Below are 72,089 nucleotides of genomic sequence, written 5' to 3' on the forward strand. Positions count from 1 at the left end.
ATAAGCATAAGTTCAAGGTGAGGGGCAGGAGGTTTAGGGGGGGGATGTAAGGGAAAACATTTTTACCCAGAGGGTGGTGACGGTCTAGAATGTACTGCCTGAGAGGGTGGTGGAGGTGGGTTGCCTCACATCCTTTAAAAAGTACCAGGATGAGCACTTGGCACATCATAACATTCAAGGCTATGGGCCAAGTGCTGGTAAATGGGATTAGGTAGGATAGGTCAGGTGTTTCTCACGTGTCGGTGCAGACTTGATGGGCCGAAGGGCCTCTTCTGCACTGAGATTCTGTGAATATATTCTGACACCTCCAAAGATTTATGCATATGCACCCCTTGTCCCTCTGTTCATGCACACTTTAGAACTGTGTCTTTAAGTCCATATTGCCCTTTCCCTTCTGCCAAAATTAATCACATCACCTGCTATGGTGCCCTCCAACAATGCAGTGCTCCCTCAGTACTGACACTCTGACAGCGGGGCACTCCCTCAGCACTGACCCTCGACTATGCAGGGTCCCTGGGAAGGGATAATGAGAACAATGATTATGTAACCCTTGCCCCCAACCCCCCCACCCCCACCCAAGGGGAATTTGAACCCCCCCCCCCACCCCCAGAGTGCAGGTATCCTTCCAGATTTTCAGCTGAGAATTCTGAGCTGGAGCTTTGGTCTCCACTCACTGGGACTCTGAAGTGGGGAGAGGGGAGAGGGGGAGACGGGGGGGGAGGAAAGAGAGAAAAGTGGGCGGGTGGGGTAAGGTCAAACTCTGCACCTTCTGATCCAGAGTTGAGATTGTTGGCTTACATGACTAGATAAGTGCTTCAAGCATTTTCTGGTTTTATCTTGAACATTCACAAGATTTTGCTTTTTTGTTTCTAACCTAATGTTATGAACCAGTTTCACCCGAAGCCTGTTGATGAAGGCCTTTCTCATCCGAGGGGACAGCATGTCTCCCGATCATTAGTCCATAATCACTACTATTCCTGTAATTGTAGGAATGTGTATCCTTCACACAGGATTTGGCTGAAAATGTCTAGATTTAAACAAGTAAATCTATGTTTAGTAGAGTGTAGTTCATCTGAGACAGATGCATCGAGATGTAAAGAATAACTATCATACCACATACACGGGGTTATCGGAATACTGGGCCAGCTCCAGCAAGTTAAAACAAGGCCTTGGAACAACACAATCATTTCTTAAATAATTTTTTCATCTCTTTCCTTCCGAGCCTTAAGATATGTTACATCAAAGAACAGAAAAAAAACCCTGGACCTGCTGAGAACAGCAGAATTCTTAATAGTGCAGCTCAGGTTCTGGGTAAGATAAGACAGTTAGAAAATATTCCCTTTGGCTTTTTTGTTGCAATTATCTGTTGAGGGATGCGACAGCTCAGAAATTGAAAATTTACCATTTCAGATGGCCATTTTCAGCATCAAGCTGAAGAGATGCTGTAATTGTAGGAACCTTTGAAGAGATGCTGGTGGAGTGATAATGTCACGAGACCAGTAATCCAGAGGGCCAGGCTAATCCTTTGGGGACATGGTTCAAATCCCACCATGGCAGCTGGTGGAATTTGAATTCAGTTAATAAAAAATCTGGAATTGAAAGCTAGTTTCAGTAATTCAGTGAAAAAAAACCATCTGGTTCACTGCTGCCCTTTAGGGAAGGAAATCTGCCGTCCTTACCTGGTCTGGCCTACGTGTAACCCCAGACTCTTGGCAATGTGGTTGACTTTTAACGGACCTCTGAAATGGCCTAGCAAGCCAATCAGTTCAAGGGCAATTAGGGGTGGGCAACAAATGCTGGCCTTGCCCATGACGTCCACTTCCCATGAGAGAATTTAAAAAAAAAGGTGGGGTACATCTAGGTTGGGTGCAGAGTAAAGATCAATTTCCTCTACCGAAAGGAGGTCACTCCAATCTTGAAGAGTGCCTCCCACTATTTCTCTCAGCAGCGGTGGAGGGAAGGATGTTGGCGAGACCCTCATGGGGTTTTGAGCAACAACCGGAACAGGTACAAGAACACAAGTAATGGGAGCAGGAATAGACCACATGGCCCAGCTAGCCGGCTCCACCAATCAATACGATCATGGCTGATCTTGGGCTTCAACTCTAATTTTCCCCCCTCTGCTTCCCATATCCCTCAATTCTGAGAGACACCAAAAATCTGTCTTTCCCAGCCTTAACGAGTTCAACAATGGGGCATCCACAACTCTCAGGGGTAGAGAATGCAAAGATTCACCACCTTTGAAGTAATTTCTCCTCATTTCAGTCCTAAATGATTGGTCCCTTATCCCGAGACTGTGCCCCCGTGTTTTAGACTCCCGGCCAGTGAATGCACCGGCCTGAATCTTGCGCTCGTCGGGCGCACACCATCAGCAGACGCAAAATGCACTTCCAGCCATGATCAGCCTCCAAACGCAATTTCACTCTGGCTGGCCAATTAACACATCCAGCGTGAAACGTACACTGAGAAAGGCTCAGTGCTGCCAGGGGGCTCAGTGCTGCCAGGGGGCAGGCACAAAGAAAATGGAAGGTGCAGGTGGGCACTTCTAGTGAGCTCCTTGAAGGCAGACAGCTGCTGCAGACCTGTGCAAATTAAAATGAAGAAAAAAAGTGCAGCAAACTGTGTCTACGCAGCACATTCAAGCACATAGCTCGTCAATTGCAAGAGTATCAGGAGTTACTGACTGTGAAGATGGCTCTAGACATTGAGATGTCTATGCAGCAGAACTGAAAAAATCTCAGTCACCAGACATCTTTTTTTTAAAAATTATATTTCACCCCAGGCATTTCATCCCGCCCTAGATTGAGGTTGCAGCAAAAAAGTGAAGCCTGTCAGGCCAATTGGCCCATCCGCCAACTGTAAAAGTGGCCAGGCCACATAAAATCACTTTCAATTGACTCCTTAATGGAGTTAATTGCCCACTTAATTGTCAGTGGGTGCGCTTCAGACTGCTGTGCGCACCAGCTGAGCGAAATATTGCAGTAGTGCACGCTAATGTCGGGACATGCACCCGACGTCTTCACGTGTGATCTCATGCTCTGTTGGGTTGGGCACGCGCCTGCTCAAACATCACAAAATTCTGGCCAATCTCAGTGTATATCCCATCAGCACCCACCCAATCAAGCCCCTTCAGAGTTTTGTAGATTTCAATGAGATCGCCTCTCATTCTTCTAAACTCCAGAGCCAAAATTACTCATCATAGGACAACCCCCTCATTGCAGTCACTAATTTGGCGAACATTCGCTGCACCACCTCCAATGTGAGTATATCGTTTCTTAAATGTGGAGACCAAAACTGCACACTGTATTCCAGATGTGGTCTCACCAAAAGCCTGTATAATTGTAGCAAGACTTCTTTATCCTTGTGCTCCAAATCCCTTGCAATAATGGCCAACATGCCATTTGCCTTCTTAATTGCTTGTTGCACCCGCACGCTAACTTTCTGCATTCCTTGTACTAGCACACCCAAGTCTCTTTGGACATCAATACTTACAAATTTCATGCCTTTTAAAAATATTCTGCTTTTCTATTCTTATGACCGAAGTAGATAACTCTACAGTTCCCTACATTATACACCATCTTATTGCCCACTCACCTAATCTGTCTATATCTCTTTGCAGTCCCTCTATTAAAATGAATCCTCCCCACAGCTTACCTTCCCATCTAGCTTGGTATCATCAGCAAACTTTGATACAAACTTTTGTTACTCTGTCTCTTCATTGAAGTCACTAAAGATTGTAGATAACTGAGGCCCCACCACCGAGGCCCCAGTACCGATCCTTGCAGCACTCCGCTACTCATTGCCTGCCAACTTGAAAAATCCCTGCTTATGCCCACTCTCTGCTTTTCATCCATTAAGAAATCCCCCCATTAGTGCCAAAATATTACCCCCAACACCATAAGCCTTTAGCTTGCCTACTAACCTTATGTGGCACCTTATTGATTGCCTCTTGAAAATCCAGGTATTCTACATCTACAGTTCCCCTTTATCTACCCTGCTAATTATATCCTTAAAACTCTAATAAATTTGTAAAATAGGATTTCTCTTTTGGAAAAGCACGTTGATTTGCTCTATTTGTTCTAGGCTTTAAGAGCATTGTTAAGGCTTTGTTAACAATAAATTCCAGCACTATCACAACAACTGATGTTAGGCTAACTGGCCTGTAGTTCACTGTTTTCTCTCTCCCTCCTTTCTTAACAAAAAATGTAACATTCGCATCCACAAACATTCACTCCCTCAACCACCAACACAGTAGCAGCAGTGTACCATCTTATTTTTAATTCACTCATGGGATGTGGGCTTTGCTGGCTGGGCTAGCATTTATTACCCATCCCTAGTTGCCCTTGAGAAGGTGGTGGTGAGCTGCCTTCTTGAACCGCTGCAGTTCATGTGGTGTAGGTACACCCACAGTGCTGTTAGGGAGGGAGTTCCAGGATTTTGACCCAGCGACAGTGAGGGAACGGTGATATATTTCCAAGTCTGGATGGTGAGTGGCTAGGAGGGGAACTTCCAGGTGGTGGTGTTCCCATCTATCTGCTGCCCTTGTGCTTCTAGGTGGTAGTGGTCGTGGGTTTGGAAGGTGTTGCCTAAGGAGCCTTGGTGAATTCCTGCAGTGCATCTCGTAGATGGTGCACACTGCTGCCACTATGCGTCAGTGGTGGAGGGAGTGAATGTTTGCGGATGCGGTGCCAATCAAGCGGATTGCTTTGTCCTGGACGGTGTCCAGCTTCTTCAGTGTTGTAGACAACTGGGGAGTATTCCATCACATTCCTGACTTGTGCCTTGTGGACAGGCTTTGGGGAGTCAGGAGGCAAGTTACTCATCGCATGATTCCTAGCCTCTGACCTGCTCTTGTAGCCACAGTATTTATATGGCTAGTCCAGTTCAGTTTCTGGTCAATGGTAAACCCCAGGATGTTGATTGTGGGGGATTCAGTGATGGTAATGTCATTGAATATCAAGGGGCTATTGTTGGATTCTCTCTCGTTGGAAATGGTCATTGCCTGATGCTTGTGTGGCGCAAATGTTACTTGTCACTTGTCAGCCCAAGCCTGGATATTGTCCAGGTCTTGCTGCATTTGGATATGGACTGCTTCATTATCTGAGGAGTCATGAATGGTGCTGAACATTGTGCAATCATCAGTGAACATCCCCACTTCTGACCTTATGATGGAAGGAAGGTCATTGATGAAGCAACTGAAGATGTTTGTGCCTAGGTCGCTACTCTGAGGAACTCCTGCAGTGATGTCCTGGAGCTGAGATGATTGACCTCCAACAACCACAACTATCTTCCTTTGTGCTAGGTATGACTCCAACCAGTGGGGAGTTTTCCCCCCAATTCCCATTGACTCCAGTTTTGATAGGGCTCCTTGATGCCACACTCGGTCAAATGCCACCTTGATGTCAAGGGCAGTCACTATCACCTCACCTCGGGAGTTCAGCTCTTTTGTCCATGTTTGAACCAAGGCTGCAACAAGATCAGGAGCTGGGTGACCCTGACGGAACCCAAAGTGGGCATCAGTGAACTGGTTATTACTAAGCAAGTACCACTTGATAGCACTGTTGATGACCCCTTCCATTACTTTATTGATGATCGAGAGTAGACTGATGGGACAGTAATTGTCCAGGTTGGATTTGTCCTGCTTTTTGTGTACAGGACATACCTAGGCAATTTTCCACATAGCTGGGTAGATGCCAGTGTTGTAGCTGTACTGGAACAGCTTGGCTAGGGGCGTGGCAAATTCTGGAGCACAAGTCTTCAGTACTATTGCCAGGATATTGTCAGGACCCATATCCTTTGCGCTATCCAGTGCCTTCAGCCGTTTGTTGATATCACGTGGAATGAATCGAATTGGCTGAAGACTGACATCTGTGATGCTGGGGATCTCTGGAGGAGGCCAAGATGGATCATCCACTCGGCACTTCTAGCTGAAGTTTGTTGCGAATGCTTCAGCCTTATCTTTTGCACTGCTGTACTGGGCTCCTCCATCATTGAGGATGGGGATATTTGCGGAGCCATCTCCTCCAGTGAGTGGTCTAATTCTCCACTACCATTCACGACTGGATGTGGCAGGACTGCAGAGCTTAGATCGGATCTGTTGGTTGTAGGATCACTTAGCCCTATCTATCACTTGCTGCCTATGCTGTTTGGCATGCAAATAGTCTTGTGTTATAGCTTCACCAGGTTGACACCTCATTTTTAGCCATGCCTGGTGCTGCTCCTGGCATGCCCTCCTGCACTCTTCATTGAACCAGGGTTGATCTCCGGCTTGACGGTAATGGTAGGGTGGGGTAAATGCCAGGCCATGAGGTTACAGGTTGTGTTCAAGTACAATTCTGCTGCTGCTGATGGCCCGCATCGCCTCATGGATGCCCAGTCTTGAGTTGCTTGATCTGTTTGAAATTTATCCCATTTAGCATGGTGGTAGTGCCATACAACACGATGGAGGGTATCCTCAATGTGAAGACAGGACTTCGTCTCCACAATGGCTGTGCAGTGGTCACTCCTATCGATACTGTTATGGACAGATGCATCTGTGGCAGGCAGGTCGATGAGGATGAGGTCAAGTATGTTTTTCCCTCTTGTTGGTTCCTCACCACCTGCCGCAGACTCAGTCTAGCAGCTATGTCATTTAGGACTCGGCCAGCTCGATCAGTAGTGGTGCTACCGAGCCACTCTTGGTGATGGACATTGAAGTTCCCCCACCCAGAGTACATTCTGTGCCCTTGCCACCCTCAGTGCTTCCTCCAAGTGATGTTCAACATGGAGAAGCACTGATTCATCAGCTGGGGGAGGCTTGTACATGGTAATCAGCAGGAGGTTTCCTTGCCCATGTTTGACCTGACGCCACAAGACTTCATGGGGTCCGGAGTCGATGTTGAGGACTCCCAGGCCAATGCCCTCCTGATTGTATATGACTGTGCCACCACCTCTGCTGGGTCTGTCCTGCCGATGGGACAGGACATACCCTGGGATGGTGATGGTGGAGTCTGGGACATTATCTGTAAGGTATGATTCCGTGAGGATGACAATGTCAGGCTGTTGCTTGACTAGTCTGAGAGACAGCTCTCCCAATTTTGGCACTAGCCCCCGATGCTAGAAGGAGGACTTTGCAGGGTCGACAGGGCTGTGATTGCCATTGTCGTTTCTAGTGCCTAGGTCGATGCATCTACAAGATGCAATGCAGGAATTCACCAAGGCTCCTTTGATAGCACCTTCCAAACCTGCCTGGAAGGACAAGGGTAGCAGATACATGGGAACAAATTGCCTAGTAACTCTCCCCCTCCCTGATGCTCCATAATTGTCTCCAGCTCAGCAATTCTGATCCAAGGTTGCCTAAGCTGTAGACACTTCTGCAGATCTGGCTGTCGAGGATCACAGTGCATTCTATAGGTTCCCACATGCTGCAGTCACAACACACTACCAGGCCTGCCATTCCTGTCCAAACTTATTTAATCAGTCAACTAGTTAATAATTTACATAGACAAAGTAAGAGAAAGTTGCACTCACACAGCTTAGAGGAAAACTCACCAATTACTGAGGGCTGAGAAAAAAAGGAACATCTCTTCTCCCCTCTGTACCAAATTCCTAATTATACACTCTGTCTACATTTCATGCTGGTATCATGTCCTCCCCTTACTCTGTGCACTTTGAAAAACCCATCTGCTTATATAGAGCCTCTGATGAGTCACTCACTATTTTAGTTTCCTACTACAGTAATTAACACCTATTGAACCAACTACTTTTAGCTGATTGACAGATAACTGCCACTGCCAGTCAACTACCTGTTTAACAAGGCTATTTAACTCACTTTTTTAATTCATTTGCAGGATGTGGTCATTGCTGGCTGGGCTAGCAGTTATTGTCCATCCCTAATTGCCCTTGAGAAGGTGGTGATGAGCTGCCTTCTTGAACCACTGCAGTCCATGTAGCGTAGGTACACCCACAGTGCTGTTAGGAAGGGAGTTCCAGGATTTTGACCCTAAGACAGTAAAGGAACGGTGATATATTTCCAAGTCAGAATGGTGAGTGACCTGGTGGGGAACTTCCAGATGGTGGTGTTCCCATCTATCTGCTGCCCTGTCCTTCTAGGTGTCAGAGATCATGGGTTTAGAAGGTGCTCTCAAAGGAGAATTGGTGAATTGCTGCAATGCATTTTGTAGATAGTACACACTGCTGCTACTGTGCATCGGTGGTGGAGGGAGTGAATGTTTGTGGATGGGGTGCTAATTAAGTGGGCTACTTTGTCCTGGATGGTATTGAGCTTCTTGAGTGTTGTTGGAGCTGCACTCATCCAGCCAAGTGGAAAGTATTCCATCACACTCCTGTCTTATGCCTTGTAGATGGTGGACAGGTTTTGGGGAGTTAGGAGTTGAGTTACTCTCTGCAGAATTCCCAGTCTCTGACCTGCCCTTGTAGGCATGGTATTTATATGGCTAGTCCAGTTCAGTTTCTGGTCAATGGTAACCCCTAGGATGTTGACAGTGAGGGATTCAGAGATGGTAATGCCATTGAACGTCAAGGGGAGATGATTGCATTCTCTCTTAATGGAGATGGTCATTGCCTGGCCCTTGTGTGGTGCGAATGTTACTTGCCACAATCCAAGCTCGAATGGTATCCAGGTCTTGCTTATATGGGTACAGACTACTTCATTTTGCAAGCTGCTTGCATTTTGAAAATTCTATGTCAGAACCTGACTCTTAATCTAAATTGAAACTTGAGAAAAAACTTACCAGAACTTATCACCTGAACCAAATTGCTAACTACACACTCGGTCGACATCTCACTCTGGCATAGTTTTCTCTCCGTGCGCCCACTTACTCCATCTAAATGGTGCCCTGATGTCACCCAAAGGATGGCAGCTCCAACATATCAAAACTCCCTTACCACTGCACTCTAAATACCATCGGATCCACTGTTCCTAATAGTGCACGGTTGTCAGTCCATGGGTTATTGTCCTGGTGGTTGAGGAAGTGCCTCTCCTCTACTCAGGACTTTCCCCATGACAGTACCAAGATTGCAGTCAAAGGTCTTGCAAACTACAGGTGCAAATCTTCACCTATCATTGGTGTGTCAAAGTGTCTAGCCTTGCACTGTTTATACTAGTCTTCCTAATTGATTTTTTTAAGTGCACTTTATTGGCACAGATTCTGTTGGCAAAGCTCCCACTCTGAACTGTGCTAGTTTTTCATTTTTGCTTCTGATGTTTTGTAAAGATTGGTCACCTTCCAAATATCTTGCAAATGGTTCTGGCCATGGTGCTATTAACATCTTCAAAGCTCACTGTTCCGGTGAGTGTGATATAGTGAATCTCAAGTTATCATCTTGATCAAACGGTAATTTAATGGAGATCGGCTGCGGACATCTAATTATCAGTGCCAGAGGAATCTTGGGGAGAAGAGGAACAAAAGTCTATGTGATACCAGTCTGATTTTCCCCTTGTTGGGTGGGCCAGGGAGTGGCTGTGCAACGGTACGCTGCCCACGATCGGGCCCCGACTGTGGTTTCACACTGGCTGGCTGATCAACATCCAGCCAGCGTGAATCACGCACTGAAACGCTCAGCGCTGTCTGGAGGGGGGGGCGGGGTGGGTGGGGAGCCAGTAAGGCCAGCGTGGGAGTCAGCGCATGCGCGTGGGTGCACTCACAGCAAGCTCTCTGAAGGCACAGAGCTGACTCAGGGAGCTGAAGATTTTTCACATTAAAAAGAAAGTTTTTTTAAAAAATGAAAACATGTCCCCTCACGTGACTCCGTCACAAGAGCAAGGACATGTTAAAAATGAGTTCTAAACATTTTTATTTTATTTTTAATTAACATCGGAAACCTCATCCCGCCCGTGGATGAGGTTTCCTCTAAAATCCAAAGGCCACTTGGCCTATTTGCCTGCCCGCCAACCGTAAGGCTGCTCAGTCAGGGGAAAATTCACTTTAATTAATTGATTAATTAAATTCACACGAAAGAGCGCTTCAACCTCTGTGCCTCAGGGAGATTGAAACGCTTTTGAAATTATTAAATGAATGGATTAAAAATTTAACTAAACGTGTCCCCTCATGTGACTGTGTCACATGAGATGGGATATGCTTTTGTATTTCAAAAAATTTTTTCATTTAGTTAATAAAAGCTTTAGGAAACCACATCCCACTCGTGGATGAGGTTCCCTAAAAAACGTAAAGGCCACTTGGCCTTTTCACCTGTCTACCAACCTTAAGGTTGGGCGGGCAGCGTTAACAATTACATTGATTATTTTGTTAATGGCCTTAATCAGCCTATCAGCTATTGGCGGGCGCGCAGCTGACTCTGGCGCGCGCCCACTGGGCAAAACATCGCGAGACAGCGCGATGACGTTGGGACGTGTGTCGGGCCCACTGCCACACGCCAACTGAAAAATTCAGGCCATGATCACAGAATGGTTACAGCACAGAAGGAGGTCCATAGACCTCTCCAATCTTTGGGAGAAAACAGCTTGAAGGGTCAAAGGACTTTATTCGTTCTATGCATTCATCTTCCGTCAGCAAAGCGATTCGATTTTGTGCAAATCAATGACAAAATGGCTGCCCAGGGCCACCATCTTGTGTCTCAGGCTGGTATTACATGAACTTTGTTCCTCTTCTCCCAAAGGCACTGACTCTTACTGCCATATATAAGTTCCATGGGCACTAGGTTCCCTCCAGTAACTGAATCAAGCACCATTCTTCATGTGTCTACAGGTCATTTGTTTGGGGGAAATGTTCTTATCCTCATCAACACAGGAATCACTAGATATAAATCAAGACTAGGGTTGCCAACTGAGGTGGAATATATTCCTGGAGGTTTCATACCTCCTCCCTCCAACCACTCCCCCTGTCAAAGAGACTTTTCTCCCCAACTCCAATATCTTAATAACTAATAAATGACGATCCTCAAGGAGAACGAGTGAAACATTTTAATGCCCCCATGGTTTTTCTCCTGGATCGCTCGCAGCAGTGTCCAGTAAATTATGATCTTTAATTCCTCAGTTCAGTCATTGAGGGAATGAAGACTGATTTTTATTCCCTGACTAGTCTATGGGTGATGAGGTCAATTAGCATACCAATCAGCACAGACCCTGATTGACCTTGGGATATTCGGGCCCGTGCCACATCAGGCAGTGATTTTTGAGTTAACTCTTGGGGTTACTTCAGAGGTTTACAGCCGCAGTCTCATCACACTGGTTTCCCAATCACAAATAAGACAGCGTGGGGAAGGTGCCAAGTTACATGCAGGCATTTCTACACAGCAGAGAGAAATAGTCAGAACATCGCTCACTCGCGCATAACCTGCCCTTCAGGGGAAGCCACTCATGAAGATTGTCCAGTGATCCTTTTTTGCACAGGTGCATTGTGAGAAGTATGAGGGGGAAGAAGTGTTTGAGGGGATGAAGTATGTGAGTAATTAAGATATAAATTATCCTAAACTAATAGTGTTACTTTGGTAAAGGCAGCCTCAAGGTAAAGATGACAAAACCTGGGAGGCCCTGGTTACATTAATCATTTATTGAGGGAGTAAGATCAGTAACTGCATATACATTCCACATGGAGCTACAGAATGATTCCTATTAAACTCATTGTACTGTGGTATATGACTGATGTTGCCAGAGGGGATTTTATGAGCTATTAATCATTCCTTCTTATTACCAGGGCAGCAAATACCTCGAGGCTGGGACTTAATCTCTCCTCATTAAGGTAGGGGACACAAATGGAGCCTGTTTACATGGTAACTCAAAGCTATTTTGCTCAACTATAAACTGTATCATATTTTCAAAAATAAAATCTATAATGTTAATGACCCACAAGTCAGAACACTGGGATTATGAAGTGAAACTCCTGTCCTTATAAAACAGAATATCCGTTAACTTACTGTGTGCAACATAGCAACAGGTTCACCAGCGATATTGTAGAAATGACATGCAATTCAGGGCATTTCATTGGTGGGGAGCGTGAAATTGCATGGACAGGATTCCATCCGGGTTCCCACCCACCCTGCCTGGTAGCGATTTTATGGTGGGGCGGGCAGGGCCTCACACGGGAAGCCTGCCCTTGGGCAGGATATTGCGCTCGTCGGGCAGGTCTGTGCCTGACCTGAACGAACGTAAAATGACGCACGATGATGTCGGGCGAGCATCCCGAAATCATCACGCACTCACGCGATATTTTGGTTGGCGGGCGCGCACTAGAGTCAGCAGCACGCCCGGCAACAATTAAACGGCTTGTTAAGGCCCTTAATTAAGTAATTGATTCAAATTTTTTGCTGCCCATCCAACCGTTTGGTTGGCGGGCGGGCGAAAAGACCAAGTGGCCTTTGCATTTTTGGTCAAAACCTCATCCACGGGCGGGATGGGGTTTCAACCAGTGATTTTAAAAAAAAACCTTTTAACACTCATATTTAATACATCCCTGCTCATGTGACAGACTCATTATTTTTCATTGTTTTCATTATTTTTAATACCTTTTTTTTAATTTTAAAAACCTTCAGCTCCCTCAGGCAGCTCTGTGCCTACTTCTGCGTTCGCACTCCTCCCGCCTCCACCCCAGCGGCGCTGAGCGCTGCGGCGCGCGTTTCACGCTGGCTGGCCGTTAATTGGCCAGCCACCATGAAATTGCAGTCGGAACCCAATCGCGGGCCGCACTCGGCCTCCAGGGGCCTGCTCGCTGAGCCTGACTGACCACCGGAAAATCCTGGCCCTTGGCTCAGTTAAGGCCCTTAAATGGCCACTCAAGGGCCTTTGGCCGCCCAGCCTCAATTTGCAGGCTGGTGGGCGGATGACAGCTCAGGTTGGGGGGGACACGTGAAAATGAAGTAAGTTTGATCTCAGGCAGGAAAGCCGGGGTGGGGGCGCTGGTGGCACCTCCATCAGAAGACCCTTTCTGACTGGGGGCGCCCTCCCCTTAAGGTCTGGTGACCTCCGGACCTCCCACCCCCTCCCCCACCTCCCGAGACCCAATCACCCACCTCGTGACCCCCCAGGCCTGCCCTACACCTCCCCCCTGCCTCACTGGGACCCCTGTCACATACCTGTCCCTCCGGTTCCTGGGACTTAGCGCCAGGCAGCTCCCTGCAATGCCTCTTCCGGCCACTGCGGCGCCGTGCCTGGCGGGAGTGGAGTACTGCCGGCCAATCTGATTGGCCAGCAGCTCTCCAAGGTGGGTCTTCCTCCGAGTGAGGGGTGACAAACCCGCCTTATGCCGCTCTGAAGAAGAGTCATACGGACTCGAAGCGTTAACTCTGTCTTTCTCTCCACAGATGCTGTCAGACCTGCTGAGTTTTTCTGGCACTTTTTTTTGTTTTTGTTTCAGATTTCCAGCATCCGCAGCATTTTGCCTTATGCCAATCAATGCTCCTTACAGCGTAACATGGCATCGGGGCTGTGGGAGCCGGTGGGGATTTGTTCCCCCCCCCGACTCTTCGGATGGGAGCCCCCGCCATCCTGAAAGTTGAGCCCCATGTCTCATTGTTCCTGACTCCACCACCAGGGGAAGCAGTTTGTTTCTACCTTATCAAATTCTTTTGATGTTTCAAACATTTTGATCAAATCACCCCGCAATTTTCTGCACTCAAGGGAATACAAACCTATTCTCACAATCGCCAATGTTTGCTTCTAGCTGTGGGATAGAGTAATTCACTCAAACGGCCATTGTTTATGTCTGTACTTTGAATGTATTGGCTAGCTTTTTTACCAAGGGAGCATCACGGCCAGTCTTGTCCTAACCCTTGCAATCCCATGGCACTATTTGAAGTGGAGCAGGGAGTTTATCCAAAGCAAAAACAGAAACAGAAATACCTGGAAAAACTCAGCAGGTCTGGCAGCATCGGCGGAGAAGAGTACAGTTGACGTTTCGAGTCCTCATGACCCTTCAACAGAACATTGGATTTCCAGCATCCGCAGTTTTTTTTGTTTTTATCTGTGTTTAATTGACTGCCACTTCTCTTCAAGAAATGCCTACCTTGAAGAAGTTTTGTTCTACTCTCCGTCAGGATTTTCGAATCTCTCTTTTGCCTTGTTCACCTTCATTGCTTTCCATTTCTCTTTTACTGTACTCTTCTCCGCCGATGCTGTTTTTCCAGGTATTTCTGTTTCTGTTTTTGTTTTGGATTTCCAGCATCCGCAGTTTTTTTGTTTTTATCAGGGAGTTTATCCAGTTTGCTGGTTAACATTTCTTTCTCAAACATCACTATCAAAAGCAAATCAACTGGTCATTAACTTCCTGTTGGTGGGATCCTGCTGTTTTTGTTAACATAACTGTCATCTCAGATCAAAGCAATTCACTGCATTTGAATCACCTTTGAGATATTTCTGGGCTCCTCCCATCTGGTTGATTAAACGTGTGATGAGAGTTCTGCCTGACAGATGGGCCTGCCTTCATCCCTGGCCAGTTTCTTCAATCAAAGTGCAATTATTGTCCCAGTGGTAATATGTACACAGTCAGTGTGTAGCACCCAGGATGCACATCAACTGATAGTTACACTGAACAGGCAGCTGAATCCAAACTTAATTTCTGCTCTGCGACAGAGATTAAATCAGAGAGCTTTTAAGTAGTTCTATGAATTAGTCTTGATGGGGCATGGCAATGCAGCATGGGGCGGTTCCTGTGCCCAACCTCATTGGAGTAGCATCATAAGTACTGAAGGGGAATGGCTCATCATACTACAGGCTGTCAGCCAGTGTGAGGTGGATGGCTAGAGGGCCAATTTTATCTCTTAATCCGCTTTTTAAGTTTTTGATTCCCATGGGCACCAGGCCCAGAACCTCAGTCAAATGTCAATTCTTCATGTGAGAGCATCTGCAGGCTTTTTGATGGCATCACACATCACCCCCGACCCTCACCACATATAAACACACACACAGACACACATGTACACACACATGCAGACACACACACAGACACAGAGAGACAGACAGACACAGCAACACACAGACACACACACAGGTACAGTGACACACACACACACATAGACACACACACACACTTTGCAACTACTGTCCATGAGTGGATAAATGTAGTCTACAAGAATGGGTGACACAGCAGCTTGTGAAGTTTAGGGTTCATTCACCATAAGACGGGCTTCACAGCTCTCTCACATTTGTTTTCTTGGTGAGACATGACACCCTCCTCACTGATTAAATAAAGCTCATATTCGACAAATTGTTTACTGTGGTAAAAAGATCAAAGGAGGGTATGGATGATTTTCTGTGGTCACTGTGAAAGCTAACCTTTCAACAAATGGGGAAACGTTTCATCTATTCCTTACTTTGGTGAAACCATAAATGTGTTCAAAACTATTTTTCAAAATTTAAACAGCATTGGTTTAAATTACCTGCTATACAGCAACCACACAATGACACAAATTTAAAAAATAACTAAGTTAGGAAAAAGAAGGGCTGACCTAGGGGAAGCATTTTAACTAAAACATAATAGAGTGATATTAATTGTCAAGAAAGGACATTGAATTGGGCAGTATATACAGAGGACAAAACCAATTATACGCATTTTTGGAGAGCGAGAGACATACTAGGAATGTCAGTAGGTCGGATTGATCTAAGAAGGAAAGAAGGGCTTATTGGACTTAAAGGCATCTTCGTAGGGCTACAAATTGTCACGTTCTTGCAAAAGAATGATCAGGATGCAGGTGCTATCCTTGCTGGGGTACAGTCTCAGGGGCATTGTATTCCTTTCAGTAACACACCCAAGTGGCCATTCCTCTTGTGGGACTCTGGACAGTGAATATCAGATGGCTATTTATTCATGCAGAAGACCATAGTATGTCTGACACTATTAATGGATGTAGGCTTCTGGCCTGTGATGCAGCACGCGCAGGACTTTAGCCAGGAGACCATGGGGAGGTGGAGGAAAAACCTGACGACCACCCTGCACTAGACTTGGTAACTATGATTGACAGGAGCCCAACCTCATCTTCACCAGGTGGTGTAGTTCACCGCATTGGAACAAAAGGGCAGAACAATTTCTTACATCGTAAAAACTGCTTCTTTGGCACTAATTGAATCAGACAAATTAATCCTTAGAACGGATGTTAGTGACTTCTGAGTTTGCAAGGGGATGAGGTAATCTAACAGTGGGAAAAAAAATTGGCTTTCTTTTCTTGTGCTCTTATTTCCCAGTTTTTACTGGTGTAAAAACTGGGAAATAAGAGCACAAGAAAAGAAAGCCAATTTTTTGTTATTACCAGTTATTACTGCTTATTCGTTCTGGGATTTTAACAGCATTGTGCAATATTATTAATTTGACAGGAAAATATCCCATTGTTTATTTATAACACTGTGCAGACAATAACATTGATTTCAGTGACTGCCTGTCCTCATTAACATGTTCTGCACATTGTACCAATTGGACACAGTGACAGTAAATTCATATTTGGGGGAAAGATTCAGAAGACTTTCTCTGGCCTGGGGGCATTATATTATGCAATATAATTATTTCATACAAGGGGTGTAATTGGATTCTATTTATCAGTAATCTCGCAAGGTAAAAAGATCAAATGACTCCTGAGCAACAAAGTAGGATGATTGAACAACATAGGTCTTCACTGTCATTTAGAAGCATTTGAGACCTCTGGTGTCTCTGTGCACTACAACTTTTAAGAGGCCAGAGGGAAAATGTTGGGGCTAGGTTAGCTCAGTTGTCTAGATGGCTAGAGTGTAGTGCAGAATTACACCAATGGCATATGACAAGTGGAGTGCCACAGGGATTACTGCTGGGACCTCAACTATTTACAATTTATATCAATGGCTTGGATTAAGGGACCAAATCTATGGTTGCTAAATTTGCTGATGACACAAAAATGGGTAGGAAAGTAAGTGTGAAGAGGATATAAGGAGGTCTGCAAAGAGATCAAGATAGGTTAAGTGAGCAGGCAAACATTTGGTAGATGGAATATAATGTGAGGAAATGTGAACTTGTCTATTTTGGTGAGAAGAATAGAAAAGCAACATAATGATAAAAACAAAAAACTACTGCGGATGCTGGAAATCCAAAACAAAAACAGAATTACCTGGAAAAACTCAGCAGGTCTGGCAACATCGGCGGAGAAGAAGAGTTGACGTTTCGAGTCCTCATGACCCTTCAGCAGAACTGAGTATAGTTAGGAGAGGGGTGAAATATAAGCTGGTTTAAGGTGGCAACATAATGTATTGTTTAAATGGAGCAAGATTGCAGGGCTCTGAGGTACAGAAGGATCTTGGTGCCCTGGTACCTGAATTGCGAAAAGTTAGTATATAGGTACAGCAAGGGATTAGGAAGGCAAATGGAATGTTGTTTGTTGCAAGGGGAATGGAATATAAATGTAGGGATGTTTTGCTACAGTTGTACAGGGCATTGGTGAGGCTGCATTTGGAGTACTGTGTACAATTCTGGTCTCCTATTTAGGGATAAAAATGCATTAGAAGCAGTTCAGAGAAGGTTCACTCAACTGATACCTGGAATGTGGGGTGTGGGGGTTATATTATGAGGAAAGGTTGGACAAGCTGGGCCTTTATCCATTGGAGTTTAGAAGAATGAGAGGTGATCTTGTTGAAACATATAAGATCCTGTGGGGACTTGACATGGTGGATCCTAAAAGGATGTTTCCTCTTTTGGGGAAAACTAGAACTAGGGGACACAGTTTAAAAATAAGGGGTCTCCCATTTCTGATGGAGAAAAGAAGAATTTTTTTCTCTCAGAGGGTTGTGAGTCTTTGGGACTCTTTTCCTCAGGAAACAGTGGAGGCAGGGTCATTGAATGTTTTTAAGGCAGAGGTAGATAAATTCTTGACTAACGAGAGAGTTTGTTACAGATAGGAGAGGGTTTAATTTAAACAGTGCTGATTTCTCCTCTCACCACCTGTCCGTAAACAGAAAGGTGTTTTTGATTTTTCGGTTTCCTTCTTTACAAATGATGGCATATTTCTCAACCCCTCCATTTTTGTGTGATCCAAAGTCTATTAATAACCTCACAGCAAAGTTGAGATAGGGTAAACTCATCGAGAGTTAGTTTATTTGCACACACTCAAATGCAAGATCAGGGTTGCCATGTAGCCTCCTCATCATTCATACAATAAAAGACGGGATAGAGAAAGGAAGATTTACAGGGCAAAGACCATAGAGTAAAGAATTTTTGTTTCATGTGAGTCCAGAGTCCAGAATCAAAGTCCAATAATATATTCCTTCACAGAGGTCAGCAGGTTGAAAACTGATGTTGGATAATTCACTTTTCCAGTACAAATGGCTTCCACGATGAGATAGGCATGCAGAGATAAATTAGTCTTGTAGGCGATGGTATAGAAGTTCAGAAGTTCCAGTAGAAACAGTGTAGATCAGACCAGGCATTTAAACATGGACATAACTCTTTTTCTGTGCTGCTGCTTGATAGATGAAAGATGGCAGACTGATTTGCAGAACAGAAAGACAGTATAAATGGTTCTTCCAGTTAGGGGGGGAGGGGGTCATGTCACATGACTCTCACTTTGGCTTTGACAAAGGATATATGTTCCTTTGTCTGTGTTCCTGAGGTTATTAATGTTCCAACCATTAAGAATTTGTAAGGAGGTTGCAGGGTTCTTTGTCCAAGCAGACAAGTAGACTCTGGTGTCCAGGCCTGGCTTATAAAATGTAGATGGCCTTTGTATAATTCCATTTGAATTTGGTCTCTGTACCCCGCAGGGTCATTCGCGTCACTTCAGAGATAATGAGGTATCAGCTTCTCTGATACCGCCAGAAAGTTGCTTTTGTTTGAAAGCCACAGCCAGACATGGCTTCAGTCTTTTTAAAGCCTTTGTCCAGTTTTTTTTTATTTAGAGGTTAGCCATGAGGATATCTGTAAATTTTATAAAAAATATAGAGTATGAGGTCTTAGCCCTGTTACAGAATTAAAGGTCATCAATGGAAGGTGGAATGTGTAGTTGATGCACAATCAGAGCAGCCATGATCTTATTGAATGGCTGAGCAGCCTCGAGGGGCCAAATGGCCTATTTCTGCTCCTACTTCGTATGTTTGTATGTTCACACATGTGTATCTGAATGGGTCACAATTGTATCTATGTTTTCTTGATCAGCAAATCTAAAGACTGTGCTGATTGCTGCTTCTCGTGACAATATATTTTCAATATCAACAATGCAACCCAATTTTATCACAATATTTCAATACCTCAAAAAACTTATAAAAGCATCAAGATAGAGTGGGATAATAGGTAAGTAGACAAATAGGCCAAGATTGAAGTCAATGGAAAAGACTCTTGAGAATCATGTGCAATGTAAAACAGGTCTGATTCACTATGAACTCATTACGTACTCCTGGCAACTTCACCCCACAAAGTCTGTTCACAGTGAACTTCCATTAGTGACGTAATAAACAGAGCTCCAGCCATGATTTTGTTTGCAAGATAGTTGTAGATGACAAAGACCATCTGGCCCAGCTCATCTCATCCATCCAGAATGGCCTGAAAAGTCCCTCCCCTCACAACATCCAATTGGCTCTAAAATGATTCCAGAGATTTCACTTCTCATTTTTCGGCCAGATTTTTAACCAAGAGCACTCTCGTGACAGCTGCTACAAGCAGGAACTGCTGCTGCTGACCTTCGGGCAGCTTTGTGATTTTCTGGTGGGCTTTTCAAACAAAAAAATCAAACCACAAAGTTGCCCAAAGGTCAGAAGCAGCAGCGCAGCAACTGTCAGTAACACTGACCTGAAAGACCAGCTTTTTGAACAAAATCGGAGCTCTCAGACTGACAGTCCTGACTTCGTTTTAAAGCCGCTCTTTCAGGTCCTGAAGCTGTGACTGCTGAAGTCTGGACAGCAATGAGAACTCCATTTACAACACCAAGCCAGCACCCCCCACCTCCGCCTCCACCCCACCCCCCCCACCCCCACGTGCTCCGGTGTTTTGCAAGGGGGCCCATGAATTTTCAGCGGCTTGTTCAATAGATCAATGCACCACCCATTTTAGCATTGAATCATATAGAACAGGATACAGGATAGCCCAAAGTTAGATCCCCCTCGGAGTATTGTTTTTATTAATTCACAGGATGTGGGCTGGGCCAGCATTTATTGTCCATCCCTAGTTGCCCTTGAGAAAGTGGTGGTGAACTGCCTTCTTGACCAACGTTAAAGGTACTGCATAAATGTCTGTCACAATTTCAAGTTATAAAAGGCTAAAACATGATTAGCTGTCAGGAGGGGTTTTGTTTTCCAGAGAATAATGGATCGCAGAAACGGACTGCCAGCTTGTACAATGAACACCAATTCACTGATTTCCTTGAACTGTGTTCCTGGTTGGGATGAAGATTACCACATATAAGAAGTTGGTACTTTTTAAAATTCTTTCACAGGACATGGGCATCACTGACTAGACTAGCATTTATTGTCCATCCATAATTGTCCTTGAGAAGGTGGTGGTGAGCCGCCTTCTTGAACTGTTGCAGTCCATGTAGTGTAGGTATGCCCACAGTGCTGTTAGAGAGGGAGTTCCAGGATTTTGACCCAGGCACAGTGAAGGAACAGTGATATATTTCCAAGTCAGGATGGTGAGTGGTTTGGTGGGGAACTTCCAGGTGGTGGTGCTCCCATGTGTCTGCTGCCCTTGTCCTTCTAGGAGATAGATCTCATAAGTTTGGAAAGTGCTGTCGAAGTAGTCTTGGTGAGTTGCTGCAGTGCATCTTGTAGATGGTACACACTGCTGCCACTGTGCAATGGTGGCGGAGGGAGTGGATGTTGAAGATGGCAGATGGGGTGCTAATCAAGCAGTTTGCTTTGTCCTGGATTCTGTCAAGCTTGTTGACTGTTGTTGAAGCAGTATTCATCCAGGCAATTGGAGGGTATTCCATCAAACTCCTGGTTCATGGTTTGTAGATGGCGGAGTGTTTGGGGAGTCTGGCGATGAGTTACTCGCCATAGGATTCCTAGCTTCTGACCTACCCTTGTAGCCATTGAATTGATGTGGCTCGTCCAGTTCAGTTTCTGGTAAATGGTAAACCCCAAGTTGTTGATAGTGGGGATTCGGTGATGGCAATGCCATTGAATATCAAGGGGTGATGGTTAGATTCTCTCTTGTTGGAGATGGTCATTGCCTGGCCCTTGTGTGGCACGAATGTTATTTGCCACTTATCAGCCCAAACCCGAATGTTGTCCAGGTCTTGCTGCATTTGGGCATCGACTACTTCAGTATCTGAGGAATTGCAAATGGTGCAATCATCAGTGAACATCCACACTTCTGATCTGATTTTGGAGGGAACATCATTGATGAAGCAGCTGAAGATGTTTGGGCCTAGGACACTACCCTGAGGAACTCCTGCAATGATGTCCCAGGACTGAAATGATTGGCCTCCAACAACCAGTACCATCTTCTTTAGCGCTAAGCATGACTCCATCCAGCGGAGAGTTTTCCCCCTGATTCCCATGGACTCCAGTTTTGCTAGGACTCCTTGATGCCATGCTCGGTCATACGTGGCCTTGATGTCAATGTCAATGACAGAGTCACTCTCACCTCAAGAGTTCAGCTCTTATGTCCATGTTTGGACAAGGCTGTAATGAGGTCAGGGACAGAGTGGCCCTGGTGGAATCCAAACCAAACATCAGTGAGCAGGTTACTGTTGAGAAAGTGTCACTTGATAACACTGTCAGTAACACCTTCCATCACTTTGCTAATGAGCGAGAGTGGACTGGTGGGGCGGTAATTAGCTGTGTTGAATTTATTCCACTTTTTGTGGATACACCTGGGCAATTTTCCATATTGCTGGGTAGATGCCAGTATTGTAGCTGTACTGGAACAGCTTGGGCGCAGCTGGTTCTGGAGCACAAGTCTTTAGTACTATTGCCAGCAAGTTGTCAGGGCCCATAAGCTGTGCAGTATCTAGTGCCTTTGGCTGTTTCTTGTTATCATGTGGAGTGATTCGAATTGGCTGAAGTCTGGCATCTTTGATGCTGGGAGCCTCAGGAGAAGGCTGAGATAGATCATCCACTTGACTGGCGCTTCTGGTTGACGATGGTTGCAAATGCTTCAGCCTTCTCTTTTGCACTGATGTGCTGGGCTCCCTCATTTTTGAAGATGGGGATATTTGTAAAGTCTCTTCCTCCTCCTGATAGTTGTTTAATCGTCCACGACCATTCACCATTAATCTCCCCTGCGAGTGAGATAGGACACACCCAGGGACAATGATGGTGGTGTCTGGGGCATAGGGCCGTAACTTCCTCGGAGTGGCAATCAGCGTTAGTTTGTCATTCTGTGCCCAATTACCTGTGTGGATTTTCTTCCGTGCCTGTTTTGCCTGACCTCCCGATTCAGGCCAGTGCAGGGCAATTGCCCGGAGGAAGTTTGCACTTCTGGGCAATTACTGTGTAACTCTTCACCTGTGAAGTTCCAAGAGGGGATCCCCAGCACATCTTTGGTGTACCCACCACCAATCCAGCACCTGGGAGCTCGGAGGTTATGGCCCATTGTCTGTAAAGTATGTTTTTTTTATTATTCATTTATAAGATCTGGGTGTCGCTGGCTAAGCCAGCATTTATAGCCTGTCCCTAACTGCCCTTGAGAAGGTGGTAATGTGGTGAGTGGCCTTCTTAAACTGCTGCAGTCCATGTGGTGTAGGTACACTCACAGTGCTGTTAGGGAGGGAGTTCCAGGATTTAGACCCAGCGATTCCATGAGTATGACTATGTCAGGTTGTTGCTTGACTCGTCTGTGAGACAACTCTCCCAATCTTGGCATAAGCACCCAGATGTTAGTAAGGTTTTATTCCTTATTGACTTTTCTGTAGAGGTTTGACACAACTGAATGGTTTGCTAAGCCATTTCTGCAGGCAGCTAAGAGTCAACCACGTGGTTATGGATGTGGGTCTGGACTGGCATGTAGGCCAGGCTGGGTGAGGACAGCAGATTTCTTTCTCTAAGGCCTTCGTGAACCAGATGTGTTTTTATGACAAACAACAATGGTTTCATTGTCACCATTACTGAGACTAGCTTTTAATTCCAGATTTGCTCACTGAATTTGAATTCCAGGTGCGATGGTGGGATTAGAACCCATGCCCCCCAACCCCCCCAACAAGCATTAGCCTGGGCCTCTGGATTGCTAGTCTAGTGATATGACCACTGCACCTCTGCCTCCCCATCACATTACACATTATGTATAACATTAATCAAGGCCAGTCATCTCCTGGACTTGATTTGATCAACTAAGAGGGTTGGAGACAACTTTTCCAGATTTTGTCCCCCAAATTGGACTGATTATTTGATTTTTTTAATCACTCCTAGGATTTTGCATGACTTTTGGGTGGGTTGGGATTTCACATACTATAATACACAAGGCATTGCAGTTATGTGGGTCAAACTCAATAGATCAGAATGTCTTTTCCTACCCAATAATGTTCACCAGTTGTTAATTGCGAATACATTGAAGTTACAATCCTGGAATGGAACCTCATTATGTGTGAGTAGGACACGAAGCTCTGAACTATGGATCCGTTTCCAGATCTGGCTTCTTTTGTGGTGGGACACAGCTCCATGGGTTGTCCTGAATGAATTTACTCTCCCCAGCTATGGACTCACTTGTCTTCAATAGCTCCTTGTATTCCATATTTTAACAACTCTTTCCAGGAAAATACACTTCCCGTCCTCTTCCTTTGTGCTTCATATTAGAGTCCGCAGCATTTTAATTTATTTCCTGTTTGAATTTTATTTTGTAATTAAAAACGTATCCAAAACAATACACAGAAATCATCGTTGAGTTACTTGTTCCACAGAAATTCCACACCAATATTTAAGAGAGGCATTAATCTATTTCTGATGTAGCTGCTAGTAACAAAGTTTCATAAAGTTGTGCGCAATTTGTTTTCCTGAAATATTCAAAGTAACTTGTCAAGTTCTCTCATGGAGATCTACAGCTCTTGTCCTAATAAAAAAATCCCTTTAATAAATGGTAGCAGTTCCTTTGAAAGCTGGCTCTGTGCAAATGAACAGGTTTCTAGATAAACAGCACAGCTTTCTCTACAACCAGCTTGGCCAAGAACACACAAGCAAATTCCAAAGTTGCCAAGGCAACGTCAAGTTCAACATCAAGTTCAACAGTTTAATTCAATCTTCCCCACTCCCCCCACCCACCACATCCCCCCCACCCTACCCCACCCTCCTCCTTCACTTCCTCTAAGCTTCTAAACAACACATCATCTTTCAAACTCCCAGTTACAATAACAATGACAGTCCAGCTCATCAGCCAGCCCAGCACAATTTTTGCAGTCTGCTGCTCTGTTGGAGACCAAGGGAAGCCTTTGTCCAAGACCCTGGGAGGGGCGGCCACTGGCAGCTTGGTGTGAAAATACCCTGCAGATAAAGCAGAACAAAGGGTCACGTTGAAAAGAGTTGCCTGCATCCAGTTCAATGTTTGTGACTTGTGACAAGAGAGCAAAACAGTGGTGAGTTGTAAAACCAAAAGCTTGGTGTTGCATGAGGTCCTTAGCACGTCCAATGCTGTGTCCAAAACATTTTGAAATCCTGTTACTAATTAGAAACCAGTTTAAAAGCAATGTTACAGTATCCGTGGGGGTCAGTTAGGAACAGATGCCATTATTGTATTGACTGGTGATTGAGGGTGGGAAGGGAATGATATACATTGCATTATACAGTTCACTGACACTGGTGCCCATGATAAGTGAATCCTGTTTTTAATGTACTCCCATCTATTCAGGTTTGGCTTTAATGATTGAGACAAAGAGACAAATGGGGCAAAGAGGGAGTGAGTGTGGGGGAGAGAAATGGGAGTAGGCAAAATGAGGAGCGAAAGAAAGGCAGAGAAAAAGACACAGTCAAAGAGGAAATAGATACATTACCCTGGGCCTCTGGATTACTAGTCCAGTGGTAATACCACTACGCCATCACCTCCCTGTACCTTCCTCTGCTTCAGCCACGTGTGTGCACCAACAAAGCACCTGCTGCATAGACCAGTGTTTCTCCTCCACAGGAGAAAAGATAAACAACAGATACATTTGGCAAATTAATCCAAACCATTCCTCACATCTCTGAACCCAACCTGGGAGAACACCACTCCCATCGAAGCTCCACGCGAGCTTAAGGAACAGCACCTCGCCTTCTGATACAGCCTTCTGGACTTAACATGGAGTTCAACAATTTCAGTCCATGAACTCTGGCCCCATTTGATAATTATTGCTGGTATTAATCTTGGTTTTTCATGTTTTTGTTTTCGGACAGAGCTGTTCATTATTTTGGCATTTACACTCATTCTGAACAATAATCTCTTATGTTATAAACCACTTGTAAACATTTGATTCAAACTCCCTTTTTCTTCCCTCCACTTCTGAATGATACATGTTCCCTTGCTGGCCTAGTGGGTGAAATCATGCTGGACAAATGCTTTGTTTCTTTACTACAACCTTCACCACTCCCTTCGCTTTTTGTTCCATGACATCTTTGTTATTTGATTTCTCCCGCACTCTACCCTATCCCAGACCTTCCCCTCACCTTATATAAAACTCATCACATTTCTTCCTTCAGTTCTGAAGCAGTCATATTCGACACAAATGTTAACTGTTAAGGAAATAGATAGATTTCTGGACTCTAAAGGCTTCAAGGGGTCTAGGGAGAGCACAGGAGTATGGCATTGAGACAGAGGATTAGCCAAGGTCATATCGAATGGCAGAGCAGGCTCGAAGGGCTTAATGCCCTATTCCTCCTATTTTATATGTTTCTATGTCTCTCTCTCTCTCTCTCCATAGATACTGTCAGGCCTACTGAGTATTTCCAACACTTTGTTTTTATTACTCATGTTGGACTTGTTGTCTTGTAAACGCACAATGTGCAGAAAGAAAGAACCAAAGTTTTAACAACTATACAATTGTAAAGAAACATATGCTGAATAGTTTAAGAAGTATCACAAACACATTTGAAATTGGCTTTGGGAGTTTCAAAAACAGATGTCACTAACTTGGTATCTGACTAATATATAAACAGATTTCTAGAGAACTCTCCAATGACTCAGTAGTTAAGTTGTCCAATATTCCTGCTCTTGATTACTGTCCAACGACCCCTGTTGGAAGTGTACATAACAGGATTAGGCTCAGCCCAATGCCTGCTAATATTTAACTGTCTACTGCTGGGAGATGCAAGCAAAGGAAAGCAGAGGGCAAGGCACAGAAAGGGAAAAAAAACACCTCCTGATTTCACCTTTTAAACCAGAGTGGAAGACAATAACTCTGTATGGTTGAAAAGCTGAGTACTTTCATAGGAGGAACTTTTTGCTTTGAAGGAGATGAGAAGAAAATTGGCAAATAAAGTGTAACAGCAGTCTGAATGAAGGTGAAAGAGCCGTGTCAAAATCGCAGAACTATTGTGGAAGGCCAACTCAAACCGTTTTGAGCTTAGTAACTCCTCAGCTCAGTGGTATCAGCTCCTTTGAACTGCTCTTGAGCTATTTTGAGAGAGACTGGGAAGAAGGCTTTACTTCAGCACTTACAGCCTCCAGGGCTCAGGCAAGTAGGGTGGCAGAATCTAAGAACATAAGAAATAGGAGCTGGAGTCGGCCATTCAGCCCTTCAGACCCATTCCACCATTCAATGAGATCATGGCTGATCTTCTACTTCAACACCATTCTGCTGCACTACCCCCGTATCCCTTGATGTTTTTAATATGTAGAAATCTATCGATCTCAGCCTTTAACATACTCAACGACTGAGCCTCCACAGCCAAATTAAATTAGAAAATTGCATTAGGAATCAAACAAAAAAAAAAACAGCAATAAGAAGTATATAAGTAGAGTTTGCCTTTGCCTGATATTCAATGTGCAGGTACTCCCTGAAAGGACATAATCCGCTAAAATAAAACCAAAGAACATGGGGACGAGTTGGGAAAAGCTAATCTGAAGATTCCCCATGTGCTGGGATACTACTGGAAGCACTAGTGAGCTTTTCACCATGACCAACTAGGACAACTCTTGAAGTCTTGTATCAGGGTTGATGCAGGGTTACCTGGAGTCGGATATGAAGAATACTCACCCCTAATGACGGGTCTATCCCTCCAAGTCACACCAAGATAATCAACCCATGACCTTCTAATCAGAGGAAGAGTACCACCAATCAAACCAAATCAATGTGAGTCAATTTAAAAACAAGGAAATACTTCAGAATACATTAAATATATTTCCCAGTGTAGAAAGCATAGAGAGTTTTAAGTTTAGTGTTTAATAACTTGCTGCAGTATTAAAAGGACAGGAAATTTCTAGGTCAAATAGCTCCCTCTCAAGAGACAGACACGGGGAACAGGAAGGGTCCTTTTTTTTTGGAGCCCATTGATCCAAGTTCAAGTCACTGAATTCAAGAAAGGTGGGTGGAAGGGAGCTTTTTTTTAAAGCTTACAAATAAGTGAAAATAAAGCTTTATGGAGAAGGGAGTGCAACAGTTACAGGGAACAATTAAAGGTCAAAATTTCACTTGTGTGCATAGGCTTAGTCTTTCATACACTTTCTCTGCTCTTGAATTAGAGAAAAAGCCAAGGCTCCTCCCTCTCTAGGTCAACCATTCTTTAAGGTATTTAGAGGCTCTGATTGCACCTCTCAAGGGTATTGCCATTTGATAGTTCTCCCTTTCACCTGGCTTAGAATCTGAACACTGCCCTTTCCGGCAATCTTTGGAAAACAAGTCAACCGATGACAATAAAAATACAAAGAAGTCTTTCTGAGTGAACGGAAGATCACCTGAACGGCATTGTTAATGTAACCACAGTAAACTTTCCTGGCTTAACAACACAAAACTAAGGATACGACAGTGCCCTGCTTGTGTAAGAACCAGTTCAATAGGAGGTCTGTGAGCTGGGTGGTGCAGTGGTTTACATCTTGGTGTAGCTTGGTAACACTCAAAACTCAGAAGGGGATGGGATTGCCAAGAAGGAAAAAACAATTCGGACCAGTACTCTTATTTCCCAGTTTTTACTGGATTTTTTTCGTTCCGGATAAGCAGCAGCATAACCATAACCTGACGGTCCAGTGCTGAATTGTGGGTGATCCTTCAGGTGGGATGTAAAACTGAGGTAACCTGTGCTTGTTCTAGTGAGCCTCAGATACTGCCCCCCACCCCCCAGCTTCCCCCTGTTCCTTCACCCCAACACTAGGGGAAAGCCCTCAGCTGCTAATCAGCCCTCCCCTCTGGAGCTCACTCTTCTCTACCCACCGTTTAAACAAAAGACTTCTCAAAATTCACCTTTTTAACTGTCTTGGTCATCCCTCATCTATCCCCCCATGGCTCAGACCCTTTCCCATATGTATGATATTTTTCTTCCCTCTTTTAGAAAATACATTATTTTTATATAAATATTAAAGCTGAAAGATAAATGTAAACTATGAAATGTCCCATGTTGAATTGGTGTCCTGGTAGGTATTCCTTCAATTGAAGCTGCAATAGGTTCAGTCATTTTCCTCATGGTTATTTTGGGATCCTGCTGTGCAGGAAAAAAAGCTGCCATATTTGCCTACGTAGCAAGTCACTGCACTGCAACATTTCCAAGAGACATGAGGAGACATGCAAATCTTTCTTTCCTCCTGATACTTTGAGCAAGCCTAGGCTGCTTCTCTCCTACATAAGTGCCCTACATAAATAAGATGTGTGGATACGTCAATCTAGTTCCTAGAGGTTTTTATCCCTGTAATGGAGGTATCGTCCCATTAAGCTTCCAAAAGTGAAATGTCTGTTTTAGGAGCTCACCATTGTAAAATTAAAATATTAGTTATACTAAGACTGTTCTTTAGTCTTGCAGTGAATAAAGACACAAAAACTAATCTTTCTGGTGTAGTCCCATTTTCTATATGGAAGGTATCACATTTATTCACAACTTAATGGCATTTAAAAACTCCCTCAGTTTAAGGTGTTAATTAATGCAAGCTTAGTTTTGTTGCAGAGCCAAAGAGAGAAAACAAGTAGTTTGGTGCAGAAGTGTGGTGCCAAAATTAAAAAGATTCCTGTATAATCGCTATTTTAAATCAGAATGGTAAAGATTGCCTGCGTACAGCCCCATACAGTCCTATAGGCACTAGCATCACTCCAAGACTTTGTTAGTGACCATTCGTCACTGAATGATGGCCAGCCATCCGATTAGGGATGATGTCGCTGCAAGAGTAATATTGTCCTCAAAACAACATCCCCCAGCCACAAATTCCTTCTTAGCAGCAATAGCTGTTTAGTGATCAGGAGCAAGAACCACAACCAATTTTGCCTCTTCCCTAACTCTTGAAATAGATTACAGTTTTGCTACTGTCCCACAGTTGCGATTAGTTGACTCAGCACAGGGAGTGAAACTGGGTGTATGAGCTCCACAATGAGTACAATATTTACTGACTGAGACATTACAGGTGTGGGGGATGGGTTAATAAATCCCCCCCACCCTCCCCTTCCCCTCCCCTCTCCAACGATTTTCAATAGCACAGAGAATCTTTTATATGAGTGAGCAGGCAGTGTTATGTAGCAATGTGGAACAGCACAGATTTAATATGACCTGTCTGGTAGACAAAGCCCATCAAGCTTGCATTGTTCCCTTATCACAAAGCCACATAATCAGGTCTGTTGTGGTGCAGACCAACTTGACAGGGGTCCTGAGAAGCCAACGATTCAGTGGGGTTCTGAAAGCCATCCAGTGTCTGTGAGCCTTGCGCTCGTTGAGTCCATCAGAGAGGCATCAATGCAACTCAACTAGGTCTGCATATTGTCGCCAACCTAGGCACAGCTGGTCATTTTCTAAAGCTGCTTTGACTCTCAGCATAAATCAACCCACATTCTCGAAACCTTCTTTATCTCTTTGTTCTAGTTATATAAAGTGTTTGTTTAATACTCGTTACTTAAAGCTCCATTACTGGTGGACTGGGTGCACGCAATGTGTAATGCGGCACAAAGCCCATCGCACTATTAGGGCCCAGATTCAATTGCCAGGCTGCACGGAGTTAGCCAAGAACAGCTCTCGATCTCTCCAAAGGGTTTGTTTCAGTGAGCCTGGGGTAGACAGAAGTTGAGAGAGCAGAGAAAAATCAGTCACGGGCACCAATTCAGTTGCCCTTGCTACAAATGCACAGGTTTGTGGGTGATGGATGAGGATGGCATCAAATCCCACCCCATTCCATGCCAACCCCATGTGTAAGCTCACACATGGAGAATGACACTTTACTGGTGAAATTGAAAGATACATCTTCAGGAGAGAAGATGAAGCTTCAAAAGATCACTAAAGACACATTGGTACATATATAATATATATACAAAATGAATAAAATATTAAGTTTAGGATTACAGTACTACTAAAATGTAGATAATTAGTAGGAATTTTAGGCAATTTTAAACTCATCACAATTCATTGTTCCTTCTCAATGAGAGGAACTGTTCAAAGTATAAAGCTTTTTTAAAGCAAAACAGCTAGTCTCGTTTTGGCACAGATTTAGCTGCCTTTGAGCTTTGGGATTTCATTCCAAGTTCCCAGCTACTTCCATTACTAAGGCACTAAGCAATTAGGGACTAACAATGCCACAATCATTGCCTGCTACCTCAATCTCTCAAAAGGGTTTTTAATTAGCTCCTGTACGGCATAAGCCCTCAGTGACTTTTTGCCTTCATTTGTTTACTTTCTCTTTCTCATTGATTTTCGCTTCTCCAGCATTTGCCGGTCCCTTGCAGTTCCAAGGGTCCAGGCCGCCTTCCAAGAACTCACCCAAATGACCATGTTTCACGTGTGGAGCCAGATCAAAAATCCTAGCAAGGTCTTCAGTTGTGAAGAGTGTCATTGGTAAATCTGATCTCACCCCTTGTCAGAGATTTGCACAAAAAGCCCATTCCAAGAGGAGCTCCCAAGGGAGTGAATAGCAGCAGGAACTCGAGGTAAGTTTAAGCCTGCAAGTGGCGGGGGGTTGGTGGGGGGACCCTCTAATGAGGCCAATTGCACTGCCACAGTTGCTGACCTGGCTGACAGCACCTGTCTAAGCAGAGTCTAGAGTATCAAACTCAGCACATTTCAGCCTTTTTGGCTTGGTGTCACACAAGACCATGCCCCATTTGAAGGGCGACTGAAAGAAGCTGTCAGCTGACAAAGGAAACAATTTGCTGAGAATCATTCAAGTTTGTTGGTACGTCGTGTCGAGTAAATCACATAGGCCAGAATTTTTCGCTCATTGGGCGGGCACAGGCGCGTGCCCGACCTGAACGAGTGTAAAATGACGCGCGATGACGTGGGGCAAGTGTCCCAATGTCATTGTGTACTCGCCCAAAATTTCAGTCGACGGGTGTGCATAGCAGTCTGCAGCACACCTGCCAACAATTAACAGGCCTATTAAGGCCATTAAAAATGTAATTGAATTACATTTTTCGTTGCAGGCATAAAGGCCAAGCGGCCTTTGGATTTTTTGTGAAACCTCATCCACAGGCGGGATCCGTCATTTAAAAAAAATTAAAAATTTTCGAACTACTTTTTAACATCTCCCTGCTCATGTGACAGAGTCAGGAAAGCTCTTTAACCTCAGTTGCCTCCATACCAAAACTAAACTGACCATCATCGATATACATGACCTACAATTTGTGGATGACTGCAGTATCATCGCCACTCTGCGCTAAATCTGCAAGTCATTATCAACCCCTTCAAGTCACACGAGGGGACAATTTTAAAAATCTTTCCTTTTTATTTTTCAAAATCTTCAACTGCCTCAGGGAGCTTTTCCTGCGCAAATCTGTGCGCACGTGGGCATGAAGTCACTTGCACAATCGCCCTCCTACCCTCCCCACACAGGCAGCGCTGAGCGCTGCAGCACGCGTTTCACGCTGGGCGGGCTTTAATTGGCCCGTCAGCATGAAATCGCATTCGGGCCCCGAAGGCGGGTGGCGGTCGGCTTCCCGACCGCTCCAGCTCACCCCCGCCGCACAAGGGCAAAATTCCGGCCATATGTTATTTCATTTAAGATCTTATCAGGAAATAATGCAAAAAGACAATTATTGTACAATATGGATTGGGGAACTCACATGGTAGCTTGGTCTGTTCAACATTGCTGCTGAGCTATTTGTGAGAGCGGAATCTGAAAATGGAAATGTCAGATTTTGGCTGAGAGCATATTCCATAATGAAGGAAAAACTATTATATGTAGAAAACACAATGGCACAGCATAGCAATAGTCCTGGGCATCAGGACCATCAAGTTCCCAAAAGGAGGAAGACAGAGGGTATGAGGTTCTCCTTCACAAGTTCCCAAGAGGGGGTGGGAAACAACCATCCTCACGCCAATTGTCAGAGTAATCATACTTTCTACAAAACAATTGCACATGGAAAATATATAACACAGCTCTTTGCAATGCTTTCCTTTTTCACCATCTACATCTGTGGCACATGACATGGGACTTTTTAAAAAATTCATCCATGTGATGTAGACATCGCTGGCTAGGCCAGCATTTGTTGCCCATCCCTAACTGCCCTCGAGAAGGTGGTGATGAGCCGCCTTCTTGAAGCGCTACAATCCATGTGGTGTAGGTACACCCACAGTGCTGTTAGGGAGGGAGTTCCAGGATTTTGACCCAGTGATTGTGAAGGAACGGCAATATATTTCCAAGTCAGAATGGTGTGTGGCTTGGAGGGGAACATGCAGGTGGTGGTGTTTACATGTATCTGCTGCCCTTGTCCTTCTAGGAGGTAGAGATCGCCTGTTTGGAAAGTGCTGTCAAAAAAGCCTTGGTGAACTACTGCAGTGCATCGTGCAGATGGTACACACTGCTGCCACTGTGCATTGGTGGTGGAGAGACTGAATATTTAAGGCGATGGATGGGTTGCCAATCAAGTAGGGTCCTTGACAAAAATAAAAATACCTGGAAAAACTCAGCAGGTCTGACAACATCTGCGGAGAGGGACACAGTTAATGTTTCAAGTCCGTATGACTCTTCAACAGAACTAAGGAAAAATAGAAGAGAGGTGAAATATAAGCTGGTTTAAGGGAGGGTGGGACAAGTAGAGCTGGATAGAGGGCCAGCGATAGGTGGAGATTGCCAAAAGATGTCATAGACAAAAGGACAGAGGTGTTGACGGTGGTGATATTAGCTAAGAAATATGCTAATAGGTGATATTAAGGGTAGAAAGCAGGACGAGCAAGGTAAAGACAGCCCTAGTGGGGGTGGGGTGGGGGGAAGGGATCGAAATAGGCTAATGGGTAGAGATAAAACAATGGATGGAAAAACATTTTAAAATAATGGAAATAGGTGGGAAAAGAAAAATCTATATAAATTATTGGAAAAAAGGGGGATCAGAAAGGGGGTGGGGATGGAGGATAGAGTTCATGAACTAAAATTGTTGAACTCAATATTCAGTCCGGAAGGCTGTAAAGTGCCTAGTCGGAAGATGAGGTGCTGTTCTTCCTGTTTGCGTTGAGCTTCACTGGAACAATGCAGCAAGCCAAGGACGGACATGTGGGCATGAGAGCAGGGTGGAGTGTTGAAATGGCAAGCGACAGGGAGATCTGGGTTATGCTTGCAGACAGACCGAAGGTGTTCTGCAAAGCGGTCACCCAGTCTGCGTTTGGTCTCTCCAATGTAGATGAAACCGCATTGGGAGCAGCAAATGCAGTAGACTAAATTGAGGGAAGTGTAAGTGAAATGCTGCTTCACTTGAAAGGAGTGTTTGGGCCCTTGGACGGTGAGGAGAGGGGAGTAAAGGGGCAGGTGTTGCACCTTCTGTGGTTGCATGGGAAGGTGCCGTGGGAGGGGATTGAGGTGTCGGGGGTGATGGAGGAGTGGACCAGGGTGCCCCGGAGGGAGCGATCCCTGCAGAATGCCGCCGGTTTGGGGGGGGGGGGTGGCGTGAAGGAAATATGTGTTTGGTGGTGGCATCATGCTGGAGTTGGCGGAAATGGCAAAGAATGATCCTTTGAATGTGGAGGCTGGTGGGGTGATAAGTGAGGACAAGGGGGACCCTATCATGGTTCTAGGAGGGAGAGGAAGGTGTGAGGGCGGCTGCGCGGGAGATGGGCCAGACACGGTTGAGCGCCGTCAACCACCATGGGTGGAAAACCTTGGTTAAAGGAAGAAGGAAGACATGTCAGAGGAACTGTTTTTGAAAGTGGCATCATCAGAACAGATGCGACGGAATGTAGACGAAGTAGGCTCCTTGTCCTGGAGGTATCTATTATTTGGGTTTTCATGAATTTTCACCAGCAACAACTTGAATTCTGAAGCCACCCCCCCTGCCCTTCCCCCATCCAGTTTGCGACTTGAAGTCAAACCTAAACAAATGATATCCTCTTGCTTCGAGAATGATGCCCTGCCTAAGGAGAGGACAAAAATAAACCACACTAATAAGAGGGAAGCAAAATATAGTCTAAACTGTACCCCAACATTTTGTGATGTCCAATATTAGTATATTAATAAATCTATCATCCAGCTATGCACTGCAACCCTCATGAGAACAAAATGCTTTGGAACCAGTTTAAGAACACTAATTTGTGTCTGATCATTAGCCTGTTTGAGGAAAGGGGCCATGTCTACCATCAAATTAAACCTTTTGGAGCCTGCAGAATCAATCTGTACCTCTGAGAGAAATGCTGGTGAACTTTCTGAAAGAAATTGATGCTGAATATTACAGGGCACAACTGGAAGCATAGGCGCATGGATTGATTTACGGCTTACTGAAGTACATGTCAACTTTTAATCAAGGCTACCTTAAATCTCTCTGAATTCTTTCCTGCAATTGAAGCTTCAAGTGCCTCAGCAGGAGGCCAAAAAAGACAGCCTCAAGAAGCAGAGAAGAGCTCAGGCCTAAAGCACAGTTTAAAAGTACCAGGCGGTGAATAAGGAGATGAAAGCACACATAAATTAGCTACCAGCAAAAGCCGTACATTAAAGACCCTTGTTTAGACCAGCACTGTGCGCTGTTCTGGTCTCCATATTAGAAAAAGGACATAAAAACAAGGGAGGAAGTGCAAGAGATGAACAATATGAGAAATGAGAGAGTACAACCGTCAGGAAAGACTGCAGCCTGGGGCTCTTTTCTCTATTAAAAAATAAGACTGGGAGGTGACTTGCTAGGAGTTTGTAGAATTGTGAAGTGATTTGAAAAGAAGTAAAGAAGATGCTTTTGTTTGTGGGGAGGCCAAAATTACAACAACTTGCACTAATAAAGTGCCTTTAAGGGAATGAAATGCCCCAAGGAGCTTCACAAGGTTATTATGGAACAAAAAGCCACATGAGGAGATATTAAAGCAGATGACCGAGAACTTGGTTAAAGAGCTTTAGGTTTTAAGGAGCATCTTAAAGGACAAAAGAGGCAGAGAGATATAAAGAGGGAATTCCAGCATTTAGGGCCTTGGCAGCTGAAGGCACAAAAGCTGATCCTGCAGTGATTAACATCAGGGTCGCTCCAGAGGGTTGTAGGGCTGAAGATTGCAGTGATAGCAAGGGAAAGGCCATGTAGCGTCTGAAAAATAATGAGAATTCTAAAATCGAGATTCTGCTTGACCGGGAACCAACGTATATAAGTGAGCACAGAGGAGATGATGAGTGGGATTTGATGCGACTAAACAAAACAGGTAGAACTCTGAATCTCAAGTTTGTGGTGGGTGCCTCACATGTTTATTGGAATAATCAAGTCTAGAGGTCAAAAGGCGTGGATGGGGGCTTCAGCAATACATAACCTGAGGAGGCAAGGTCAAAGTCAGGCAATTTTATGAAGGTGCAAACAGGCAGTCAAATATAACACCAAGGGTGTGGACTATCTGGTTCAGCCTCGGACAGTTGCCAGGGGGAGGGACAGAGTCAACGGCAAAGTAACAGAGCTGGTCGCAGAGATCCAAGACAATGACTTCTGACTTCCCAATATTTAACTGGAGGAAATTTCTGCTCATCCAGCACTGTTGGATGTTGGACAAGCAGCCCAATAACTTAAGAGGCAGAGGCAAGATCAAGAGCGCAGATGGTGAAGTAGAGTGGGTATTGTCTGTGTACATGTGGATACAGACACCACGATTTAAGATGATGTTGATGAGGGGCAACATATAGATGAGAAAAAGGAGGGGCCAAGGATAGACCCTTGGAGGACACATGTAGCTGTGCGGGAATGAGAAGCCAATACAGGTGATTTGCTGGTTATGACAAAATAGATCATAAAACCAGGTAAGTGTAGTCCCACCCAGGGTCATAATTATAAGAGTCACTAATAAATCCAATAAGAAACTCAGGAGAATTATTTTAACCCCCTTCCCACCCCCAGAGTGGCGAGAATATTGAACGTGCTAATACAGGGAATGGTGGAGGTGACTAAGAGACAAGTCTACGAGGGAGAAAGGAATAGGATATATTGATGGTGTGGGATGAAATATCATTGGGAGGTGATGGATCATAAACACCAGCATACACTTGTTCTGTTGAATGTCCTGTTGCAGTGCTGTAAAATTACATGTATGTAAATGTTAACTTTCCAATCAAAAGATAGAAATGCTTTAGCTTGCAGGTTTATTTCCTCCTATTTTCTCTCCTGAGAATGCTGATTGATGAGCAGCAGCAGTCCCCAGTACTTTATTCAACTGGTTGTTCTCCCTGTCTCAACATGATATTCGTGTATGGTAGACACCACAGGTAGTCCTGAATCTGTTCTTACCTAAAATTCACAGGAGCAGGTTTCAATTGTGATGCCCTTCCACACAGTCAAATGTCATGCCGACAATGCCCGGCAAAGACTCACATTAAGATTGGCCACTTGGGCAATGTATCAGAGAGCCACTGATGCCTGTATTTTTGTTTTTAAGTCAGCGGCCTGAATTTTCAGCTTGCAGGGTGGGTGCGATGGGTGGGCCCAGGATCGGCCAAGAAACAGACCGCCGACCGCGATCAGACCCGATCGCGATTTCACGCTGCCCATTGCGAAACGCGCACTAAGAAGCTCAGTGCTGCCGGGGTGGGGGGCAGGAAGAGGGCGGGCGATGACATCAACGTGAGCGCAGGCCAACGCTGACCAGAAAGCTCCCTGAAGGATGGGAGCTGAAACAGCAAAAATAAAGGTTTCAAAAGCTGAAAAAAATTGTCCATGCATCATAATCAGCCACCTGAAAACTTAGCTAATGAAAATGCTGTCCACAGAAATTTATTTATATTTTATTTCATCACCGAAATCTCATCCTGCCCGTGGATGAGGTTTGTTGAAAAATGCAAAGGCCGTGTGGCCGATTCGCCCATCTGCCAGCCGTAAGGTTGGACGGGCTACGTAAAATGAGACAATTGTGCCGTTAATGGGCTTAATTGCCCTCTTAATTGTCAGAACGCACTTGCGACTTCTGTGCAAGCCGATCAAAATATCACACAAGTGCAGGACGACACTAGGATGCTTGCCCGCCGTCATCTTGCATGATTTCACACCCAATCAGGCGTGACGGGTGAATCGGCCACGCAACCTTCGCATTTTTCAACAAACCTCATCCATGGGCAGGATGAGATTTTGGTGAAATAAAATATAAATAAATTTGTGTAGACAGCATTTTCATAAGCTAAATTTTCAGGTGGCTGATTATGATGCATGGACAATTTTTTTCAGCTTTTGAAACCTTTATTCTGGCCAGCATCTTCAGGAGAGGATGGTTAAAGCCTGTGGAGGGAGGAAAATAAAGGTTGATTTGGGCGTCAGCACATTGAAACAAGATGCCATGGACTATTAGTGTCAGCTGAGGCTCAGTGGTATTCTCACTTGACAGAGAAAGTCATGGGTACATGTTCCAATCCAAAGGCTTAAGCACAAAAATCTAGGCTCCCAATCCAGCCCGGTAACAAGGGAGTGCTGCAGTGTAGGAGGTGCCAGGTTTTGGATGAGATGTTAAACAGAGCTCCCCTGGCATCTCAGGCAGGCTGTTTTTATGTTTTTTTTACATTCGTTCCTGACATGCGAGCACCACTGGGAAAGCTAACATTCTTTGCCCATCCTTAATTGCCCTTGAGAAGATAGAAGGTATCTCACTGAAACATGCAAGATTCTGAAGGGATTTGACACAGTAGAAACCAAGAGGTCGTTTCCCCCGGCTGGGGAATCTAGAACAAGTGGGCACAGTGAGAGGATATGAGGTTGATTATTTAGGATTGAGATGAGGAGGAATTTCTTCACTCAGAGGGTTGTGAATCTTTGGAGTATAGTCATATTTTGGGCCTCTCAGGGAATCAAGGGAGAGGGTGGGAAAGTGGAGTTAAGATCAGCAATGATTGTATTGAATGGTGGAACAGGCTCAAGGGGCTCATGTGGTCGTTTCCTGCTCCTATTTCTCACTATGTAACCATTATGCACCATTTTAAAGAGCAGGGGAGCTATCTCTAGTGCCTGACCAATATTTATTCCACAGTCAACATCAGAGAACAAGGCTGTTTGTTTGTTAACATATTGCAGTTTGATAGGGACTTACTATGAGCAAATTGGCTGTATTTTTCTAGACAACAGGCATCAAAAAATTGGCTGTAGAGTGCTTTGGGGCATCTTGTGGTTGCAAAAGGCACTATATAAATACAAATCACTTGGTAATACAGAACTTGAATATTGCTTTTCATCTTGCACTCATCAGGGCAAATGTAAGAATGCTAAATTTCAAATGGTCATAATTTGTTATAGGACAGGAGAAAAGGGTGCTGATCGGTTCACAAGTTGACTCTGATTGATTGCTTTCTCCATGGCAACACCTCAAGTCAAATCAGCGCCCTTTTCTCCTGCACCATAAATTGTTGTGACGGTTTGAAATTTGGCATTCTTGCATTTGTCCGGCTGAGGGCGAGGCGTAAAGCTTCGGCCACCGGTCTCTCTTTTCAGCAATATTTAATCGCAAGCCTTTCTCTTATTTCATGCCCCTTCTGTAGGACACCCACCTAGCTTCGCCTCCCACTCCGTGTGAAGTCGGTAAAGATCAGGCAGGGAATTGCTTCCAGGTGCTGACAAAGGCGGTGGGGATGAGCGAGTAGGGCACCGTGGTGATGCTGCTCCATGTGTCCGAGGTCGGGTCATAGCAGTCCAGGCTCTTGCAACGCTGGGTGCCGAAGTAGCCGCCCACCACGTAGAGCTTATTGCCAGAGGCCACGGCGTGGCAGCTCATGCGCTTGGCGGTCATGTCGCCCACCCGCGTCCACTGGTTGGTGTCGCAGTCGAAGCGGTAGGCCGAGGCCGCTGTGAACTCGGTGTCGCCGCCCATGATGAAGATCTGGCTGCCCAGGGCGGCGGCCGCCGTGTAACGCCAGGGCTGTGGGCAGACGGCCGGCACAGCCCAGCGATCCTCCAGCGGCTCGTAACGCTGCACCCGGGCCAGCCGCTCGGCCTGGGGGAGGCCGGAGGCCGAGGCGCCGCCGAAGACGTAGAGTCGGAGCTGGGCGCTCACCACCGCCGCGTTGCTGACGCCGTCGGGGAGCGGGGCCACCATGGTCCAGGCGTTGGCGGACGGGTCGTAGCGCTCCACCTGCTTGAGGCAGACGGAGGGCGAGGCCGGCGGAGAGGCCGTGTGCCCGCCCAGCACGAACACGCCGCTCCTCAGCTCGGCGGAGCCGTGGCCGAAGCGGGCGATCAGCATTGGCGCCACTTTGGACCAATCGCCGGCCGCCGCGTCATAGACCCAGACGTCTCGCGAGACCCCGTTCTCGGGGCCCCGCCCCCCGCTGACGTAGACGCGGCGGCCCAGCGCGCAGGCGCTGAACTCCTTGCGCGGGCTGGGCAGCGTCGCCTTGGCGACGATGCGCCCCGCCCCGCGGTCCAGCTCGTACACCTGGTCGCACAGGAAGGTCCTGCCGCCCAGGATCAGCAGCGTGTGGCCCGCCCGCCGCGGCCGCGCCGCCGCCGCCGCCGCCCCCTCCACCACCTCCCGGCGCCGGATCCGCTCCTGGCAGCGGCGGGCCTCCTCCACCAGCCCCCGGCTGAGCGGGTCGTCCTCCAGCAGCCGCTCGGCCGCCGCCCAGGCCTCCAGGTAAGGGGCGGGCAGCAGGGCCAGGCGGACGTGGCGCAGCAGGCCGGCCAGGCAGCCCCGCCGGCCCCCCGCCGGGTCGTGGCGCACCCAGCGCAGGACGGCCCGGTGCACCGTCCGCTCGTCCTCGGCCTCCAGCTCGTCGCAGGCCAGCAGCTCGGCCAGCGTGGCCTCGGGCAGGCCGCACAGCTCCTCGGCCGGCCCGGCCGCCAGCTGCTCGAAGTGGGCCAGGCAGGCGGCCCGGGCCCGCTGGCGGAGGCGGCCGCACTGGTGCGCGTCCGACAGGAGCAGCAGGCCCAGGCAGTTGGAGGCCCGCAGCCGCTTCTCCAGGAAGGCGGCGGCCGCCTCGCGGATGTCCGGGAACTGCAGCATGTCGCCGGCCTGCAGCAGCCACTCGGCGTTCTCCTCGCTGATGGCCAGCCGCGCCGAGTAGGCGTAGTCCAGCAGCAGCTCCAGCGCCTCGGGCCTCACGCTGTCCCGCAGGTCCACCTCCCGGTCGCGGCTCTCCCGCAGCCCGTTGCTGAACATGGCCTCGAAGTAGCGGCTGCAGGCGGCCAGCACCGCCCGGTGGCACAGGAAGGAGCGGCTGCCGGCCCACAGGGTCACGTCGGTGAAGAGGCGCTGCCTCCGCAGGCTGTCCAGCTGGGCCAGGACCGTCTCCGGGTGGGAAGCCTTGTGGAAGAGGGAGGCGTCGCTGGAGGAGCCGCCCTCGCCGCCGCTGCTCCGGTTCCTGCGGATCTCGTGTTCACTCACCGACATGGTCAGACCCCGGCCGCATCACTCTGCAAAATACAAAACACAAGACGGGAACCTGGTTTAGGCTTTGAAGGAAGTGGTTCTCTATTAACTTAACATCTCACCGAAAATCAGCATCAAACAAGTGCAAAAAAAAAACAGGAGCAGGAGCAAACATGCTATAAAAACATTCCTTTATCTTTATTCTTTCATCAGTTTGGCTATGGGTTACCAAACATCCAGGGATTGGAGATCAATCTCCAGGACACTGCTGGGTGCAACCCTGGAGAAAAATCATTGGGACATCAAAAACGATTGCTTACCCCCCATCCTATCCCATCCCCACCCCCATTTCCCCCTATCCCCATTTCCCCCTAACCCATCCCCACCCGCATTTCCCCCTATCCCACCCCCATTTCTCTTTATCAGATATAAAAATATTGAAAAGGCTATTTGGCTGACGGTCAAGCATCATCCAATTGGGTAATGAGTCTTTTTGCTTTCTAATTGGCGTAGGCAGGCAGTAGGTCACAAGGATGGACGTGTTGGCCAACTGACCTATGGCTGGGCGCGATCCACAGCCATGTGGTTGACTCTTAACTGCCGCCTGTAATGGCCCCCAACGAGCCACCCAGTTCAAGGGCAATTAAGGATGGGCAATAAATGCTGGTCTTGCCAGCGACACCAACATCCCATGAAAGAATAAAGAAAAACAAAATGCGAAAACATGTTTTAGGCTTTCAAGAGAACAGTTGTATTAATTTAGCACATCTCACAGAAAATAACCCTGGAACATGCAGAACAAACACCCCTGATGTGTAAAGGCTTGGGGCAAAAAACAGAATTCAGTTGGGAAAAAATTAAAAGAAGCACTGCCATTGGGACCCGACCTTTTTTTCTCAAACAGCTCCCCCTTTAAAACACCGACACTCATCGCATTCTGTTTGGAATGCATTCTACTGTAATACCAGCTGGAACAGTTTTGATTACAGCTGAGGCCAATTCACAAATAAAGATCCAACAATTTTTCCAGAGTCACCAACAACGCAATGCCAGTTTGAAAAAGGTGTGAAATCGCAACTGCTCAAGGTAGTCTCCCCACACAGGCCTCTCTCCTCTTCACTCATGAAGGTGCCTGTTCATGTTAAGGTTTGGTCCCATAGTTATTGACACCTCAAGCTAAATCTGGCCATTCTTTATTCAAGAGCTGGACAATGCATTGGCATTGCTGACAGACATACATGTGGACATCAGGTACAGGCAGAACAGACCAGTGTGTGGTGTGCACCACAACCGAATAACCTGTGAATGCACCTGTGTCTCAGTTTGCCTGTAGAATGATGCCTATAGCACCATAGCCCAACATGTGTCAGCACGCTCAAGCAAGGTGGTGGGATTGAGAAAGGTTACACAAAAAATGGTCAACATCAGCAGGTGAAAGATGAGGGAACCTCAGATTTCTGCTGAAGGGTTCCATCAGAAACCTCAAACTGCTTTTCTCCTGGTAGATGCTGTTGCATTTCCAGCATTTTCTAACTTCCAGTCAACGACATGTCTAATTTTGATCCTAACACAACCACAAAACAGACCATTATAGTAGCCTTCCCCCAAAAGAGGATTCCTCTCAAGAAAAGTCAAATTTAGCTGATAATCAGAATGGAAAATGCCCAGGATGGAATCCTCACTCCTCCAGAAATTTCATAGAAATGAAGGACATTCTGAATTCCAGAGAGAGTCCTGACTTTGGGAATATTTAACAGTTTCATGCTAAGCTCAAATTTGCATTAAACTCCTGTCTGCATTACAGTATTTAGCACAGGATAACTTGTGTTAAACTGCACAAGGGGAATTGAATGCAAACACATACGGGATTGATCATGATTATGGGCAGAACTTTTTGTCCTGTGGGTGGGCATGCGCCCGACCCAAATGGGAGTGAAATAGTGCACATTGATGTCGGGCGAGCGTCCCGACGTCATCACACTCGCGATATTTCGCTCGGTGGGCGCGCGCCACAATAAAGAGGCCTATTAAAGCCCTTAATCAATTAATTAAATTGAATTTTTCACTGCCTGTCCAACTGTTTGGTTGGCGGGCGAGCGAATAGGCCAGGCGGCCTTTGCATTTTTAATGAAACCTCATCCATGGGCAGGATGAGGTTTCAGACAGTAAATTTAAAAAAAATAAATAACTCATTTTTAACATGTCCCTGCTCATGTGACAGAGTCCCAAGGGGGGACATGTTTTCCTTATTTTTGAAATTCTTATTTTTAATGTTAAAAATCTTCAGCTCCCTGATGCAGTTCTGTGCCCTCAGGGAGCATGCGCTGACTTCCACGCTCGCCCTCCTCCCTGCCCAGGAAGCGCTGAGCGTTTCAGTGCGTGATTCATACTGGCTGGACATTAATTGGGCAGTCAGTGTGAAATCGCGGTTGGGGCCCGATCGTGGGTGGCTGACCATTGCCGTGGCCGCTCACGGGCCTGCCCGCCACACCAGCCCGATGAGGGGAAAATCCTCCCCTATGACTTTTCACTCTAACCTGACACAACATTTTCAGTTCTGAAGAAGAGCTATAGTGAACTTGAAGCATTAACTCTGTTTCTCTCTCCACACATGCTGCCAGACCGGCTGAGTTTTTCCAGCACTTTCTGTTTTTATTTTAGATCTTGCAGTATTTTGCTTTTATTCTGGTCAAATGAACATTTGGGGAGATACCGTGTCTCTCATTCACATGCACATCCATGTTCAGTGGAATACACTGTCTCTGTCAATGCTCCTCTGGAGCAATGCTCTGGCTAGACAGGCTCCACAAGTCTCCCACAGGACAATTACAATTTTGTATATTTGCAGTGTTGGTGAAGCCCGATTTCACAGTTTCCCTAGCTGGAACTCAATTTAAAAAGAAAATACTTTTTATATAGCACCCTGTCACTTTGTGGAACGGTTTCAAAGTGCCTCACCCGATGAATCACCTTTTGATGTGCGGTGATTAGTACTTAGGCAAATACCACAACAATTCTGCATCAGCAACATCTCAAAACAACAACGAGATGAACGGACAGTTTGCTTTCTGCTTCATGTGTTAGAGGAGGAATGTTGTCTAGAATACACAAAGAACTTTATTCTTCATGGCTTCTTTTGTAAAAATCCACACAATTATGCAAAAATGGGCCCTGTTTATTTCACAGGAGGTGATGGTGCTGGGTGTGGATGGGTATCAGGTGTCATCGAAAGGACGACACCCCCAACAATAAGCTGTCAGTATAATTTTGGATCCTCAGCTTCCAGGTGATGAACTGAAACCCAGAACTTACTGACCCAAAGCAATGTGGTGCTGTCAACCAAGCCAAACTGACACATTTCCAGAAAAGCTATGTAATGAATGCTGTCTGCCACATATTTGGCTTGAGGGAATGTTTTGGGTATGTGGTGGGTAGGTGACCAAAAATTCCAGTCTGAGGATTTAAGCCTGATGTCAACACACACACACACACTCTTCATCCTCTTGCCCTCTTGGAGATATAATTAGAAGAAGCTTCTGCCACATGCGCAAGATTAGGATCTCACAGACGTGGCCTCTCGGTGCTGAACACCAGATCTTCAAAAGAACATTCCTGCAATCTGCTGACCTATGGCACAACACACATCAAGAATCACCAAACGTCTGACTCAAAGTAAATATCGTAGTCAAAGACCGAGAGAGGAAATATTTTCTTTGTAAATCCGCACTTTATCTGACATTTGAAAGGTTAAACAGATCCTGTTCCAATACTTTACTGCACAATCTCATCCCAACAACTTCCTGTCTTATACAAGGCCAGACAAATTTTAGAGCTTTCGTTGGGACAGAAATATGTAGCGTGCACGGTGCCAGAATTTAATTCCCTGTGGGATAAAACACCTTCGGAAGATAGACTAGGACTGGAGAAAAAAAATATTCCATCAAATAATGCTGCTCTAGTGTAACACAAGCATAAAAGAGTGCAAAAAATTCAGTTACGGTGAGTAAATTTAGGGGAGAGTGGGAGGGGGGGTGGGGTGGAGGCAAGGGGGTAAATGAGAATAGTAAGATTCACTATGTACTGTTGTCTCCTGGGGATCTGCTTGATTGCCTTAACGGGCAGCGAGGAAGTTTCTCATACGCTCAAAAATACAGAGAATGAGTTTTTTTTAATGTCTCTGGGGTATTGCATGTCTCAGATGTGGGTAATTGATACATGTAGCTGCACCATGTCTGGTCGGGGCAGGTTTGATGACCTACATTGCCACATCATCCTTCCGTGACCCTCTTTGAGAGAGCTCTTGTGGTGCAGTGGGTAGAGCCAGAAGCTCTAGGTTTGAGTCCCACTTCAGGACTTGATGGCCAAGGAAGGTGCATTCACATTGTGGCCAAACAGGTTGAATATCAACATGTAAATCCTTCCAATGGCAAGTGGTAAGAGCGGGAGAGTTTCCTGGTCAGCCACGTGATGGAACGAAAATTGGAGCCACTACCATCAGTATTCATAAAAGTGTATGTTGCCACAGCAACTCGGGCTCCTTGTGGGGCTGGTTGGCTCAGCTGACTGGATGGCTGGTGTGGATCAGATTGATGTCAGGAGCATAGGGTTTGACCCCTGTTCCGGCTGGGGTGGATTCAAACCTGCCTTCTTACCCTGCCCTTGGTGGATGCTGTGGGTCAGAGCTGCCTTCCAGCAGAGAACTGTTATGGCACAGCTGATGGTAAATGCTGAGCTGTTCAAATCCCAGATGGAAACTTGAGACAACTGCCACAACTATTTTTGCACCTTGTATGTTTTGAGATGCAGGCTTTGAATTCAATAGCAATAAGACCACAGAGCATCATAGGTTTTTACAAAACTAGATTAAACATTTTTAAAAGAGAAATGATTTTAAGCACATATATATGCCTACAAATTACTACGATAATAACATCTAAATCCCCGAATTAATCTGACTTCCAGTTACACCTCCATTAAGGTAACAGTAAAACATACAGATTTGAAAAGACCCAGGCAAAGTGACACACGATACCCTGAACAGTCGAATTCAAAGTGAGTTTTCTTAACTTCAGTTCTTTGAAGACAGCAGTTTGAGGCATGGATGCTGAAGGCTTTTCACACTTGTTAGATCTTAAAATGCCTGCCTTTACACACAACTTTCTCTCTTTTATACATATTTTCCCCTTTGAATTCTATTACCATTGTTTCACTATGGCCAGAAGTTTTCACTTGGTGTGCAGGTGTGCACCCGACACGCTCAGCGTAAAATGACGTGCGGTATTTCGGCCAGCGGGCACACCTGGGAGTCAGCAGCGCACCCGCTGACAATTAACAGGCCTATTAAGGCCATTAAAGTGATAATTAAATGCAATTTTTCGCTGCCCGTCCAACCTTACGATTGGCAGACAGACGGCCTTTGGATTTTTTATGAAGCCTCATCCACAGGCGGGATGAGGTTCCCAACAGGAATTAAAATAAAAATTTTGAAATGTCATTTATAACATGTCCCTGCTCATGTGACAGAGTCACATGAGGAGACATGTTTCTAACATATGTAAATTCTTTATTTTTGATTTTAAAAATCTTCAGCTCCCTGAGGCAGCTCTATGCCTTCAGGGAGCTTTCATTGCATGCATGCACATGCATGCGGAAACTTCTGTGCTCACCCTCCACCTGCCCTCACCCCGGCAGCGCTCAGCATTGCAGCACGCGTTTCACCAGCCAGCATGAAATCAATGTCGGGGCCCGATCACAGGCAGCAGTCGATTTCGCAACGTCTTTTGGGCCCGCCCGCTGCACCCACCCGACAAGGTAAAAATCCTGCCCACGAATCCCCGACGTCATCCCGGGCCATTTAAATCTTAAGGAAGGCGGACGGACAGCGAAATCAGCTGTCCGCCCGCCGACCTGTCAATGGCCAATTAAGGCCATTGACAGGCAAATTAAGATAGCTAAATGTCCTACCCGGACAACCTTAAGGCTGGCAGGCAGGCCAGGAGCCCCAGCGGCCTGTGGATTATTAATGAAACTTCATCCACTGGCGGGATGAAGTTTCGTTACCATTTTGTAAAAATTTAATATATTTTATGAGTTTGTTATCAACATGTCCCATCTCGTGTGACATTGTCACATAAGGGGGACATGTTAATTTTAAAATGTCTCTATTTTTTGACTTTACTTACCTTTCACTAAACTCCCTGAGACAGGACTTTACCTCAGGGAGCAGTGTGCTCTTTCACACGAAAGAGCGCACTTTGACAGTTGGGGATTCCCTCCCCCCCCAGAACAGGAAGCGCATAGCACTTCCTGTCAGGCAGCCCGCTAAGTGGGCCTTAATTGGCCTGCCCACTCAAAATGGCGGCAGGCCCCGTTTCGGCAGCGGGATTCGGCTGCCCGCCCGCCAGCCAGCCAAGGGCTAAATTCTGCCCATTGACACAGATACCACTATTTTCCAATAAATTCCAATAACATTATTACGTCTTCCTGACAAAAAGTCATGCTTTGCAGTCATTGCAATACTTGTTCCATGACTTTTGTTCCGTAAATTAAGGAGACCTGTATTTTGTAACATATTTTAATTCTTTGCATACCAAAATCTTCATAATTGTGCAATCCTTTTATTATTTTATACTTTAATGATTGTCAATAACTATGTCATGAATTATGATTACTTGTTTTACTTCTTTCCTCATCACAATTAGGCACCTACCACCATGATGATTTTTCAATAACCCAATTATCTATTTCCCCAGACCCTGAGAACCAATCCCAATATTGACTTCTCCTCGCACCATCATACCTAAGCTCTGCAGTCCTGCTACATCCATTCATGAATGGTGATGGACAATTAAACAACTAACAGGAGGAGGAAGCTCCACAAATATCCCCATCCTTAATGATGGGGGAGCCCAACAAAAGACAAGGTTGAAGCATTTGCAACCGTCTTCAGCCAGAAGTGCTGGGTGACCGACCCTTGCTGGGATACCATTCTACAGATCCCACTGCCCACTATTATCTAAGCAAAATGGCCATTCATCTTTCAACAGCATAGACACAGGCAGTTCCCAATGTAAATTTGGCAGAGTTTCCAAGATCAGACTGTGGTAAGATCGAGCTTCTAGCTTCTTATTCCCTTTAATTTCTGCATTTCCACGTGGTGACACTCTTAAATGTGATACCCTGTGGTTCAGTGGTAACGTCCCTACCTATGGGCCAGAAGCTCCAGGTTCAAGTCCCATTTCAGGATTTGATGGCCACGGGAGAGCGTGTTCATAACGTGGCCAATCCTTCCAATATGCCTGATGGTAGGCAGTAAGAGCGGGAAATTTCCCTGGTCAGCCATACTGGAAAAGGCAATGGCAAGCCACTGGAGTACTTCGCCAAGCATCATCATGGACCAATCCAATGGAAGTCCATGGTTGCCAACGCCCTCTTCTGGGAATGGTACCTGAAGGAGGAGGAGGATATTCTTGACTAGAAATAAATTACAAGGCATTTTGAGTAGGGTTAGGTTTTCTGTGGTCCAAGCTCCCTTTCTTAGTCCTGAACATTTGCTAATGGAGTTTTCGCCTCTCAATTTTCCTCCAAGGAATGAGAGGGCAGCTGTCATTCCACCTCCTGTTCCCTGGTAGGTAAATGCACCGCCTGGTGTGGTATGGAGCCGCGAGAGACGTTTTCATCCCCAGTCTCTGCTGAAGTAGTTAGTTAATCTCAATAGCCGCAGCACCACCTGTTCTAGACTCAACACCTGCAGAGAGAACTAAAGTTGTTACTTTGAAGTTGAAAAAGTGTAGGTGTTTTGATGTCAGGTACAGACAGGATTGGATTTGAGATCCATCTCCGAAGTCAAGCAGCTACTCCCCATTGAAGCTCGTACATGAAGAATGGAAAATTGATGGGATGGGGCAGCAGATCTATGCCAGCACCTTTGGAACAGGAATGAAAGCAGCTGCTGAGGGGAAATGGGAGCTTTCTAGCCCAATTTATACGCAAGCAAAATATTGCATGATGAGTTTTCTGAGCCAAGTTACACTGCATAAAGGAAGCATGGGATAAATAATTGACGCCAGCATCTACAATACACGAGTGTGCTCCGACGCATTGCAGACAGGATATTTGCAGCAGAGTGGGTCTCAAGGGGTTGGGAGGCAGCGATCAAAAGCAGGCTCTTCAAAACAATCGGAAGTACAGGGAAAATAACTTTACTGCTAAACTGACCTGTTAAAATGTAAATCCAGTACGAGCAAGTAAAAAAAATGTTAAACCTGAATTTCTGTCCTGGTCGGTTGCACTTGCTCTCACTGCATAGCCGTCAGTAGCAGAACATCTGGTTGGATTTCCTCTCCCCTCCCCCTGCTCCCCTTCCCTCACTGCAGTTTGTAGCCTACAGGAGCAACATAATGCTCACTCATAATGCACCCGCTGCTACCTTGCCAATTGCACTTCAGGGGAAATAAAATGTCCCAGATAAAAGTAAGTGACAATAACCTGATTCCAGGTTGAATAGTGGGTGAGGAGGCTAGAAACTGGCATGGGTTAGTGAAATCTAATTTCGGGCAGTGGTATCCTGTGCTCAATCCCTCACAGAAACATCTGCAGAGCCTGCCTGAAACAGGTGTTAGGCTCCTTGTCCATGGGCAGTGTGGGCCTAATGCCCATTCTAGTACCCCCGTGCTAAAACTGAGTCCTGTAGACCCAGGGGTCAACAACTCGCAGCTTCGGAGCTGCACGTGGCTCTTTCGTATCACATTTGCAGCTCCCAACCTTTCCAAGTTGGATCGCATTAACATGAATAAAAACCTTTAAAAAATTAGGTCAAGAAAAGTTAGTCGCATTTTAACTAGTGGGATGAAAGACAATAAACATGATTGTGCTCTAAATAAATCTTTGTTTGAGTGGCATAGCTACACCACGATTATAGATAATGCCTTTGGTCCGTGAAACAGGTTTTACAGTTGCGACCATTGTTTCTAATGTAGCTGGGATGATAAATTATTCTGAATGTGTTCTCAAATGCTACTTTTTTTAGCATGAGGCTCAATAGCCAAAAAATGCCTTAATTCTATCTAACGTTAAGATTTGTTTTAAAGATGACTTTGACAAAATTATAGTTTAAAAAAACTCAATAATTCATGCTTATGTCTATTTCAATTTTAAATGTTTTTTCTATTGATAAATTCAACACGCATTTTACATATATATGCAAATTATGCAATTTGCCAAATATTTAGTTTAGAAATGCTGAGTGTTCATCTTGTGACTTCCAATAGTTTTTTTTTCTTTTTGGCAATTTTCTTTTAAAAGACTCTACATGGAAAAAAAAGGCTGCCAACCCCTGGCCTAATCTGTGGTCTTTAAAAGGGGACCCCTCGAGAGGTGCATGTTTCTTTTGTACCTGACTGAATGCGGAGCCAGGAAGACCAGCACTATTGCAGTGGTTGCCACTCTGCAGTCGATGCCTCCTCTTGTGTAGTATTACCTTTCTCCCTCTGCTTGGCCAAACTGGTCATCTCCAAACCGGCAAGATGCATTAGCAAATGCAAATGGCGCCTGCAGCTCACAGGTTCAATGCAGATGAGGCCCACACTAACTCACAAATCCAAGTTCTAGCCCCAAGGGTTTGAAAATGCAACCAGACATTGGAGCAGAGTTTAGTGAGCCTGTTGGATTTGGATGAGAAAAACCAAATGGGGAAATAGCAAAATTTATGACAAAGCATGTAAGTCAGTGATTGGACACCTGATAATATTCTGAATTCTATGGCCTCTTATCATACCACTCAAACATCTCAAAACACTTCACATACAATGAAGTGTATTGACTACTGTTATGTAGGCAAGCATGATAACCATTTTATAAAAAAAGCAAGATCCGACAAGCAGCAATGAGATAAATGACCAATGTTTACGTTAGTTAAGTGGGAAATATTTGTCAAAACACTGGGACAACTCACTGCTCTTCTCTGACATGTGCTTTGGGATCTTTTACATCCCCTGGAAGAGGCAGAATCACGTCATCCAACAGACAATTCAGCTTTTTCAGCTCCGCAGTGGAGTCGGCCTAGGTCCTTTGCTCAATTCTCAGAGCTGGACCTGAACCGGCAACTGTCTGACTTTGAGGCAAAGCTGCTACCTTCTCAAAAAAGATGCAGATGCCAGAAAGAGTTGGGAAATTTGGAAGCTTGTGGACATGAGGCCCTAGCCGAATTGAGAAAATTAGAGGGATATCACACACGGTCCAATCGGCTTGGAGACAAATAAATTCAGGCTGGAGAGATTGAGTTTACTTACACATTTGGGCCGGATTTTGCATTTTTCAGCAGGGTGGGGAGGCCGAACAGAAAATGAGTGGTCTGCTCGCTCCCACGCATGCCATCTCAGCTCACCCAACAAGTATCGGGTGGCCAATTAGAGGCAGTCCAGCAGGAAGGAGGCCAAGAGGTAAAAATGGGGGCTCCATGCCCAATTGGGAGCCTCGGCCAGAACAGCATGTGGCAGAGGGGAAATGCTGCAAACAGGAAGTCGGTCACATCCACAAATTTAAAGACCTCCTGCTCTCTGAATCTGGTTTTTTTATTGAAGGCTTAGAAAGGCTAAACAAAAAGAGTTACGTAAACTTACAGGTGCTGCCAGCTTCAGCAGCAGAATCTGCTACTAGGTGCAGCCATGGTCCAGGTGGCAGGCTTTTTTCTTCCGCTTCTATGCGGCCTGGTCATATAGTGTCATAAAACACTCCAAAACTTTTTCACATCCGACACCCAAAGAAATGAAAAAAATCCAAAATTGTGGGCGGGCGGGCTTCCGATTTCCACACCTGTTCACCTTCTGTAATTCCAGTGACTGATGTGATGACGTCGTATTTCCAACCCGACGTCATCATGCCCTATTTTACCTTCACGCAAGGCGGAGGGGGGGTGGTGTGGAGGCCCGCCCAATTTGCAGCTGTTAAAATCCAGCCCATTTCTGTGCTGGTTGTCCACAAGGTGCCTTTGGATTCTATTCACTCACTTGCTTACTGAGCTAATGCTGAACGTGGCATCTTCTGCTCCGTCTCTGTGCTCCTCAATTCTGGCCTCTTTCATATCCCCAATATTAATCGCTCCACCATTGGCGGCCATACCTTCAGTTGCTGGGCCCTAATTGGCTCAGTGTCCAATTTTGATGATAATGTTCCTGTGAAATATCTTGGATATTTTTACTATGTTTAATGGCACGATATGAATCCCCATTACTGTGCTGGTTGTCCGCAAGGCGCCTTTGGAATCTATTCACAACACTGTGAGCCACTCAGTCCAAAAGTATCCCAGAAAATGCCTGCCAGACTTCTGACATAACATAAGAAAGAGCATGGATCTCTTTATCAGAAACATCTTTGTTGATATTATCATTTAGTGGTTAAATCAAGGGCTGCATTTTATCTTGCTGGCTTTATATCTCAATTTCCTATCACACGACAGCAATTTTTTTTTCAAGTGGGTGAATAACATAGCACTGAAGTAGAGAGACTGGGGAATCTCCGTCCAGATAGCAGATCACTGTGCGGCAAAACTTCATGTTCCATTTCCTAGCATACCTCATCTTGATGTGCACATAATTCATGAAGACTTTTGGGTTTGACAGAAGCTTTAATGATTCATAGAAATTAAAACATCAAAATTGGTCATTCGGGCTATTTAAGAAGTCCATTGTCAGTGTTTACTCTCTAAACAAATAGCTCTAACCGTGCTTACCCATGTCCCTTCATCATCCTCTTCCCATGTCCCTTCATCATCCCCCTGTCCAATCTTCAACGGTAATATCATTTCTGCTTGAATCACTGATGCAGGAAGAGAAATCTACAGACTCAGGATTCTCAGGTGTAAAGACGTTTTGCTTGCTCTCTCCCTTCTAAATCGCTTTACATCTAATTTTGCCCCCTTCTTGGCCCAACTGCTGCAGCCAGTCTGTTTCTACCTTTAGTAAGTTTAAACACTTCTGTGGCCTCCTAATCGGCCTTTGTTCAAACAAAAAGCCCTTTAGGAAACGAAAACACACAAAGAGCAGAATTGAATGGCCTACTCCTGCTCCTATTTCTTATTTTCTTACATTGATCATTGAATGTTTTGTCAACCTTGCTATTTAGCAAATAAGCACTGGACACACAGGAAGAACATCTCCAGCTTGCTTCAGTTCATTACAACACATCGACTCCGGCATCCGCACAAGGAGCCGATTTTTCTTCATACATAATTGATCTAGGAATAGCAATTCTCAAGGTTGGCACTCCAAAGCACTGCACCAGCCCTGGATGTTAGCCAGTGGAAGAGCTGGCCTGAGGCCCTAGCTGCACTTAACATTAGTGGAATATTCTGACGTGCTCCAGCTCTTGTTGGGAATAACCTATTTCATCAAGAACTGGGACAAAGCTTCTTTGTGTTTGCAAGCTCTTTACTTGGTAATATTACTAAGGTACTGCATAGCAAATGTATCCTCTGTACCTAGGTAATGCGAGATACATGCTGCAGGGGAATATCCTATCATGTACTGTATTACAAACTCCTCTACCCCATGACTCAGCTGTTTCCTGCCCTAAACAGCTGAGCTAAAACAATATTCACTCATATAACGCCATTAAACATAGTAAAAATATCCAAGAGACTTCACAGGAGCATTATCAAACAAAATTAGACACTGAGCCACCTCAGAAGATATTCAGACAGATGGCCAGAAGCTTGTTCAAAGAGGTGGGCTTTAAGGGTATCTTAAAGGAGGAAAGAGAGGTAGCCAGGCAGAGAGGTTTAGGGACGGAATCCCAGAGCTTAGGGCTCAAGCAACTGGAAGTATGGCCATCAATGGTGGAGCAAATAAAATCGGGATATGCAAGAGGCAAGAATTGAGGAGCTCCGGGAACAGAGCAGAAGATGTCACGTTCAATCCGTGGTTTGCGCTGCATTAACTAATTTCAGCTGGAAAAATAGGTGGAGTGGAACAATTGAGTTTGTACTGTTCAGAATTCTTACTCCTCATTGATATTTGGAGATCATTTCCTGAAGTAGATGCTGTTGATACTTACCTTAAAGGGTAGCAGATGAAATATAGCCTTTTGGTTATACCTCAAGTTATAGCCCAGTGTGGGCTTCAAAAAGTGAAGGCAGAGTGAGAATTCATGACAAAAATGTAAAAAAAGAGTGAGGTATCATATATGAAGTCCTGCTCACCCACCACTCATGTCCCTCTCCCTGTCCCACAAAGCATTGAAATACAACTCCTAGTTCTCAACTTCAAATCCCTGCCTGGTTTGCCCCAACTCATCTCTGAAGCCTTACGTTACCCTTTTGTAGTGATTGAAGGTATAACCTTTCCTACTGCCTTTAGGGGGGTCACGTGATTGTTCTGACGAATGAGCCCTAAGCGCGGGTAATCCTGGGGGCGGAGCGTTCTAGTCGTGGACCTGGTTCAAGCATGTAGCTTCTAAAAGAGCTCTGTAATAAAGTTATCTGTTTCAATTAGAAACCTGTCCGGTATGTCAAATACATTACATTTGGCGACAAGGGTAAAATAGCTCTGACACTGCACCTCACCTTGTGAACGTGTGTACATCAATTCTTAAGGAAAGAAAAGTATACTCCCTCACTCTTTGGCAGAATCGGCCCTTATGATTTGTCCATGGAAGACTGGAGCCAGTATGTAGAGCGCCAAGGTTTTTATTTCGTGGTGAATGAAATAACAACAGAGGAGAAGCAGAAAGCAATTCTTTTAAGTGTCTGTGGTAGCAAGACATATAACCTCATCCGCAGTCTGACAGCCCTGAACGCTCCCAATCCTAAATCTTTTAACAAGCTCGTAGATCTCATGAGGATATATTTTCAGCTGAAGCCATCGGTCATAATGCAGAGGTTTAAGTTTAACTCCAGACTAAGGGCCCCGGGAGAGTCCAGCGCAACTTATATAGCAAAGTTGAAGCAGTTGACTGAGCACTGCAACTTTAGAGATACACTTAATGATATGTTGCGGAACCGGCTGGTTTGTGGCGTTCACGACGCTGCTATTCAGCGTCGTTTATTTGCAGAAGTTAATATTGATTTGAAACGCACCATGGAGAATGCTAAGAGGGACTCTCAGGTTTTCCTGAGTGTGCAACATGGTGTCGTTCTTCAGTTGGGGCGAGACCCTACCGTCGGGTGTGGTGTGAAAACCAGAGAGACAGCAGCAAAGCGGGAGACAATCTCTGCCGCACGAAAAATGAAAAGGCCTAGTGGAAGCATCTCAACAGCGATTCAGAAATTAATCTGTTACAGGCGCGGAGGTAACCATGTACCGGAAACCTGCAGATTCGGAGGCAGAGTGCCATTACTGCCACAAAAATGGGCAGGTTATAAAGCAATGCAGGGTGAAATCAAGACAGCCCATCAGACCAAGATGATTGAACTGCATAATGTAGCAGAACCAGAAGCTGCTGATACTGATTTCTATTCCCTATACAATGTCAAAGCAGTAAAAACTGAACCAATCACCGTCACCCTTCAAGTGAATGGGAAGCCTCTAGTCATGGAGGTAGACACGGGAGCATCACCCACAGTGGTGGGAGAACACAGATTTAAATACCTAAACGAAGGTACCCAGCAATGAATCTGGAGCAAACCACGGCTCAACTGAAAACATACACTGGAGAGTCAATACAGGTAAAGGGATCACCACAGTACCTGCGTCTTATAGGTAACAGACAGCCCAGCTTGCAGTGATCATAGTGACAGGTGAAGGACCTAGTCTTCTGGGCTGCAATTAGTTACAAAAAATTAAGCTCAACTCGTCAGAAATATTTCAAGTGAGAAAAGGAGGAATTCCTGAGCCATTAAGGGAGTATGACAGTGTATTTCATGATGAATTGGGAAAGATAAAAGGCTTAAAAGCAAAAATATATGTAGATTCAGAGGCAAACCACCCCCCCACCCCCCTCCCCGGTTCTTTAAGGCCAGATCTGTGCCTTATGCCCTAAAGGAGAAGGTGGATGCAGGATTGTGCCACTTAGAGAATTTAGGCATCATCCAGCCAGTCCAATTTTCAGAATGGACCGCCCATAGTCCCCATGATGAAACCAGATCAAATTATTCCCATTTGCGGAGACTACAAAATGACCGTGAGCAAAGCTGCTAAACTAGACAAATATCCTCTCCCAAGGATAGAAGATTTGTACGCTAAGCTACCTGGAGGCAAATCCTACACCAAACTGGACATGAGCCATATACTCCAAGAGCTAGAGCTGAACAGCACGTCTATAGGGTATGTAACCATCAACACGCACAAGGTCCTGTACCAATATACACGCCTACCCTTTGGTGTATCATCTGCCTGTGCAAACTTCCAAAGGACCATAGGAAGTCTATTGCAAGGACTTCCCCAAGTAGTAGTGTATCTGGATGATGTCCTGATCACAGGATCAACGGAAGCTGAACATTCGGCCAACCTAGAAGAGGTTTTACGGAGATTTTTGGAAGCTGGTGTCAATTGAAGAAAGAGAAATGTACATTCCAAGCACCAGCAGTCATTTACTTAGCTCACCAAATGGATGCCAAGGGGTTGCATCCAGCAGAGGAGAAATTCAGGGAAATCAAAGAGGTGCCCACTCCTATATGTGTCACTGAACTCGTCTTTTTTTAGCATGATAAATTATTATAGTCGCTTCTTGCCAAACTTGCCAACAGTGTTAGCACCTTTATACTTATTATTGAAAAAGAACCATCATTGGTCATGGAATGCGCAACAAGACATCCTGTCACACAGGATGGAAGATGGTTCCGAAAAGCTAATAGACTATGTCTCCAGAACCCTCTCTGCAGCTGAGAAGGGTTATTCACAACTTGAAAAGGAAGGTTTATCAGTAATATTCGGAGTGAAGAAATTCTATCATATTTCACCATAGTGTCAGACCGTAAATCACTAGTGGGGTTGTTTAGTAAGGATAAGGCCATTCCGCCAATAGTCTCAGCAAGAATTTAATGTTAGGCTTTGATATTATCAGCATAGGAGTACACCTTTATTCACTGTCCTACATATTGCAAATGCAGATGCACTCAGTCATCTTCCATTACCAGATCACATAGTACATGCTCCAGTGCCACAACAAGTTGTGCTTATGTTGAATTTCTTGGACTCTTTGCCTGTGTGAGTGAAGCAAATAAGGAATTGGACAACAGGGATCCAATTTTGTCAGAAGTCTGAGGCCAGGTATTACAAGGATGGTCGAATTCACCAGTGTCTGAAGAGATAAGACCATTCCATGCCTGTAAAACAGAGTTAAGTTGTCAAGATGGAATCTTGTTGTGGAGATAAAGAATCATTGTCACTTTGCAAGGAAGAGAACCACGCTTGACAGAGCTTCACAGTGCACATCCAGGCATATCGAAGGTGAAGATGCTTGCGTGAAGCTATGTCTGGTGGCCAGGCATAGACAGTGACATTGAAAGCACTGTCTCCGGTGTCAGCAACAACAGAAGTTGCCCGTTTCAGCTCCACTGCATCCGTGGGAGTGGCCTGGTTGACCCTGGGTTAGACTAGATATAGATTATGTAGGTCCCTTTTTAGGTTTTTAATGATTATCAATGCACATTCTAAGTGGATGGATGTATATGAAGCTAGATCACCGAAATCATGTGCAACTATTGAAAAGCTGCACCAATGTTTTAGTTTATATGGCCTACCGGAAGTCATTGTTTCAGATAATGGTACTGCCTTCACAGGTGCAGAATTTCAGAGATTCATGAGTTTAAATGAAATTAAACATACTAAAACAGCACCGTACCATCCCTCATCAAATTAGTTAGCTGAAAGAGCTGTGCAAACTTTCAAATCAGGAGGTGAAGAAGTTATCTGAAGGCACTTTAGAAACTTGACTTCCACGTTTTCTTCTCAATTATCGCAAGACGTCTCATGCAACTACGGGTTCAACGCTGTCTGAATTACTGATGAGATACTGTCTTCGTACAAGGTCAAGTCTGGTGTTTCCAAACTTAGAGGGAAAGAGAGAGAAGAATCAGAGTAGTCAGAAATTGAATCACGATATTCATAGTAAAGCTTGAAGATTTACTGTAGGAGATACAGTTTTCTTGTGGAATTTTGGAAATGGACCTAGTTGGGTTCCTGGTATAATAGTCTCTGAAACTGGACCCTTGTTATTTCCAAGTGGAGGTGGAAGACTGGATTGTTCGCAAACATGTGGATCATCTAAAGAGTAGGGAAACATTCCAACAACCAGCCATTCCGTTTGTAATTGACGTTGAATCTTTAATCCCCAAGGTGTCAGACCGACCTAGAATAGACATACCTGATGTCTCTGTTGAATTTATCTAATCCTGAACTGCTACTTTCTAAGAATGTCCCTCATGCTGCAATTCTTGAACATGCCGATCCAGTGGGAGAATCTCAAGTGGTAGAGTTACACCGCTCTAACCGAATTAGAAAACCACCTCAGAAACTTCATCTTTAATCACTCGACCTGTGTATATATTTATATGTTGTGGATTAAAACATTCTTCGCAAATAGGAAATGTAAGAAAGAAACTAAAGCTGGAGGAAGCGTAGTGATTGAAGGTATAACTTTTCCTACAGCCTTTAGGGGTCACATGATTGTTCCTCCAAATGAGCCCTAATTGTGGGTAATTCTGGGGGCGGAGCGTTCTAGTCATGGACCTGGTTCAAGCATATAGCTTCTAAAAGAGCTCTATAATAAAGTTATCTGTTTCAAGTGAAAAACCTGTCTGGCACATTAAGTTCATTACACCTTTTGGACTACAGCGCTGCTTTTCTGTATATTTGCTCCTTTCGCCTCATGACTGGTGATTGAGCCTACGCTTAGTAGGGTGCTGCTAATTCTCCCTAAGCCTCTTTCTGCCTCAGTTTTGCTCTCCACTTTAACAGTCTTAAAACCTATGTTTTTTACTTAAGCTTTTGATCACTTCCTAGATCTCCCAACAGCATTTGACATCCTTGGAACATTTTGCTACTCAAGATGCTATATAAATGCAAACTGTGTGTCTACTGTTAATTTCATGAAGCTCTAAGCACGCTGTTGGTTTGGAATAATTTAAGCGTGTACACAGGTTCACTGGGAGGTCACTCCTCAGACTCTATGCAGTGAGTGAGTTAGCATATGTTCCAAGTCTGGCTTCAGTGAAATCAGCTGCACTAACGCAGAATCAGCCTCCCCTCCACAGGAAAGCCATAGCAATCAAAACAGCCAATCATTTACCATAAGTCAAAATTAACTCTTGCCTTGCTGAATAGAAACTCGGATTCCCAGTCAGCGTTACTTCTCAAAGCTGTATTGGTGGAATCATCCTGTGGAAGGATGAACAAGAAATGCTCCATAATCTATACTGTCTCTGTAATCCCTGCAACACACCTTCTGGTACCTAATAGCACTGATAGTGGAACATAGCTCTTATTTATTCAGGAGGATGAGAGTTAACTTTGACATGTGCTCCAATTATCCTGATTGACTGGCTATTGGCTGGTTTCCCCATCAGGCGGAGGTTGACTCTATGTTAGTGAGGCTGAATCCACTGTAGTAGCAGCTTGTTTCAGGTACCAACACTCTGAAGGATGTAAGGAGTTTTAAACCTGCTCAAACTTTGCTCGTATTCCCTGCTTTGAACCTCCTCTCATCTTTGTCTGTGCAATAGTGCAGGCCTCAAATGTGCCCCTGCTCTCCCCAAACCCTATCCCTCTCAGCAAGAGTCAATACTTTTGCAAGTGGGGTGGGGAAGAGAGTAAACAGAATAAAAACAGGAGCTCTGCGTGACTGTTATACAATGACTTACATTTAAAGTTGAGCAACTTGGGCCCAATGGACTTGACCAAGAGATGTGTAATGCTACACTGACGCTGCTTCTTCCATCTCCCACGATAGTTTTTGCCAATTTGCAGCAGGTGGCATGTCTTTGATTTCAGTTGCATTTGCTTTTTAAATTAAAAAAAGTGTCCACATTAAGCAGATGTCATGGAAACCCACAGCATGGATATAGGCCATTCAGCTCATCGTGCCTGTCTTGATCCCCACTTCTTGAACGTAACTCTCAGTTCCTTATCCTCATATGTCCGTCCAAATCCCCTTAAAATTATTTGTGGTATCATCTTCCACCACCTTTACAGATAGATATTTCCCAATAGCTCTGAGTGAAAACACTTCTCTGTCTTTTGCCTCTAGATCTTTGGCAATGATTTTGAATCTATTTACTGACTTTCCAGAGAGAATAGTTTTTTCTCCACCTACTTTATCAAATCTTCTCACCATCCTGGAAATCTCCATTAGTTCACCTCTTCACCTTCTCTGTCCCAAGGAGAACAATCCTAACTTTTCCAAGGCCTGAATTTTTCAGTCGGGGGGCGGGGTCAGCAGGAGCGGGCAGGGGCAGTCGTGGAGCTGATCGCGGGCGGTGATCGGCACCGCTCCGCCATTTTACACGGGCGGGCCAACTAAGATCCGCCCAGCGTAAGACATGAGCCGTAGTGCTTAGCACTACCTGTGCGGCTGGGGTGTGGGGGGTGGACAGAGAGTCGAGGTCAGCGCGCGAAAGAGCGCTTCAATCTCCCTGAGGCAGCTCCGTGCCTCAGGGAGATTGAAGTGGTTTTCAAATAAATAAGTGGATCAAAAATGTATTTAAATATGTCCCGTCTCATGTGACTGTGCCACATGAGATGGGACATATTTTAATATTTCATAAAAATGTTTGATTTAATTAATGAAACCTTTAGGAAACCTCATCCCGCTCGTGGATGAGGTTTCCTAAAAAATGTGAAGGCCGCTTGGCCTTTTCGCCTGCCCCGCCAACCTTAAGGTTGCACGGGCAGCATTAACAATGACCTTAATTATTTCTTTAACAGCCTTAATAGGCCATTTAAATATCAGCGGGCGTGCAGCTGACTCTGGTGTGTGCCTGTCGAACAAAACATCACGAGACAGTGCAAAGACGTCGGGACACACGCCCGACATCATCACACGTCATTTTACGTGTCGGCAGGTCAGGCCCCGCACGCCGACTGAAAAATTCAGGCCCAAGTTTTTGTCGTAACTGAAGTCCCCATCCCTCGTAACATGTTTGTGCTGGGGTTTCCCCACTGAGCCAAGAAAACAGGCCCGTTTGAAACTGTGGTACCCGCAAGCTGTCAAACATGTCTGCAGTTGAAGAAATTTTCCTGAGGGGGCCTAGTCTATGAAGCCACAAAAAAGGTGTCACGTGGTGAGAGGACCATGAATGAATGGAGCTTGGTGGATGATCAGTGTCACATGTGTACACAGCCTGACTTTACCCCAATGACCCCACCCCCACGCACCCCTACCCAATATAGTGAGAGTCGAATACCATCAATCCTCAGCGATTGGCTGCATTCATACATTACTGCTCCTCCCAGTGTGCAACTGTACTTCTCTCCACTCTGCTAATTGAGGCATTTAGGATGATTTTTAAAAATTGGCAGGGTAGATAAAGCTAAACTGTTTCCTCAGGTGGGCAAGTCCAGGACAAGTGGGGGGGCATAAGCTTAAAATTGGTGTTAGGATGTTTTGAGATGATGTGAGGGAGCCCTTCTTCGAACAAAGAATAGCAAAATTCTGGGACTCCTTCCTCCAAATAGCTGTTGAGACTAGTTCAATTGAAAATTTCAAAACTGAGACTGGCAGATTTTTGTTGGGTAAGTGTATTGAGGGATATGGAACTGAGACAGTAGATGGTGTTGAGATACAGATCAGCTATGGTCTAACTGAATGGCAGAGCCTCCAGGGCTGAATGGCCTGCTCTTGTTCCTGTTCTCTAGATCCACAAATTTCAGTCACCCCCTCACTCAAACCCCTTCTTCTTGTTTTTCTCCCCCAGCCTGTAAGAATCTCCATAGACTGGGACTTTCCTGCCCCATTATGGCAGGACCTACTGTGGGAGATTCAACAGCCCAGCCAAAAGTCCATTGACTTTCAGCAGGACTGGATGATCCAGGAAATCCCCCCATTTCACCCTAGCTCACCTCCCCCTGCCCCCACGCCTCTTGCTCAGTTTCCAAATTCCCCCACCTAGGGCTTTTTTGCTACAGGAATAGTTGAAGTTGCCTTACTCATTATCTGTTGATGGTGGTACATTGTTAAATATTATCCGGATCCAAAGTGCATCTGCCTCTCCACCCCCTCAATACCTGCTCAACGGTTAGGACAGAGTAGCAGGTGATGAGCTGGAAACTAACATAACCAGCCAGTTCAGGATTTCAAAATTTCCCTGGACTTCCCAGGAGTTGAAGGGTGAAGTTGGGACCAGCTTTTGTTCAACCTGCAAGCAGCCAGGGTGGTCTCTCTCTCTCACTCTCTCTAGAGAAAAAAAACAGTATCTACAGTAAGATTAAATTGAATTTGCAAAGTGAATTTGAATCCAATCAACGGCTTAAAATACTGATGAGGGCCCTTTGCAGTATTTGAAATGCAGCACATTTTGGCTGTAATCAGCTTAGTCTCTTATTCATCAAGATTACTATCAAGAACAAAGTGCAACTTTGAGCTGACTCAATGCAATGATCTGCACTCAAAACATGTCTTAGATTGAATGCCACTGCCCTCGACTTACAAAATGTAATTGGAGATTCAATTTAGGTGCTCCTCATTTAAATGAATCAGCTGGTGCAACCCTGAGCCATACCGTCAGGAAGCACCAGCAACATTCCTGGGCCGTACCAAGTCAGCCTTACTCAGTAACAGTAAAGATGCTACAATCAGCTCTGGCGACCCTCGGTTAAAGAGAAAGAGAAAAAGATCAATCAGCCAGGCTTCCCGCTCCGCATCCCTATGCAGAGGCTCTGCTGGAAACTGTGTCTATGCAGACATTGGGTGATGCCAGGGTTAGGCTTGGCCTTGTTTTCAAGTCCTTCACTGGCCTTGCACCTCCTTATCTCTGTAATCTCCTCCAACCCCACAACCCTCTGCAATATTTGCACTTACCCAATTCTGGCCTCTCGAGTATTCCTGATTTTAATCACCCTACCATTGGTGGCCACATCTTCAGTTGCCTGGGCCCCAAACTCTGGAATTCCCACCCTACACTTCTCCCACCTTCTTTCCTCTTCAGAAACGAACTCTTTGGCCAAGCTTTTGATCATCTGACCTAATATATCCTTATACAGCTCGGTGTCACCCTTTGTTTTATAATCCTCCTAATATAGCGTGTTATTGTTGTTGATACCAACATGGCCAGGTAACCTGCCCCACATTCATTGCTCTGGATTCCACATGGAATATGACATCTAGGGAGAAGCACCAGAGGACTGTGGAGCCAGCAAGAACCCAGTCTCCAAGAGGAGAAGAGGGAAGAACATCAGCCAAAGGCAAAAAAATGTAAAAGAGCAAAAACAATACATGCATCTTCCAGATGAGATCTCAGTCGTGTCCCTGAACGCTGACCAGTGATGGTTTACAATCCAACTGTAATCTAGAAAGGCTGCATATTCCGGTCAGACCAGCTTACAGCATCTTCCCCATTGCACCAATATCATCAGCAGACAGCAAGAATATTTTAGTTACACTTATCAGCATCACAGCTGGGAATCATAGTTCCTGATAAGAATAAAAAAGGTAGCGAGACTGCTAGAAACAAAGATATTACTGCATTCCCGCAGCATCCTATATCTTTTTGAAACATCTCAAAGGACTTCACATAGACCGAGCTGCTTTGAAGTAGAGGCAGCTGCTATTTTGCCACCTCATAGGATTGAGCAGATGGCAATGAAATGGTTGTTTATTCTGCTTCTGCTCCAGTTGCGAAGGAAATATTAGCTGGAGTATCAGGAAGGCTCATTGTTCGTCTTCGAACAATGACACGGAATCTTCAATATCCACCTGAATAGGCAATCATCATTTCAACATCATCGGCAGGGACAGTCAGCTCTGCCTGCAGCACTGAGACATCAGCTTAGATTATGTGCTCAACTCCTGAACTCGGAACACGCAACATTCATATCCAGAGGAGAGTTTGCTACATACAGACACAAGCTGACCATTATCAGGATGCTTTTTTTAAAAAAAATTACAGGAAATTAACTGGTCCCCTGTAACTCACTCATCTGCCTTATTGAAAGATAATGAATAAATTAACTTATAGAGAGTCAATTTCCACACAAAGTACTTTAGGGGTCATCTGTACCATTCTCAAGTCAGAGATGGAACCATTTTTAAGGAGTCCCGAAAATGCTTTGTGGATATATTTAGTGAAACCACAGCTTTTAGTGGCTGCATTATTTTTCTCTCTCTCCTGTTCTGAAGATTCTGACCTGCTGCATTAGGTTTTCACAGTTACTAACTGCTCTCCCCACATCTCGGCTAAATTTCCCCATTCTTCACACGGGAGCCTAGAACGATATTCAGCCGAGCCCAGTCCTGTCCTCACCAGGCGACCCCACACATTTACTCTCCAGCAGCGTCCCACTAGATAAGGATCTGGAAGGAGCAGGATATTCCCTGAATGATTTCTCGCCCTCAGCCGCTTTTTCTACCCCAGCGGTACTGAGGCCAATTGCTGCCCAATGGGGAGGGAAGCAAATCATGTGTGGAGCAACACAGCAGTGAGAAGGCCACTCTCCCCCCTCGCTTATAAATCACACTCATTTCAGAGGTTATATATAGAGCGTTTAATTACCAAAATAAAAATAATGTCTTTTGGAACCACCACCTCTTCCGAAACTGCAACTTCACATTTCCCCACTGACCTTTTCAAATAAGTTGATTTTTTATTTTTAAAAAAAAAGCAAAATCACATGAATTGAAGTTACATTATCAAAACCCGAGGCGTCAGATCGCGAATCATTCAAAAATAAACAAAGACAGGAAACACACCGGGTTTAACGTTTCCCACCCCACCAAAAATAAAAACAAGCCCCAGATGGATTCGGGTGACATTGTTGGATCGAGCCGAAAGGTTAAACAATAAGTCACTGAAAATGGTGCATCAGGAACTGAAATCGCTGGTTACCCATCAGAGGGGACCAGGGATGTCTATTTCCAGCAAACAGGGTAACTGACATGGGGGTCGGTTCCCCACCCCAATCGGCCCCAAAAAAAATCTTCTGGGAGTCACCTTGATTGAAAATGAAGTGAGTGGGTTTTAAATGCTCTTTCTTTCTTTGGTATTAAAGCTACTACTTACGGTTCAGTGGGACGGTCATGTCCTCTGGTGCTGAGGCTCAGTGCAGGATCCCCATCGAAATGTATCTTTGTAACACGCACTGGATACAATCCGGGGGCGCCTAGAAACTGCCAGGTGGGCGGGGCCTCACCTGTCAACAAAGACAGCCGCGAAGGGGGCATGTTGATTGATGGAAAGCCTGACCAATAGCCACAGCTGGAGCATGATTGACTGTTGAGGCATTGTCCAATGGCAGGTGGAGTGGGCGGGACCCTTGACCACTTAAGGACACACCCATACGCCAAATTTAAAGCTAATTAGAATCAGGAGGGGGAAGATTAGAACAAGTCATCCAGTCCCTCGAGGCTGTTCCGTTGTCTAATTCGAGCATGGCTGATCTGTACCTTTTAATCCAGATCCCTTAATCACCTCACCCAATAAAAATATGTTCATCTCAGTCTTGAGGGTTCCCTTTGACTTTCAGCATCCACATCCTTAAGTGATGGGGAGAGTGTTCCAGATTCACTAGATTGATACCTGGAATGAGCTGGATGTCTTATGAGGAAAGATTGGACAGACTGGGCTTGTTTCCTCTGGAGTTTAGAAGAGTGAGGGGTGACTTGATCGAAGTATATAAGATCCTGAATGGTGGGGGTGGACGTGGAAAGGATGTTTCCTCTTGTGGATGAGTCCAGAGCTAGAAGCCACTGTTTTAGAATTAGGGGTCATCCTTAAAGGACAGAGATGAGGAGAATTTTTTTTCTGCTCAGAGGGTTGTGCAACTTTGGAACTCTCTACCTCAGAAGGTGGTGGAGGCGGGGTCACTGAATATTTTTAAGGTGGAGGTAGATACATTCTTGTTAGGCAAGGGAATCAAAGGTTATTGCGGGTAGATGGGAATGTGGAACTCAAAACACAAACAGACCAGCCATGATCTTATTGATCGAGGGGCCGAATGGCCTACTTTTGCTCCTATTTTGTATGTTTGATTTTCACTCACCTTTGCATGAAAAAGTACTTCTTGAGGGGCTGAATGGTCTACCCCGTTCCTATATACCTGAATAGCCGAGCTCTGATTTTAAGATTGTGCCCCTTTGTTTCCTGGGTTCTGCCATTGGAGGAAATACCTTCACTGTCATTATCATCATTGTCATCGCCAGTCCCCTGAAACAAGGGTGACATCTGCCAGGCATCACGATTTGGGTGTCCTCAGGTGAGTCAGCAGGCCAATCCTGGAGCCACAGGTCTTTGGGCAGCGAGGACAAGAGATGCCTGGGGGTTGCCAACTCTTCCGGAATGCCTGGGAATCCCCCAGAATCGACCTCAATCTCCTGGTGGCCAAACAAAGCATTCTGGGAGCAGGTCAGCTTCCAGCAATAGCAGCCAGGACCGGCCACCAGCCAATCACAGCCCAGACCCAGGGAGCACCTGACACTCCAGGCGGCCAGGACTGATTGCTAACCAATCACAGCCTGCGTTCAGGTACTAGCTGACCTTCCCTACACCAGGAACTTACTCTCCCACCCATTGAAAAGCCCAACTCAATGTCAGCGAAGGCCATTTGACTGAAATATCTGAACGGCTTACAGATCACATGATCAGTGCTTCCATCAGTTGTGGCGATGCCCACTCGAGCTGCAGAGCTCGAGGAAAGGGCACCGATTAAGAGCCAAGGATTAGGCTTGGCTGAGGGCTGGCCGGATAGTGATGAATTGAGATTATTAATGTTATGTGTCAGTGTCGGATTGAATTGGTGGTAACCGGGCGGACTGTGGTGCGCTGTGGATTTCTGTCCCCGGTGAAAACTGGCAGGGGAAGGAATTGTTCAGACTCAGCAGTGGAATTTAGTGGAGACAGGTTCACTCCCTCTCACTCAGTGTCAGAGTCAACGGAAACAGCCGATGTGACTCGAGACCAGGTGACCAGCTTGACGGAGAAGCTCGATGGAGCAGAGCCTGCTTCCTGTTGTATCTTTGTAGCTGCCAATCTCACATGTATTACACTGAACGTTATAAAATGTACAGCACAGAAAGAGGCCATTTGGCTCGACTAGTCTGTGCCATGGCGTCACTTTTGCCAGCTTCCCATGATGCCACTTCCACTGACATCTCCCGGAATATGTCCAGCCAGAGTTGCCAACCTAGTCTTGCCCTGAGGAAGGTTGGGGGGCAGGAGTGGGGTTGGTTGGAGTGGTTCTCAAGCCAGGGTTTGAGGTGTAGTCACTGCAGGAAATGCAGCAGCCAATTTGCACACAGCAAATTCCCACAAACGGCAATGTGACAATGACCAGATAACCTGTTTATTATGATGTTGGTTGAGGGATAAATATTGACCACGATACCAAGGGAAAACTCCCCTGATCTTTTTCTAAATAGTGTCATGGGATCATTTACATCCACCCATGCAGGCAGATGGGGCCTCGCTAATGTCTCGTCCAAAAGACAGCACTTCTAACCATACAGTGCTCCCTCAGTACTGCACAAGGCTGTCAATCTTAATTTTTTAATTATAAACATTTTCCATTTCCCCCACCCCCATCCCCCACCCCCCATCTTTTCTCCTCTGCCCTTCTGAAGATGCTGGCTCATGTTGGGTTTATGTTTTACAAATATATTACAAATCTCTCCTGTTCCTTCATCATCATTGGGTCAAAATCCTGGAATTCCCTACCTAACAGCATTGCTGGAGCATCTTCACCACAAGAAGGCAGCTCATCACCACCTTCTCATGGGCAACTAGGGATGGGTGATAAATGCTGGCCTTATTGGCAATGCCCATATTCCAAAAGAAAAAAGTTAACATTTCAGGTGGATTGGTTTTCATCATCGACCTGTTCCACTCTCCACAGATGCTGCCTGACCTGCTAAGTATTTCCAGCATTTTCTGTTTTCAGTTCAAATTGCCAGCATCAGGACTATTTTGCTTTAGGTTAGACAGAAGACTCCTACTCAGTGAGAAGCATTCTTGCCTCTGAGTCAGAAGGTTGTGGGTTTGAGACTTCAGCACAAAGATCTAAGCTGAAACTCCACTGCAGTAATGAGGAAATGCTGCACAGTCAGAGGTGCTACCTTTCTGATGAGATATTAAACCGAGACTACACCTACTCTCAGTGGAGGTCTTGCAGTGGGTAGTGTCCCTGCCTATGAGCCAGAAGCTCCGGCTTCGAGTCCCAACCCAGGACTTGTTGGCCAAGGAAGGTGCTTTCATAACACGGCCAAACAGGTCAACTATCAACCTCCAAATTCTTCCAACATACACCAATGGCAGGCGGCAAGGGCAGGAGTGATTCCTGGTCAGCCATGTGATGGGAATAAAAACGTTGGAGCTTCTACCATCACTATCCATTGCTCCAGGCTGCAATGTGCATGTTGCCATAGCAACTCGGACTCCCTGAGTGAACTGTAAAACACCAGCATCACATCCACTCTCTCAGACAGACAAAAAAGATCCCATGTCACTATTTCGAAGAAGAGCAGGGGTGTTCTCCCTGGTGTCCTGGCCAATATTTATCCCTCAATTAACTACACTCAAGACAGATTGTCATTGTCACATTGCTATGTGTGGGCACTTGCTGTGTGCTGCATTTCCTACATTATAATAGAGATTACACTTCAAAAGTACTTCATTGGTTGTAAAGTACTTTGGGTCATTCTGAGGTTATGAAAGGCACTATATAAATGCAAGTCTTTATTCCACATTACACTCCATCAGCTACTGCACTAGTTAATAGGTTTGAATAAAATTCCTTTGTGCGTAATTTTTTATTCAGTCCAGACTGATTAAGCTGTAAACAGCTATGTTAAATAAAGCACAAAAGAATTTTATGTGAACAATTCAATTAATGCACTGCAGGGGGAATTAAACCCCCATCCGTTCCTGCTTTTATGTGTTAGAGGTTTCTGGATAGCCTAGTTGATCTGGGAAGCGGAGTCTGTGATTCAGAAACATAATAAGTTATTAAAATAGAGTAATTAAAACAGCAGATCCAAATGGGAATCAAAGGCTTCAGGAACTGAAGTGGAGACAATGGTGCATGTCTGTCCTCTGCTGGCATTTCTGCCTCTGGCCTGAGCTCATTAGCAGGGCCCAAAATTATATTTTATTGCATTCATTTTCAGCAATTCTTTTGAATTTCTCCTTGCTGAGATCTGCACCGTCCTCCCTGGAATTTTGGATGCATTTTTACGATGTCAGAATGAATTACATCAAAATACTAAAGAGATTCTAGGATAGCATTATCCGAAATGTTTTGCACGTAAAGGCTGGTTTTAATATTTTCAAATGTTTAATCGCTATTCATAAAAAGAAGGCTTATGGTGTAGGCTGCTTTGCTTTATTCATGCACTGAGCCCCAGGGTCCCTGCTCCAACTGCACAGAGCCGTCCTTTTCAATATTTGAGTCATTGCCATTTCATTTCTATTTATTCTGAAGACCAAACAACAATAATTAAATGCTATTTCAACACAGTTGAAAGCAATCTACAATTAGACCTGTGGTGATAGTTCTTACAAAGGGCACACAACCCTATTACTCACAAAGTGAAGGAAACTCATCAGAGTTATTTAGGTTCATGAGAACGATCCCAGGAATGAAAGGCTTAACATATGAGGAACGTTTGAGGACTCTGGGTCTATACTCGATGGCGTTTAGAAGGATGAGGGGGTATCTGATTGAAACTTACAGAATACTGAAAGGCCTGGATAGAGTGGACGTGGGGAAGATGTTTCCATTAGTAGGAGAGACTAGGACCCGAGGGCACAGCCTCAGAGTAAAGGGAAGATCTTTTAGAACAAAGATGAGGAGAAACTTCTTTAGCCAGAGAGTGGTGAATCTATGGAATTCATTGCCACAGAAGGCTGTGGAGGCCAGGTCATTGAGTGTATTTAAGACCGAGATAGATAGGTTCTTGATTGGTGAGGGGATCAAAGGTTACGGGGAGAAGGCGGGAGAATGGGGTTGAGAAACTTATCAGCCATGATTGAATGGTGGAGCAGACTCAATGGGCCGAATGGCCTAATTTCTGCTCCTACGTCTTATGGTCTTATGGTCTTATGGCATTAAGGGGAGTTGCGTACTTTAGCAAATATCACACAACACAAAAGGGTAAATTAAGAAGTCAAGGTCCAGGTGACTTATGGCAATGATTGGAGAGATAAGCGAGACTTATGATTAGGGTACGGTGTACGCCAAGATATATTTTTATCTGCACAAATGAAAGGGATACCTGCCGGTGTTGGAATTCTGCAGAGAAAAAACAGGCTCTGGTTAATGAAGGCGATGAGCAACCAAGACACACGGACCAAATAGTCTCAGTTTCCAATACCTGATCTCTGCTGAATTAGTTGGTTTCAGCCAGCACCTCAGCCCCTGAAAGAAAAACTTGCATTTATATAGCACCTTTCATGGCCACGGGACCTGCCAAAATGCTTTCCAACCCATGGAACACTTTTCGAAGTGTAGTCGCTGTTGTAATGTAGGAAAACTGACAGTCAATTTGTGCACAGTAAGCTCCCACAATGTGATAACGACCAGATGTTTTTCAATGATGTTGATTGAGGGATAAATATTGGCCAGGGCACTGGGGCCAACTCTTCTTCAAAAACTGTAATGGGATCATTTTCATCCACCTTGAGAGGGCAGACAGTGTCTCATCCATTAGACAGCACTTCCAACAGTGCAGCATCCTTTCATTACTGCACTGGAATGTCAGCCTTTATTTGTGTCCTCAAATCCTGGCTAAAGAGCAAGAGTGTAATTCACTGAGCCACAGCTGACATTAGGCAAGCTTAAGCCTGGGAGTGGAAAGTCATCTGGGGACCCCCATCCCAAAATTTGTGTGTGGATATGACATGAGACCAGATTAATACAATGTTTTCATTTATGGTAATTAAGGTTATGAAGAGATGTGGAGAAAATGCAGTAGAGATGCAGGTCAGCCATGATCTAATTGAATGGCCCGAGAGACTAAATGGCCTTTTCCTTTTCCAATGTTCCTGGGATTGGGATCAGCTTTGATGCCAACTCAACAGTTGAATAGCTCGCCGATGCTTCCTATCTTGCTTCACTCGTGAAGAGCTGTCACTTGGATGAGTTGTATGAACATTCCCATGCCCTTGGGACCATTGCCTAGTGTGTCACTGTTTAAAAATAAGAGGTCGCCCATTTAAAACAGAGATGAGATAAAAAAATTTCCCTCAGAGGGTAGTGAGTCTTTGGAACTCTCTTCCTGAAAAGGCGGTGGAAGCAGAGTCTTTGAATATTTTTAAGGCGGAGGTGGATAGATTCTTGGTAAGCAAATGGGTTATTGGCAGGAGGTGGGATGCAGATTTCAGGTTCCTATCAAATCAGCCATGATCTTATTAAATGGTGGAGCAGGCTCGAGGGGCTGAACGGCCTACTCCTACTCTTTATTCGTCAATTCGTATGGCACCTTCAGGGAGGAGAATGGGAGAGGAACTGGGTGTGGAATGAATGCAAAATAATGCAAAGACCATTCTCACAATGAAATATTAAACTTTATCTCTCCGATAATTCATGAGCTACTGTCCGTTTCCGACCATTTTCTTTTTTGATTTGCTTTCTCTCCTTTCCCAGCTGAGCTTAGCTAACAACACAAACCAAAGATCAAAACTAGCGTTTGGTCACTATGACTCAGCTACACGCTGGGCTGTGCTTTTAAAGTCCAGACCATTGTGGTTGATTCATAAACCTCTGTCAAGTCAAAGAGTGACAGCGGAAACACTTGGTGATTCTTTTATTCCTTTCCTCCTTGGCCCAGTCACAGGATGGTTACAGCACAGAAAGAGGCCATTCAGCACATCATGTCTGTGCTGGCCCTGCAAATGAGAAATTCACCTAGTGCCACTCCCCAGCCCTCTCCCCGTGGCCCTGCACATTCTCCCTTTGCAGATCGACGCACAGAGACTATTTCCATGCCTGGCTTGCTGTCCCAAAAAGATCAGGCTGGAGATCAGACTTGAGACCTCTGTTGTCTGCATGATGAATATAAACTCTATTAAAAACAACAATAACAATTTATATTTATATAGCGCCTTAAAGGAATTAAGCATCCCACGGTGCTTCATGGGAGTGTTATAAAACAAAGTATGACTCCGAGCCACATAAAGAGATATTATATCAGATGACCAAAAGCTTGGTTAAAGATAGATTTTAAGGAACATCTTAAAAGAAGAAAGCAAGGTGGAGAGATGTAGGGAGGGTATTCCAGAGCTTAGTGCCCGAGCAACTGATGGCATGACCAGCAAAGGTGGAGCGATTAAAATTGGAGATGCTCAAGAGGCCAGAATTAGAGGAGCGCAGAT

The 72,089-nt window shown here is 45.2% G+C and overlaps 1 protein-coding gene and 1 long non-coding RNA gene across 3 annotated transcripts; both read right to left on the reverse strand.

The window, feature by feature from the left end:
- Positions 1 to 17,975: 17,975 nt before the first annotated feature.
- LOC144668166 (uncharacterized) lies at positions 17,976 to 19,805 on the reverse strand. The gene is made up of 2 exons (XR_013573432.1): positions 18,465 to 19,805; positions 17,976 to 18,352 (listed from the first exon to the last, which is right to left on the reverse strand). It is a non-coding gene; the product is annotated as an uncharacterized LOC144668166 (long non-coding RNA).
- A 3,838-nt stretch (positions 19,806 to 23,643) lies between these two features.
- LOC144668253 (kelch-like protein 25) lies at positions 23,644 to 42,670 on the reverse strand. Of its 2 annotated transcripts, none has more exons than XM_078530048.1 (2): positions 38,826 to 42,670; positions 23,644 to 24,313 (listed from the first exon to the last, which is right to left on the reverse strand). In XM_078530048.1, exon 1 carries the CDS (start codon positions 40,661 to 40,663, stop codon positions 38,864 to 38,866), a length of 1,800 nt encoding a protein of 599 aa, XP_078386174.1. In that variant the 5' UTR covers positions 40,664 to 42,670; the 3' UTR covers positions 23,644 to 24,313; positions 38,826 to 38,863. The 2 variants fall into 2 exon arrangements, with proteins under 2 accessions (XP_078386174.1, XP_078386175.1); XM_078530049.1 differs by lacking the exon at positions 23,644 to 24,313 and adding an exon at positions 34,005 to 34,257.
- Positions 42,671 to 72,089: the final 29,419 nt, after the last annotated feature.

The sequence above is a fragment of the Cetorhinus maximus genome, chromosome 26 (genome assembly GCF_964194155.1).
Source record: "Cetorhinus maximus chromosome 26, sCetMax3.hap1.1, whole genome shotgun sequence".
Taxonomy (NCBI): domain Eukaryota; kingdom Metazoa; phylum Chordata; class Chondrichthyes; order Lamniformes; family Cetorhinidae; genus Cetorhinus; species Cetorhinus maximus.

Excerpts from the sequence above, each read along its gene's own strand:
- LOC144668253 (XM_078530048.1), bottom strand. The coding sequence starts at position 40,663 with ATGTCGGTGAGTGAACACGAGATCCGCAGGAACCGGAGCAGCGGCGGC.